Source organism: Strongylocentrotus purpuratus, unplaced genomic scaffold (genome assembly GCF_000002235.5).
Source record: "Strongylocentrotus purpuratus isolate Spur 01 unplaced genomic scaffold, Spur_5.0 spur5_contig_845, whole genome shotgun sequence".
In the NCBI taxonomy this organism is placed as follows: Eukaryota; Metazoa; Echinodermata; class Echinoidea; order Camarodonta; family Strongylocentrotidae; genus Strongylocentrotus; species Strongylocentrotus purpuratus.
Genome location: NW_022145552.1, coordinates 505,166 through 577,254, shown reverse-complemented (window position 1 = coordinate 577,254; position 72,089 = coordinate 505,166). Strand labels below are relative to the sequence as shown.

Here is a 72,089-nt window from a genome sequence, read left to right as displayed (position 1 = left end):
ATTTTTATCTGTTGATCTCTTGAGGAGAAATAAATGAAACTGAACCAAATAAACAAATCTAACACAAAATCTACACATCGACAGGATTGCAACTATAATAGTGATGTACATGTATATGGAAATAAATTAACATCAACTCAAATCAGTCGAATAAAATGAATTTAACATTTAAAAGTATCCGGAAGGAGTTACCTTTGCCAAAAATTGCTACTCCTTACCCAGTATTATATAGCGACCCACATTTCGCATTATGAATAGCGATTCTCTTCTCTTTTTATGAATAGCGACCTTCATTTTTGGGTGGAATGTATATTATGAATAGCAACCCTCTATTCCTATTATGAATAGCGACCTTCATTTCGCATTATGAATAGCGACCCTCATTTCGTATCATGAATTGCAACCCTTAACTCTCTATTATGAATAGCGACCCTCATTTCTTATTATGAATAGTGATTCTCTTCTCGTTTTATGAATAGCGACCCTCATTTCGTATTATGAATAGCGACCCTCATTTCGTGTTATGAATAGCGACCCTTTTATCCTATTATGAATAGTGACCCTCATGTCGTATTATAAATAGCGATCCTCTGCTCTTATTATGAATAGCGACCCTTATGAATAACGACCCAGATTTTGTAGTATGAATAGCGACCCTCTTCTCATATTATGAATACCGACCCTCTCCTTTAATTATGAATAGCGGTCCTTATGAATAATGAACCTCATGAATAATGACCCTTTTCTCAAATTATGAAAAGCCGTCCTTATGAATAGCGGTCCTTATAAATAACGGACCTTATGAATAGCGGACCTTATGGATAGCTGTCCTTATGACTAGCGACATTGACCCATTAAAGGTAGAGACCAGTATTGGAAACGCCCCAATTTCAAAAAATGAAATCGAAGCTCTCATTACCAATTACGTGAAAGAATATGTTTTGACTAATACATGATAAAAAATTTGCCGCAAACCGCCCACTTATTCATATATTTGGTAAATTTGTTTCTCTCATGGTCTGTGAGAGATATAGGGTAGTCCCATATACATCTTTCTGTGTATAGTGCTTGTAACTTGTACGAAGAATGGGCCGAATTTCTTATCATTTTGATGATTCCAGAACCTTGCAGATGCTAGATGCTAGATGATCAACCTTTTTTGATCGATTCCACAACTTTTCTTTCACAATGCAATCGCATGACCATAACTGGTCTTTACCTTTAAAAGACATGCACATGCTCACACGTATAGTAGGTTGTACCTTTAACTGAAATCTCGTTATCGTTATCGTTATCGGACAAAATAATGTGACCGCCTTAAAAGCTCGATGTGGTCGTGACACCATCCCTACTCAATATCTTTGTTGGAAAAAATTGTACATTTCGGAATTTACCCTTTGCATGCAGTGGGAGAACGGGGGAGGGGGGGGGGGCACGTGGAGCACGGCACGTCTATTTGAATGAAAGAAAAAGAGAAAAAGGAAAAAAGGAAGATAAAACACAATTGGACTCGTTTTCGCATGACCCCCCCCCCCCTCCTAACAAGTGGCCTTGTAAATTCGCATTTAATTTTCCGAGTAAAACCGGTGCCCCCCCCCCCCCCGCATGATGCCAGTGCCCCCTCGATTTCCTGATTTTAGCTACGCCACTGTGTGTATGTGAGGAGCTCCTTCTCTTTCTGTTTATTGTTGTTAACAAATTCTAATCTCTCTCTATGAAAGGGCCTCCCCCTGTTGTTGTTTTTGTCGAGTTTATCGGCGCTATCCATCGATTCTGATGATTCCCGCCAATTCTTCTTCGTTTTTCCCTTCCCTTTAGCTCCTCATTCCCTTTTTCTTTCCCTTTCCTGCCTTCTCTTTTTTTTTTGCTGGGGTGGGTGTGGTGTTGGGGTGGGGGTGGGGGGCAACAGCCTTGTATGCAAAGCCCTCCCCCGATCTCCGTGTTCCCACTTTTCTTTTCTTCTTCGTCTTCTTTCTTTCCCTGCTTTTCCTTCCTTCTCTCTCTCTCTCGCTCCCTCTCTCTCTCTCTCTCGGTGTCGATATCAAGATGGATGACGTCGAACGTAGTCATCGACTTGGGCAGCAGAAACCCCAAAGCGACGGATCGACGAAACCGCGCATCGGGACGACCAACTATAGCCACACACCCAGGAATATCATCGTTAAATTCAATAGCTATCGCACCCGAGAGCAAGTCTACAGTGCACGATTCAAGCTAAAGAATCTTAGCGATGAGAATAATCACCATGTCTACATCAATGAAAGCCTCACTAAGAAGCGGAAAGAACTACTCTGGAAGGTTAGAAACAAATTCAAGAAAATCATTGATAAGACATGGACACAAGATGGACGTATCTGCATTAAACTGAAAGAAGGAAAAGGAAGAGTGAATGTCACAAGAGAGAGAGACTTAGACAAACTGAGCGTATATATGAGAAATTCTGCTATATAATTTGAACTGAGTGTTTGAGCCTCCACCCACAGATGGTGGTGCTGGAGAAATTATTCATGAACTTGTATGTACCTGTTTGCCATTTCGAAACAATTTACTCTTTGTAACAAAATGGAGGTATTATTAGAGATCAAAATTATCCCAAATTAATGCCAGCTTGGCTCATGTTGAGAATTTCAAGCGTTATATTCAATTTAATTGAGAAGGAGACGAACGTTATTTCAAATTTCAAATTAATTGTATTTATATTTCAAGTTTTTTTTTTTTGGTCCTATTTCATCATTTTAACCATGGTCAATGTCTTTCCTTGTAATATATGTGAGAAACCCGTAAAGTGTAATCAAAAAGCGCTACTTTGTACTAAATGTAACCAATGGATACATATTTCATGTGGAGATGTATCTTCCAAACAATATGATGATAAAACTGAACAGTTTCACAATTGGCAATGTACCAAATGTATTTTCCTAGAAATGCCGCTTTGGAATGTTGAGGATATAGTAAAAGATAGAAATGTGAGCTTGAACCATACAAATTCTGTTGATATAGACATTGACTTAAGTACGAATACCTGTACCTCTATAAATGACTTTCCAAAGGGTAAAGGATTGAAAATTGCACATTTAAATATTCGTAGTCTTAGAAATAAGGTGGATGATCTGCAATTATATTTGAAAGAAAATCCGTACGAAATTCTGACCTTGTCAGAAACATGGCTAAGTGAAAACATTTGTAATTCATTGTTACAAATTGATGGGTATCATTTTGAAAGACTAGATAGAGACGAAAAGGGAGGAGGAGTTGGATGTTTTATACAAAAAAATATATCATAATATATTAGACGACCTGATCTTGAAGACCGTGAGTTAGAAATTATGTGGCTAGAGATAAGACTACACAATCACAAACCAAAGTATCTTGGAGTTGTATATCGTCCACCTAACAGTAGAAGTGCTTTTTTCAATAACCTAGAAATTAATTTAGAAAATATATGTATGTTATCAAATGATATTGTAATATTAGGTGATTTAAATTGTAATATGGTAACTCAGAATAATCTTTCAAAGCAGATACATGATCTGAGTGACAATATGCATTTGTCTCAGCTGATAAGGACCCCGACACGTATAACCGTTAATAGTACAACCCTTATTGATCTAATTCTTGTGTCAAATAATTTGAAATCACTGGAGAGTGGCACACGGTCTATCGGTCTAAGTGATCATTTATTGATATACCTTGTATTGAAAGAAAAACCACCGCCCTCTATATGTTCTGTGAGTACCTACCGTTCATTTAGAAACTTTAATGAAAATTCTTTCAAAAATGATGTTAAAGATATAAACTGGGATAGTTTGTACTTAAACAATCACAATGTTGAGAATATGTGGAATATTTTCAAATGTAAATTCAAAGACATTTGTGATCTTCATGCACCGTATGTCACAGTAAGAAAACGTTCTAGGGGGTCACCTTGGATTACCAACGAATATTTATGTATCGCAAGAGATAGGAATTATTTTAAATGCAAATTTGATAAACACAGAACTACAGACTACTGGGAAAAGTTTAAAGAATTCAGAAATAGGGCAAATGTACTGAACAAGAAGTTAAAGAAACAATATTATAAGAATCTTTGCATTGAAAATGGTAATGATATGAAAAAATCCTGGAAAGTACTCAAAGACTTACTCCCAAAGAAAGATGCCAATTCTGATCATAAAATTCTTGTAAATGACCAAATTGTAGTAGACAAAGAAAAAGTAGCAGAATTGTTTAATGAAAGTTTCAACAATATTCAAAGCCAACTAACAGGAGCGAATGATTCTCATCTCAATATAAATGCAATGCAAACATTACCGCAAACAGCACATGAATTCAAATTTACAGAGATCGAGGAATGTTTTGTATTAAAAGAACTACTCAAGCTTGATGTTTCAAAAGCAGTTGGTATTGATGATCTTCCTCCAAAGCTACTTAAAATAGCTGCCCCACATATTGTTAGAGTCTTAACAGTATTGTTCAATTGTTCATTGTCAAAAGGGTACGTTCCTCATGACTTTAAACTTGCTAAAATAACCCCTATTCATAAAGGTGGAAACAAAATGGAATTAACTAACTACCGACCTATTTCCATTCTCCCCACAATGTCAAAGATATTTGAAAAAGCAGTGCACAATCAGATATACTCTTACTTAAACAAACATTCTTTGTTAAGTGAACGGCAATCAGGTTTTAGACCAGGGCATTCAACTCTAACATGCTTGACTGAAATAGTCGAAGGTATACTTGACAATATGGACAAAGGTCTGGTCACTGGAGCCATTTTCTTGACCTGAAAAAGGCGTTCGACGTTATACCACATCCATTGATTATTAAGAAAATGTTATTGTATGGTATTGGGGGAGTTGAACTTGAGTGGTTCGAATCCTATCTATCTAATAGGCAACAATGTGTATTCTTGCAAGGGACTAAGAGTAATTTTCTAACTGTGAAATCAGGAATTCCACAAGGATCAATACTGGGGCCATTAATTTTCTGCCTCTATGTGAATGATATTTGTAACCTGCAACTCCATTCTAAGACAAAGATTTCCTTATATGCAGATGACACGGCAGTATTTCATCATGGAAAGGATTATAAAGTTTGTGAATACAATCTCCAAAAAGATTTTACCCGTATCTTGAAATGGCTAAAATACAATGGACTGTTTTTAAATGCAAATAAAACCAAAACAATACTATTTGGTTCCAAAAGAAAAATTCAAAATAATCGAAAGTATGAAATATCTAGGTGTAACACTAGACAAAAGCTTAACATGGTCGTTACATGTAAAAGAAGTTGTTAAGAAAGTATCGGGTACAGGCGCGTACGCAGGATTTTTTCAAGGGGGGGGGGGGGGTTTAACATTTATATATCGGGCCGAAAATTTCGCAACGACTCAGCCAGCCGCTGAATAAGCGGGGGGGGGGGGGGGTAAGAGGTCACTTTTTTTTTTTTTTTTTGGTGCCAAAAAAATCGCAACGACTCAGCCGACCGCTGGGGGGGGGGGGGGGGGGGGGGGGGGGGGGGGGGGGGGGGGGGGGGGGGGGGGGTAAGAGGACACATTTTTTTTTTTTGTGGTCTCGATATTTGAAAATTTGACATTTTGCTCCGTTGGGGGGGGGGGGGTAAGGTCAGCTTTTTAGGTCAACCATGGGAATTTTTTTTTTTTTTTTAAATAAAAAAAAAAAAAAAAAAAAAAAAAAAAATCCAAAAGGGGGGGGGGGGGTTTAGAGAAATTTAGGGGGGGGGGGGTTTACACACAAAAAATTACCAAAGGGGGGGGTTTAACCCCCCCAAACACCCCCCCTGTGTACGCGCCTGATCGGGTACGATTGCCTGCATTAGACGTATACGCAATTATATTTCCCGTAAGAATCTTATTACATTATACTATTCTCTTATCCTACCGCATTTAAACTACTGTAATTCAGTATGGGGAAATACTTCGAAACAAAATCTAACAAAGTTGCAAAAATTACAAAATAGATATGCACGATTAGTTCTTCGTGCCGAATATTTTACACCCCAAAATGTTTTAATGAGTAAATTGAAATGGCGGTCATTAGAGGAAAGAATTAAATATCAGAAATGCATCTTGATTTTTAAAATCATAAACGACCTATCACCACCATATCTTAATCCATGTATAAGTAAAAGACCGATATTATATTCTACTCGTTATGCTTTAAACAGTCCATTATTCATTCCAAAGTGTAAAACAAATTTTAAAACGAAAACCTTAGCGGTTTCAGGAGCTAAAATATACAATAAATTACCCTATCATATTAAAAATTGTAAGTCGCTGCAAAGTTTTAAAAAGAATGTCAAAACCTTTCAGTTTCCCTTGTAAACATATTTTCACGTTAATTTGACCTTTATTTATTACATTTCATTCATCTAGTTTTTTCAATTTGATAGTTGTAATTTTTTTCCTTATAATTTATTGTTAATGCGTGTTTTTCGTTACCCATGTTTAATTATTGTACACACCATGTATATTTTACCTTTGTATGTATGTTTTGAATTCATGTTATTATTGTACATGTTTTTTTTATGTGAATACAGGGCTCTCTGGGAGAGCAGGCTCAGAAATGAACTTGAATGAGACCACCCTGTTAAAATAAAACTATAATAAAAAAATAAAAAAATAAATAAATCTCTCTCTCATTTGTTGGCGGGGGTGGTTGGGGGGGGGGGGGGGCAATGCACGCTCGGCCCCCTGGACCCGCGCCTGTATTTCAGGCATTTCTTGAGCGTTTTAAAATAAACCACGTCCGCCTTTTAATGTCAGCTAGTGCTTTGAATCATACCTCAGCCTGTTTTAAAATATTACAAGAACTTTAATGGTGAAAATGAATATTTGTTTATATTTTCTCTTCATGTGTAGCCTGATTTCCCAGGCAATACCTACTTTGCATTCATGCATTATAAAGATAAGACGATAGAAGTAAAGCAACATAGCATATGGAAGACAGAATTATCTGGAGGCCGCCAAATGATATAGCTACCTTTCCTTATGTAATGCTGTAGATAGAAAGAGGAAACGATAGAAATATAAAAACAAAGAATAACATAATGAGAGATAGGAAAATAAGATAGAAGGATAAAAACATAAAACAATAAAAGGAAAGATAGAAAGAACAGAAGATAGAAGGGAAGACAAAGAATTAAAAAAATGAAGATAGAAAGAGGAAATGATAGAAGGATACAAGCAAAGAGTAACATACGGAAAAGTAGAAAGAGAAAAAGAAGACGAAAGACACCATTATGATCTTTAACGAAACGGAGTTAACTTTTGTCAACTCTGTTCGTTGGTACGGCAGGCAGCCAGTGAAAACGAATTCGTTTAATCAAATTATGAAAATGCAATCATTACTTTAAACAAACAGAACTTTGTTATTCCTGGTTCATTTTTCCTAATTGAGGCGTCATATAAAAGGGCAGAAAATTAACTTTCTAGAAATATGATTTTCTTTTAACCCATCTTTATCACATATCAAAGCAAGCTCCTTTGGAGGGAGGTGGGGAGGGGGGGGGGGGGGGTTACGTCACCTTATAGCTACAGCACTGGTTATGAACGAGGCCTCAATGAGATATTTTCCCGCCATGTACTTTTTATTCCGCGCAAATCTGAAACCAGGTATATTTTAGGCCCCCAAAATACAGAGAAATGGCAAGGCTATTATAGTGCTGTATTGTTGCAATACATTATACAGTAACGTAGTCAGACTTGTGAAGCCGAATATGGATATGAATGCAAAGTCCAATTTATAGAATGCTTTCACATAATCACGCTTGATTGCTTCTTCAGAATAGACCAAATGTCATCGCTACTAAAGGGTACGGCCTTATATACACAGTAGTTCAGTGTCAACAAGCAACATTGTGTTTTGAGAGCACGGAAATATCATTATCAGAAAAACGTTGTGGGTGTGAATTGCGGTTAACATGGCGCTGTTTTCAGCAGCAGCAAAAGGAGACTTCCTGAAGATACAATCATTAATTGACTCGGAGGACAGATCAGAGGGTTCGGGAGGAGTTGATGTAAACTGCTCGGATGTATCTGGCAAGACGGCCCTCCACATTGCTTCGGAAAACGGACATTTGCAAACGGTTAAATGCCTTACCAATCATGGAGCAAAGGTGAATGCGGTCGATGCTAAACTACAGACATCGGTTCATTTATGCTCAAAAAAGGGCCATATTCGTGCGGTAGAGCTGTTGGTGAACGAAGGAGCAGATATTGATGTTGGTGACACAGATGGGTTTACAGCTCTTCACATAGCATCATTGGAGGGTCATCTTGATATTGTCAAATACCTTGTTAGTAAAGGGGCAGACCTGGAGAGACTTGCTATTGATTACTGGACACCTCTACTCATTGCTTTAGACGGTGGCCATCTTGACATTGCAGAGTACCTGTTGACAGAAGGAGCAAGCATTAACACATGTGTTAAAGGTGGATATACAGCTCTACATATTGCTTCAAAAACTGGTAATATTGATGGGGTGAAATATCTAACCAGTCAAGGAGCAGAGCTGGATAGGAGTACTGGCGATGGTTGGACCGCACTTAGTTTGGCTTCATTTGGGGGACGCCTTGACATTGTCAAAGTTCTCGTTAACGAAGGGGCACAGCTTGACAAATGTGACGGTACCGACAGGACACCCTTGTCTTGTGCTTCTCAAGAAGGTCATCTTGAAGTCGTCGAGTATATCGTGAACAAAGGAGCAGGCATTGAAATTGGTGATAAAGATGGGCTAACGGCTCTTCACATAGCATCATTAGCGGGTCATCTTGATATCGTCGAATATCTTGTTAGGAAAGGAGCACATCTTGACAAATGTGACAAACATGACAGGACACCCTTGTCTTATGCTTCTCAAGAAGGCCATCTTGAAGTCGTCGAGTATATCGTGAACAAAGGAGCAGACATTGAATTTGGTGATGAAGATGGGTTAACAACTCTCCATAGAGCATCAATGAAGGGTCATCTTGATATTGTCAAATACCTTACTAGTAAAGGGGCACAGCTTAACAAATGTGACAAAAATGACAGGACACCCTTGTCTTATGCTTCTCAAGAAGGCCATCTTGAAGTCGTCGAGTATGTCGTGAACAGTGGAGCATGCTTTGATATTGGTGATAAAGATGGGTTTACAAATCTTCACAGAGCATCATTCCAGGGTCATCTTGACATTGTCGAATACCTTGTAAGGAAAGGGGCGCAGCTTGACAAATGTAACAAAACCTACAGGACACCCTTGTGTTGTGCTTCTCAAGAAGGTCATCTTGAAGTCGTCAAGTATATCGTGAACAAAGGCGCAGGCATTGAAATTGGTGATGAAGATGGGTTAACGGCTCTTCACCTAGCATCATTAGCGGGTCATCTTGACATCGTCGAATATCTTGTTAGGAAAGGAGCACAGCTTGACAAATGTGACAAAAACGACAGGACACCCTTGTTTTGGGCTTCTCAAAAAGGCCATCTTGAAGTCGTCGAGTATATCATGAACAAAGGAGCAGGCATTGATATTGGTGGTGAAGATGGGTTTACAGCTCTTCACAGAGCATCATTGGAGGGTCATCTTGATATTGTCAAATCCCTTGTTAGGAAAGGGGCAGAGCTGGAGAGAATAGCTAATGATTACTGGACACCTCTACTCCTGGCTTTAGACGGTGGCCATCTTGACATTGCAGAGTACCTTTTGACGGAAGGAGCCAATATTAACACGTGTGGTAAAGCTGGATGTACAGCACTACACAATGCATCACAAACTGGTAATATTGATGGGGTGAAATTTCTAACCAGTCAAGGAGCAGAGCTGGATAGGAGCACTGACGATGGTTGGACCGCACTTAGTTTGGCTTCATTTGGGGGACACCTTGACATTGTCAAAGTTCTCGTTAACGAAGGGGTAGAGGTTGACAAAGCACTCAGGAGCGGGATGACACCCTTGTGTCTTGCAACAGGAGGAGGCCATCTGGGTATTGTCGAGGTCTTACTGAACGTAGGAGCAAAAATTGATAACTGTAATCAAGACGGGTTAACAGCACTCCACATTGCATCGTCCAATGGACACGTTGAAATAGTTCATCATCTTGTTAGGAGAGGGGCACAGCTTGACAAACGTGAGAAAACCGACAAGACACCCTTGTATTGTGCTTCTCAAAAAGGCCATCTTAAAGTGGTCGAGTATATTGTGGACAAAGGAGCATGCATTGATATTGGTGATAAAGATGGGTTAACAGCCCTTCACAGAGCATCATTGAAGGGTCATCTTGACATCGTCGAATATCTTGTTAGGAAAGGAGCACAGCTTGACAAATGTGACAAACACGACAGGACACGCTTGTTTTGGGCTTCTCAAGAAGGCCATCTTGAAGTCGTCGAGTATATCGTGAACAAAGGAGCAGGCATTGCATTTTGTGATAAAGATGGGTTGACAGCTCTGCACATTGCATCATTCAGGGGTCATCTTGATATTGTCAAATACCTCGTTAGTAAAGGGGCACAGCTTGACAGATGTGACAAAAACGACAAGACACCCTTGTCTTATGCTTCTCAAGAAGGCCATCTTGAAGTCGTCGAGTATATCGTGAACAAAGGAGCAGGCATTGATATTGGTGGTGAAGATGGGTTTACAGCTCTTCACAGAGCATCATTGAAGGGTCATCTTGATATTGTCAAATCCCTTGTTAGGAAAGGGGCAGCGCTGGAGAGAATAGCTAATGATTACTGGACACCTCTACTCCTGGCTTTAGACGGTGGTCATCTTGACATTGTAGAGTACCTTTTGACGGAAGGAGCCAATATTAACACGTGTGGTAAAGTTGGATGTACAGCACTACATAATGCATCACAAACTGGTAATATTGATGGGCTGAAATTTCTAACTAGTCAAGGAGCAGAGCTGGATAGGAGCACTGACGATGGTTGGACCGCACTTAGTTTGGCTTCACTTGGGGGACACCTTGACATTGTCAAAGTTCTCGTTAACGAAGGGGTAGAGGTTGAAAAAGCACTCAGGAGCGGGATGACACCCTTGTGTATTGCAACAAAAAGCGGCCATCTGGGTATTGTCGAGGTCTTACTGAACGTAGGAGCAAAAATTGATAACTGTAATCAAGACGGGTTAACAGCACTCCACATCGCCTCGTCCAATGGACACGTTGAAATAGTTCATCATCTTGTTAGGAAAGGGGCACAGCTTGACAAACGTGACAAAACCGATAAGACACCCTTGTATTGTGCTTCTCGAAAAGGCCATCTTAAAGTGGTCGAGTATATTGTGGACAAAGGAGCATGCATTGATATTGGTGATAAAGATGGGTTAACAGCTCTTCACAGAGCATCATTGGAGGGTCATCTTGACATCGTCGAATATCTTGTTAGGAAAGGAGCACAGCTTGACAAATGTGACAAACACGACAGGACACGCTTGTTTTGGGCTTCTCAAGAAGGCCATCTTGAAGTCGTCGAGTATATCGTGAACAAAGGAGCAGGCATTGATATTGGTGGTGAAGATGGGTTTACAGCTCTTCACAGAGCATCATTGAAGGGTCATCTTGATATTGTCAAATCCCTTGTTAGGAAAGGGGCAGCGCTGGAGAGAATAGCTAATGATTACTGGACACCTCTACTCCTGGCTTTAGACGGTGGTCATCTTGACATTGCAGAGTACCTTTTGACGGAAGGAGCCAATATTAACACGTGTGGTAAAGCTGGATGTACAGCACTACATAATGCATCACAAACTGGTAGTATTGATGGGCTGAAATTTCTAACCAGTCAAGGAGCAGAGCTGGATAGGAGCACTGACGATGGTTGGACCGCACTTAGTTTGGCTTCATTTGGGGGACACCTTGACATTGTCAAAGTTCTCGTTAACGAAGGGGTAGAGGTTGACAAAGCACTCAGGAGCGGGATGACACCCTTGTGTATTGCAACAAAAAGAGGCCATCTGGGTATTGTCGAGGTCTTACTAAACGTAGGAGCAAGTGTTGATAACTGTAATCGAGACGGGTTAACAGCACTCCACCTTGCATCGTCCAATGGACACGTTGAAATAGTTCATCATCTTGTTAGGAGAGGGGCACAGCTTGACAAACGTGACAAAACCGACAAGACACCCTTGTATTGTGCTTCTCAAAAAGGCCATCTTGAAGTCGTCGAGTATATTGTGGACAAAGGAGCATGCATTGATATTGGTGATAAAGATGGGTTAACGGCTCTTCACATAGCATCATTGAAGGGTCATCTTGATATTGTCAAATACCTTACTAGTAAAGGGGCACAGCTTGATAGATGTGACAAAAACGACAGGACACCCTTGTCTTGTGCCTCTCAAGAAGGCCATCTTGAAGTCGTCGAGTATATCGTGGACAAAGGAGCGGGCATTGAAAAGGGTGATAAAGATGGGTTTACAGCTCTTCACATTGCATCATTCAGGGGTCATCTTGATATTGTCAAATACCTTACTAGTAAAGGGGCACAGCTTGATAAATGTGACAAAGACGTCGGGACACTGTCACACCTTGCTCTTAACCATCTAGGTATACATGACTATCTTTTGAATAAAGAAGCAACAAAGATCGTTGAGCCATTCATTGGGTTTGAAGAGGACCACTATGACTACCTTCGCAGTACTTTTGGTGGTGCTGCTTTCCCTAGCTATATGCCCCAATCCTCGCGACCATACGATCCATATCTTACCCGTCCACGAGACAGCTCTATCTCCTCGAGAAAGAGCATCAAAGAAAAGACAATGATTATAAGTCTCGACGAGTATGGCATCAAGGTTCTACTTTCACCCGAAGATCTGGACAAAGCCACATATATCACAGCAGAAGCATTGCCAAGTATTCCACCTGACTTAAACCTGGAAAAAGACGAAGTTGTCATCTCAGTTGGGCTTAAGCTTTCCCCTCCTGGTCTTCAGTTTAAAACCCGGTGGAAGTTACGGTCTCACATAGTGCTATTTTCAGCAAGCCAGACAAGGCGGAAATTGTGCTGTACACCCGAAGGACTGGTAAGATCTCCCTTTTACCATAGATCCCGTATTTTCATATAAATTCCTTTCCCTTCCGTTCATTTTATTTCCCTCTCTTCGTCGAATCTTCTTTAATTCGCTTTTAGATTTATATTGAATTGAAGACGTACCGATAAACCGAAGAAAAGCTTATCCTATATTAAAGTTGCCTTCTTCTTTGTGCACAAACTGTTGAGATGTGGTGGTCTCGTGGATACGTCACCGGACTGTGGATCGCAGAATTCACGTTTTGCGGCACCGATATATCTCTGGCAAGACATAAATCTTAATTTGCATTCTCCACCAAGGTGTTATATGGGTACCCGGCAAAGGTATGTACCACATGGTACGTTGCAACCATCACGTCACTTACGTGCATTACATCGCGTCTGAACTTTGAACAAAACGAGATATGCGTAGATCAAGACTACTCCACAGAGCTTGCATAGCTTCCGCACAAGAATAGCACAGCCGGGCGTGATGGAAAAAATTAAATCATAAACACGTGACTTGAATAAAGGTTTGCCATAGGCTACATTCTTGAACCCGTCTTAGTATATTATAGATTTTGCCCTTGGATTTCTCGAAGGACTTTGTGATCTTGTTTGATAAAAAAAAAAAATTTGACAGTAACAGTTTCAAATCTGATCTCCGTTATGAATAACGGACAAACATCACAAAGTTTAACACCGATTTCTCAATTCTGCATAAGAATTCATCATCACTTTAGAACCGGCAGTCATACAGTTTTGACTTTACAGGTCACAAAATTTTGTTCTTACATCATCACCGACCATTTCAGGATCATCATCATATTATAACCATCATCCCCTTAACATTTCATCCACAAAATGAAAGAAGAAAAAAAAAAACATTGCCAGGATCAACCTTTTTTTATTAAACTTTAGTAAACTTCATTATCAACATGATTTGATAATCATCTTTTCAAATGGAACATAAAATTATGATGAAATCAACAAATGGGGCTGGCTAGGATTAGGAAGCTAAGGAGAAACTATGTTGAATATGGACCTGGATCACTGTGACTCAACGCTCAGTCAGAGTCCTCATGCCACTACTGCAATAGTGGATTAAAACCAAGTATAGACATTTTCCATGCTATCCAATGAGCATGGCATAATTCATAATTGCCCATTAGGTTAGAGGCCTATAACATAAACAGTTGGGGTATTGTGTGATCCGGGGATAAAAGTGAGCAGAAGGGTTCTGCCCCCTTAAAATCAGTTGGTCAACTTTCTCAGTGTTAATCCACGATGATCTTGTTTAAACCAATTATTTGCGGGGTAGCTGCTGTTTAGTGTTAGATCTAGATCTATACTAGCTAGGCTCACGAAATACAGTCACTTCTTCGAAGTTGTCCAGTCCGCTAGTATCTGCGAAATAAACGTTATAATCCGCTTGGCAAGATGCAATCCGCTTTAAGTATCAATGACAACTTTGCGCACAGCGCAGTCTCTGTAACAGGTCCATATCTTCCACTGATTATTTGCGGCAATAAAGCTATGAACTTACCTTCAAAAGTGCGAGAGGTATCGCAATGAAATGATCTCTGGTAAACTTCTTATTGTTTTTAGTAATATTACCGTCGACTAATTATATTAGAGTGTATTCAATCGGTTAATATTCTTTGGTTAAACAAAAGAAATGAGGATGGGATAGGGGAAAATTTGATGTGAGAGTGCAGATAGCCCCTGACTGCCACGACGAACCCATCACAATTATGACAGAGATCTTCACACAAAATACATCTTTTCTTATTATTCTTGGTATCATATTATGGCCTCACTTCGATATTAATGTTCATCTGAGAATTTTCTACCTCACTGAGTTTTACTTGATAAACTTATATTAGAATGAAAATTCAAAGAAAATGTTTCGTCTTTGTGTTTGAATAACGTATAAGTCGCATAGTTCATAGAGCCGCCATTTTCCAGATTCTTGTGGAAAGATCGTGGGGAATTGTGGGAATGAAAAAAGTGTTATGCATGATGTAATACTTTAAACAATTTGTTAATAGACAATCACAAAACAGCAATTGACATTTTTTGTGTACGAAATTGCTCACGAATAAACAATGACCCCTTATAAAATCTACCTTACAAAAAAAAAAAAAAAAAAAAAAAAAATTAAAGTAAATCCCAGAGCGTTGACAGCTTACTGCGTTACAAAATAACACGATCCCCTTTGTTTTGTGTGTCTTGTCGAAAGGGTCTGATGAATTTTCAAGGATAGTTCCTGCTTCTGACAAAGCTGCTCGGTGTGTAGTCGCAAAGAATCACCTCACTTTGTACTTAGACCATTTCTCAGAATGGTGGATTATTTCCTTAATCAGGAGATACTTCATCGGTTAACGGCTCATCTGTACGCCATACGCTCCCCTGTCAACATCCAGAGACATCATGAACAGCATCTTGCTCATCATTAAAGACGACTTCTGCGGAGTGAAAGAGGTAGCTTTATTATAAATTATTGGTTGGTTAAAATAATGGCGCCTGTTATGGGTAATCTTCTTTTTTTTTTTTTTCATTTCTCTAAAGTCAGATCGCGTTCGTCATCCTTTGCTGCAAACGTACAATTGCATGAATCGATTTTGTCAGTTTGCAACCGATTTTGTCAATGCATCATTTAAATACATACCTCGTCTGTTATAAGGTCTTGTCTATGCAACACATTTGAAAGAAATAATTTTGGAATTGATTTATATACAAAGACGAATTTAGACCGTACTGTGAGACGAGTTCGAATGAAGTCTGACAATAATAAATGGACAAGCGTTGATATTGATTGAATTTGGAGTAAATAATCAGTTCGAGACTCACAACATATTCATCACCCGTTTTCATGGAGGTGACGTGGATTTAGACCGTACTTTGAGACGAATTCTAATGAAATCTGACGAGAAGGAATGGACAAGCGTTGATATCGATTGACTTTTGGCTAACTTGGATGACATAATGACTAAATCAAATTTGACATTTGCACGATCACGGACTCCTAGGGTAAACTTAAAGTGTACGAAGATGAATTTGAATTAAATAATATCAAAATGGACAGGAATCCTAAATAAGAGTAAGTCCATACAACTTACACTGTATTTCTGTTTGTTTAACAAACACTGGAATCCGGACAAAAGTGTTATACCATCATGGTTATTGAGATAACTTGTGTATGTCCCCGGTCTTCCATTCGTTACGATGTCAATAATTGATTGTGTAACGTTTTCTAAGTAGAGGGGTCCGTGCACGGGGGGGGGGGGGGGGGTGGGGGGGGGGAGGGTCATAACCAATTCAAAGAAATCACATCTGTAATAATTCTAACCTGATAATCGTTTCGCATCTTGAAGTAATAATCAGTTCGAGACTCACAAAATATTCATCACCCGTTTTTCTGGAGGTGTCGTTGTAGCAGGCGCGGATCCACGGGCCGATTCTACGGCCCGCCCCCCCCCCCTTGCCCCCGTAAACCGGTTTAAAAAATGGGATAGTAACGAAAATGTTACCTTTTTTAAAACAAAAGCGGCCCCACTGACACCCCCCCCCCCCCAAAAAAAAAAAAAAAAAAAAAAAAAAAAAAATCCCCCCGCTCATTCGCCGTTCGCCGGCTGGCTGATTCGCCGCTAAACATTTCTCAAGATTTGGCCCTCCCCCCCCCCCCCTTGCCGCCGACTGGATCCGCCCCTGTGTGGTATAGTCGTTCATTCACTTGACTCTGAATCCAAGGGTTGAGGGTTCGAATGTTAGCCCAGTGCTAACGTTCTTTGGCAAGATATTAATCCGCATTTGCCACCCATGTGTATCTGAGTACCCTGTAATTACTGGAGTATATTGCAGTGCCATCACAAAGGACAGCCTTAGTGCAATTATTGAAATTATTATTATCATTGTCATTATCATTCTGTAAATATTGTTCATATATGTTCAACATTGTTCATATTATGTTCAACCTTTTGCAGGATACCATACCAAACTTCGAGGTAGCATTTCCAAATGGGCAGTACTGCGTATACTGGGGACACGGACCCCTACTTGTCAGACATCTGGAAAACAACGACGAAGTTTCGACAAAGGTAAGAATCTTAGCATAAATAATATGCGGTGTTCCACAGGGAACAAAACTAGGCCCGTTGATGTTCCTAGCTCTGGTGAATGATGCCGTACATGATATCGAGCATCATTGGAAATATGTTTACGACCTAAGCCTTATCGAGATTCGCACGACATCGGCATCTCCGAAACTACAGGACAATCTTTACGAATTAGAAAATTGGTGTAAAGACAATGACATGAAATTCAATACCACCAAGAGCAATGCCATGTCGGTCAACTTCATGAAACGTACCATCAAAACTCCTTGTTTGCGTCTCAATGATGAGCCTCTGAAAATAACGGAATACTGGCCGTGCACTTACAATCCGATCTCAAGTGGGACAAACAAGTTGGTGATATGGTGTCAAAAGCGGGTAAGAGCAAATTTGCCCGATCGATATTTCATTCCGTTAGGGGAGGGGGGGGGGGGGGGGGGGTGGGTAAGGTCACTTTTTTTTGGTGACCCGTTAGCACAATTATTTTTTTTATTATTAAATGAGGGGGAGGGGTTCTCCAAAACACACCAAAAAAAAAATTGAGGGGGGTTCGACCCCCCCCCCCACAAAAAACACCCCCTGCGTACGCACCTGCATGGGCCATAATTCATGGTGTCCGTTTTAGATTAGAATGAACCATGGAGTTGTTCCTATACCTTCATAGGGTGTTAATCGATGGTTATCTCTGATTTTTCTAGGAAATTGAAGAATGTGCTTTCTTTGACATGAACACCCACACAATGCCGTTCATTCTTCAGCTACGTGAAAAAGGAGTTCGTGGGGTTCTCGTCACTCTCATCTTGAAGCAAAAAATCACGAAGTATATCAACTTCCAAGTATTGTACAACGGTAAGTTCAAGGGCATGATTTCTTTTGGGAGGGGTGGAAGTGGCTTAAAGACTTCGATTTTTTGCAGTTTTAGGATTGGTTATTTGCCTGAGCTTCAGACAATCTGTGACACATCAGATTTAACAATTACTTTCCGCTAACATGTTTTTTCTCTTTTCAGGTTTATTTAATGACTTGTGTGATAAAGACAAAACGCATTTTTATTGATACTGGACATAGTGCTCCCGAAAACAACATTAAACTTTTTACTAGTTTTGACGATCTTGGTTTCTTTTTTTTATGTAAAAAGATTATACTACTGCTGGTACCAGTGAATTTGACCTAACATCATTGGGCCACCCTGTTTATGTTTATACATATAAATAATAATTAAGACAATTGAAATAAAAATGAAACCGGTCATAGTGAAGGAGAGAACTTTAAGGACTTTTATTTCTATCGTTTTAATTATTGCTACTATATCGCCGTGACGGCTCAACAAGGGACCCCTCTGTAAACCAGCATTGTTATGCTAACAACGCTGAGTAGGGCCATCCCTCCGTCTTCCTTTTTTTTTTTTTTTTTTATATTTTGTTATAAGTGTGTCTTTATAATTGTAAATATATATATATATGATTGATTTTTTGATGACGGAAAATAAATACAAATAAATACAATACAACACGAATTAGTTGTTCTATATATACATATATTATATTATATACACATTATTTCTACGTGCAATCATTTAGTGTAGCAAAAACACCATGGCAAGTGACTCGAATATGGAAAGGTTATTATTTTAGGCTTATCACTTCTCATCACGTTGATATCATATATTCACAATTTAGATGTGCCCCATGGGAATCCAATTGCCCAATCAAAGCCGATGGGATCTGCATCGTCCAAAGGCCGCAGCTGAACCAACTGATGTGAGACTGGGAACATCCAAATGTAAGATTTAAAAATATATATATATTAATACTATATTTCCTTTTGATATGCAGGGCATCGTATCACGAAACCGTCATGGTTACAAGTGAAAGACGTGTGTAAAACTAAAAACTAACACGCATTCAATTGAATGTCGACAAGCTTGATATATGAAACGATTTCCTTATTGTAAAGAGACAATTTGAACAAAGTCGAAAAAATAACGTTATATTTGTGCTATTCTGATTTGATTCTGATCTGATTTTCATTGATTATTGCATTATCAGCATCTCAGCTCCACGAAGAGCTGACGGGAAGCGATCATCATCTTGAAACGATAGGTTCAACATCACCAGAGCCTTCAGACACAAAGGGTAAGACTATGGCCCATCAGGAGCGGTTCTGGAGAAATCATTTATAAATATTATGTTATATTTTGTAAGGCGCGGGGCGATGCAGGGATGAGGTCTTCTATAGCAATGGGGGGGGGGGGGGGACCTAGAACTGCTACTGCGGCCTATGTTCTTGTAATTGGCCTTTGTTCTAAACATCCTGTAATGTATTATCAATATATTTTTATACCGTATAATGTTTAACAATTTTATCTCTTCGCTACATGTTCCATGAGTTTATCTCAAACATGTCAATAAACCAAAGTAATACAATATAATTCGACGGTCGACATGCAATAGATATCGGATCAGTCAGAACAGGTCGGAGTTTGGTTTAATCATTTTCTAAAAGCTTTTTTTTTTACGTTGCTTTATTTCAGACGGAAGTCATACTGATGTCCTTACAATACCTAGGCCATTGACTCCACCATCTAACGAGTCACCGTCATGTGAACATGCCTACCAAGTCACAGATGATTTGGAAACTGAGACAGTAGCAATTGGTAAGGAGCTGATAGATAAAGTCGTGTTCTGGGCTCTGTAACATTAAAACAAAACAAAAAATCAATTTGATCTCCCCCCAAAATGATCTTATCTCCTCGATCAATCGTTATTTTAAGGTGAGTAGTTACTGACATTTAATTTTATGTTACAGATAGTAATTACGAACGAAATACTTTGGCAAAACATTAATCTATATATACCCATAGGAAAGAAATGAGCCTGCCGCATACTCCTGCGGCGGACTTGCCGCAGATCTGCAGCAGACCTGCCGCAGACAGTCATCTTTTTCACATGCAAATTAGTCTTGCTGCAGACTTGCCGCAGACTTGCCGCAGACTTGCCGCATACTCTTTCAGTATGATGAAGAGTCTGCGGCAGGTCTGCTGCAGACTTGCTGCAGACCTGCCGCAGACTCCTCGTCATGATTATTCATATCTCATATAGACCTGCTGCAGACCTGCCGCATACTCTTTCATATCCAGTACGTGGCAATAAAGTATGCATGTAGAAGAACCACTGATAAACTGATTGATACTTCACAATCAATTTTGGCAATATCGATATTACCAATTAGGTAATACCAATATATATCGATATTACCAATTAGGTATATTCTATTCTCAATTGTATTAACTTCATCACATTGATCATTTGAAGTGTATTCAAGAGTAACATTTAAAGTGACACAGGCTCGTACACATATATATACTAAATATGTATATTGTTTCTTGGTTAGTAATCAACTATGATAGTTTCTTGGTTAGTAATCAATATATCTATTGCTTAAACGTGAATGTAATTGTAACATGATCAGACAAAATATTCTATTGGTTAATAATGGCAAAAGGAAAATAGAAATCACAAAAATGATGTGCATTGTCTTAATTTGATAAATGTATTTTCTGTCACACGTGTAAAGTAATAATGAATATGCATGAGATGATTGGTTTCAATTGGCCCTATTAGACTTTAATGGGATTTCCTGTGGCAGACCTGCCGCAGACTGTTCCTGTGGCGTACTGGTATGCGGCAAGTCTGGAGCAAAGTTTCGCCCTGCCGCAGATCTGCCGCAGACTGCTTCTGTGGCGTACTAGTATGCGGCAAGTCTGGAGCAAAGTTTCATCCTGCCGCAGATCTGCTGCAGACTGTTCCTGTGGCATACTAGTATGCGGCAAGTCTGCAGCAAAATTTCATCCTGCCGCAGATCTGCCGCAGACTGTTCCTGTGGCATACTAGTATGCGGCAAGTCTGGAGCAAAGTTTCATCCTGCCGCAGATCTGCCGCAGACTGTTCCTGTGGCATACTAGTATGCGGCAAGTCTGGAGCAAAATTTCATCCTGCCGCAGATCTGCCGCAGACTGTTCCTGTGGCATACTGGTATGCGGCAAGTCTGCAGCAAAATTTCTTTCGGCCGCATACTTCGGCATACTCTTTGCCGCAGACTAAAAGTATGCGGCAGGTCTGCGGCAAATCTGCGGTAGGTCTGCGGCAGATCTGCGGCATACTTTTCAATTTCCTATGGGTATATATATATATATATTATGCTACACTAAATGCCTGTGTAATACGTGGGCAGGCTACCTTAAACGGTTGCTGGAACTTAACCGGTGTAATAATATCTGAAGTCCTGTGGAAGCACATATTATGTATTGTGATATACGCTTATTTCCTTTACATGCTCTTTGTAAATATGAACGATGAAATATTTTTGTTCATTTTTTTTTAAAGCTCCATCGACATCATCGACTATGCCCGTCCGTTCATTAGAGTCGGCAGCAGAGGGGACAATGGGAGACTTAGCCCCATCACCAATTGTGACAAACATTGTCCAAGAATTCATTCCAGGCCTTTCAGGAGACCGAACTATGAACCAGCGCCCTGGGAACGTCTATATCAACGTCCATAAGATGGTCATCCACAATCCGCAAGGGAATAATCCTCAAGGAAATACTGTTGCCCCTACCCCTGTTGCTATTGCTTCCATAGTACCTCCTAGGCTACAGCATGAGCTGCGTTGTCTGTTGAACAGAGAAAGCCCAGTTTTTGATGACTGGAGGGGTCTTGCCGTTGAACTTGGACTTGAAGAATTCATAAAATCACTCGAGCAGTGCAAGAATCCGACTGAGGAACTACTCGTACTTGCTGAGAGTCAAAAGAAGATTCAGCACCTTGGGGACTTGGCCAAGGCGTTCGAACGCATGAATCGTGGAGATTGCCAAGAGCTCTGCGAGAACTATGCGTTTGAGAGAACAAAGTCAGCTGATCCTCGGAAGGATCAAATGGAAGATGATGACACAGACAGTAGTGATTAGGGAACAGGCTCAATCTGTTCCATATCAATGATGAGCCTCTGAAAAATAACGGAATCCAAGAAAATACTGGGCGTGCACTTAAAATCTGATCTCAAGTGGGACATTAATTATAATTGTGGTCAAGTTATGATAAAACATCGATAATTCTCTGTTTCGTTTTTTATGGGACGCACTATATATTCGCTCCTTTATGATTATTACATTGGTTGCTTTTACAAGAACGAAGTGAGATTCTCTCTTGGCATATTCATCGATTTTAAGAAAGCAATTTTGACATCATTAATCTTAATATAGTACTAGCTCTAATCTCTCTTATCATGGCATTCGAGTTCAACCTTTTGCATGGTTTAAGGACTATCTTAGTAACAGATCCAGATTGTTCATTGTGGTCTAACGTTATCTATAAGGAATAATATAAGATGTGGTGTTCAACAAGGATTAGTACTAGGGCCAACTCTGTTTTCATCTAAATAAATGATCTACCATCAGTAACTGATTATTTCGATTTGCGGCTATTTGCCGATGATTCTAACATAGTTCATGCTTTTCCAGCTGACCAGGGTAAAATTAATATGGATGAAGTTTTTTTACAACACACAGAAAATTTGGTGCATTGCAGGTAATTATCAGTATGTTATATGTCATGTATTTCAGCAATATATATATATATATATATATATGTGCAATATTAACTGCCATGATGATTGGCACAGAAGGTTCTTTCATTCATTCATATTTTGATATTGCATGTACTGTTATCCTTCCTCTCACTCTCTCATCCCCTTTCTCTATTTGAACTTGCTACTTTTCAAATTTACTTTTCTCTTCTTCAGTTTTAGTCTTTCCTCTCTATTTCTATTTCATTCTCATTCCCTCTCTCTCAGCTCTCTGTCTGTTTGTCTCTCTGCTCTCTCTCTCTCTCTGCCTCTTCCTCTTTCTCCCTTCGTCTCTCCTTCTTCCTCTCTGTCTCTCTGTCTCTCTCTCTCTCTCACTCACTTTCTGTCTCTCCCTCCTCCTCTCCACCTCTTTCTCTTCTGAAGATGTTTTACAGTGCAGCATTCTTTAATTATCTGCTATTCTTACTGTGATCAATAACACCTAAGGACTTCCATTTTTTCATGTGCAATATGTTTATACATCATGTCACACTTGTGAGTAGCACAATGCCAAAACTTCAATCTTAATACTTGTTTATACTTTTTGATACTCATTATACCTTTTGAATGGAATTTGCATTGCATTTTATGGCAGTTTGTCCTATGTTACAGTTAATTGAATTCACGTATCTGGATACATTGTATTTGTTTTGATGTAAACATTTATTCATTTTTATATATTTGTTCTCATTTGTTATGTTTTCTTTATATAATATATATATATGTTTTTTAATGCAATGCAATGTTTTTTTTAATATGATTGTATGTTTGATGTAAACTTGCATTTTTAGTCTTTGGACTTTTTGACAAGTCTTGAATAAAACCTCATTCGAATTGAATTGAATTGAATATTGCTAACAACTAATTCAATGAAAACCTTTTTCATGTTGATAAGTAGGAGTAAACAAAAAAAGGTATTAAATGGTAAACTGGAAACAGCTGGAGAGGAAATCAAAGAGATTGATGTTGCCACTTATGATAGACATCTGTCATGTAATAGTCATATTCGTTATGTAAATCAGTGTTTTAGGAAGGAAGATAGAGTGTTTTTTGTTTAGATTGCGACATTTTGTTCCTAGGCATACTCGACATTATCATATAAAACGTGGATAAAACCACACATAACCTGCGGAATATAGGTGTGGGGACGCAATAATAAGGAAGCATATTGTATTCACAGAAAATTGCAGTTCGTGTTTTTTATTTTGCATTTAGAGATGGGAAAACTCCTACAGCTCCAATACTTAAAAGATTGCGAATCCTAACTTTGTATAATTAGGATGATATATCAATCTCTACCTTCATGTCTGATCTGTTTAATAAACATTTGCCTCATTGCCTTGATAGATTATTGTGCCATTCTAGAGTATAGCTACTCCACAAGGCAAACTGAAGGTGGACAATTACGTCTCCCAAAATGTAGAACGACACGAGGTCGATTTTAATTGTCTTTTGAATTTTGTAATAGATTACCTATTCATGTCAGAGTATGTAACCACATATTTTTTGAACAAATCATAAATTAAAAATCCATGCAAATAGTCTGTATATGTACAACAATTCTATTTCAGATTATAAGTTTGTAACTTGTAAGACATTGTTAAACTGTAGTCTATTTTATAATATCGATTGAATTGGTAAATTCCCTTTTTTGCTCCTGAAGGTTACTTGTACAAGATCCATTTTTAGCTGTAAGGCGCTAGGATCGACGAGCACATATGCTATTATCTGGCCCCTTTTACCAACCAATATTTTGTCTTCTTGTATATGTAGGTATGGTTGTATGAAATGCATGGTTATTATAAATAAATAAAGTTGGTAAATAAAGTTGATGTGTTTTCATGTTACATATTGTATATCTTGTTTTCTTAAAGGGTTGGCCTCTAATACGAGGTTTGTTTCCTTTTTGGCCACTGCCTTCCTCACTTTTTATAATTCATCTCATGTATTGTCTTCCATTTGTCTGTTTATATATGTATTTTTATCTGTTGATCTCTTGAGGAGAAATAAATGAAAGTGAACTAAATAAACAAATCTAATAAAAAATTCATACATCGACAGGATTGTAGCTATAAAAGTGATGTACATGTATATGGAAATAAATTAACATCAACACAAATCAGTCAAATGAAATGAATTCAACTTTGAAAGTATCCAGAAGGAATTACCTTTGAAAAAATTGCTGCTCCTTACCCAGAAAAGAATAGGGAGCTGGTACGATGATGAAAGCCTTTATGATAGCAACCTGCCATTAAGCGCGCAGGGTGACCATATGATAGAATACGTCTCAGGGAGTGGAGATGGTGCACATTGTGTGCGTGAACGGATTCGATGACTGGAGTAATAATTCTATAACAGTGCTTAGAGAAGTTATTCCGTATCAGGTACTAAATACACTCAAATTATTCTTAATAAATTAATGTTTTATAATGCTGGAATAATAAACATGCACACCAAATAGTACTAGGGTCTAACGAACCGTTGCCTCTCAGAATTGGTATCATTTTCAGTAGGTTCGTTTAATTTTCCAAGCTTTCCTTGGTGAAACAACAAACTACTGTTACAAATTACACAAAAATGACACAGAGTATATGCATTTCACTTTGCTTAATAAAACAATTATGCTTACATTACCGTAAAACAATGTAAATGAAAGGAAAATGTGCGATCCCCTGCCTTTGAACCATTTACAAAATATTCCACAAAAATAGTATCAAAATAATTAGTAAGAGTTACTCTACCTAACCATGTCACATACAGTCTAGTTTTGAACAATTTAAAAGTGTTGCATTTTGATTGACTCCATGGTAGGCAATATCTTGCTATGAGATGTGTTCCCCTTAAAGGTCCGAAGTTTTGGTGGAAAAATTGGGTGGATAGTGATTCTTTACAATTTTGAAACATTTGGATGCCCCTATGGATTTATTATGAGCACTAGAAAATTTAGCCCCTAAAACACTTCGAGAAAAATTGAATATAAAAATTGTCCGGTGCTCCCGGTAAATTTTTGATAAATTTCAAATAGCGCCTACGGCCGTCACAATGGTAGCTGGCTAGCTGCGACCATGAAAATCTCAGAGTATAGTAGTGATATAATATAATTTCGAAACCAGAATAGCTAATCGGCTGATTTTAGTAAAGAAACATTGTTTTATAGCTTAATTAATATCTTGACCTTGAGAGGGAGCTATACAACATAAAGAGTTTATTATTTACAATTTCATAACTTTAAACTCGTTTTCAACCGCGACAACGATCACTGAATATCGGATCGCATATGCTTCCAATATGTTCATTTGAACCAAATTCATGACCCCATACCAAAACTTTGTATTACTTAACCCTCGGCGCGGCATGCTAGTCTAATACAGGTGTCGTGCTATAGTGGTTCATTCACTTGACTCTCAACCAGAAGGTTGAGGGTTCGAATTCCAGCATGGCATTAACGTCCTTTTTGAAAGACATTAATCCAATTTTACCACTCTCCACCCTGGTGGGCCGGTACCCCGGTAGATGCGAAAGTACAGAGCTAGTCAGTTAATTGTTCAATCAAGAAACGAAGATCAATCAAGAAACCCAGAACAGATTAAGAGTCCAACTCCTCCAATATACCACCACCTCACCCTAATTAGTGACACCCCCCCCCCTCCCCCCCCCCCCCCCACGCCCATCATTATCATCACACATCACTGTAGAGGTCAGTGCAATGACCCCGTTATTCTAGTATTCAATATGGCGCAGACTGGTGTACTTCCGTTTGTGAGGGGTGTGGATCTCAGCCGCAATGATTTTCGGGTTTGTTAATGTTACATGTTCATTTATGTATTGTGAAATGTTTGAAATTGGTTGTTGATGTAGTATTCCGCCAGAGTGAAAAGGTTTTAGTTGTTTGTTGGGTGCAGTAAAGGAAAACATACCGGTAGCCGTATGCCAAATTGTGTGTGTGGTCCCATATGTTTAAATCTTCGTTTGTAAAAACGCTGCGCATAAAATAAAAGGCAGCGGCAGCCACACAATGCATAGCTGCATTACTACCCTGGCCTGGCTGTGTATTAAAAGCTGTGCTATTGATTCTCAACATTTTAAACACTACTGTACAAAACTCAACTGATTTCACTAAAAATCGGTACTCTAGTAACAATTGATGACACCTAAAGAGACTCTAGAGTAAAACTAGGGTGTCTGATCGCGCACCCAATGTTGTGTGCTAAAACCCTTCCCATAGAGATTGTACGCTTCCCTATGTGGTCTACGTGCATTGCGCGACCATCCAAAATTGGTCAATGATTTTATGAAAAAATTTGAAATTCAAACCTTTATAACAAATGATCCTGAAGGTGAAACTCAATAAATGAGGTGTCATATGAAAGAGCAGGTTTTTCTCCATATTCCCCATAGGGGGCCACCCCCAGAATTCTAAAAATATCTTGGTCAAAACAGCGATTGAAATGTTGTTTGCATCCTAGCTCCAAAATTTGCCACTTTCCTGAGCTGCGCCCCCGCGGCTTAAGCAGGGCTAGACGTAAGGATAATATCCAGATGCTTTTTTTTTCGCTAGCCCCAAGGGATCATTTGTTATAACAGTTTGAAAATACCCTTCCCACATTTTTGGAATCAGCTAATTAGGGAGGCGTGAGCTCCGCTCAGTCCAAACCATGGTTACATCGTAACATGTGCGCTTATAGTGAATGAAAGTATGGGCGGCCGATTCTCGCCATAGAACCCGGAAGTGAATACACGTTGTAGTCAATGGCAATATCGCGGAGATTGTCTCCGCGATATTGCCATTGACTACAACGTGTATTCACTTCCGGGTTCTATAGCGGGAACGGCCACCCATACTAGTCAATGGCACATATCGCGGAGACAGCGTGGCTCAAGCTTGCAAGTCGCGCATTGGCTGAGCAACTTGCGTACGATATGCATACGCTTGCATATCGCGCGATACAGCTGTTTGGCTAAATTTAGCAAAACAACATAACTCTGCGTGTACGTCTTTTTCGTCGATTCTGAGCAAAATGCTATGAATATTTCAGCATTTTGAAGGGGCTGTATCTTTTGATAGAAACATCGGCGAGACTTGAAATTTGAAATGTATTATTCTGATTACATTTTTAATTCAAATATCAAACAAAAATGGTGAAAAACGATCCCAAATTGAAAATTGAAAAATCGTTCAGACACCCTAGTAAAACCACCAAACTTCGGACACCGCCAAACTTCGGACAAAAATTACTTCAACGGCTCGAACGCAAAATATGAGCCTAGCTCAGGCGGGTAACTTGCATGCATTTGATACTATTACTAACCTACATCGTTAGTACAGAAAGTTAGGGCAGGTTGCCGTCTGCAAAACTAAAAAAAACATCGAATTCAGAGACAGATTTCAGGTTACCTGGATTTTTACAGTCCCTTAACAGGGGAGTTAAGGTATAGAGCCTTCAATATATCGATTACAAACAAATCCTTGGCATATTTCACGTGGTTTCTGCCAAAATTATGGGAGCTTATGAGATACTTTTTCACTCTATCGCGAAAATTTTCTAATGGCGGCCATTACCACGGACCTAGGGGTACTATACAGGTACCCCTACCAGAAGGTGGCGCTCTTCCAAACTTCGGACAGGCAACATTGAGTGTCATTTTGACTACGAAAAAATAGCGCTTTCGTAAGATTTTAGCACCAAAATATTGTGTGAGTGTTGTGAAAAACACCTTTCTGATAGTTCTACCTAAAATAAATCTACCCAAAACGAGAAAATAATACTTTTTTCATGAAATCAACGCAGTCAAACTTACCCCCGTCGTACCATTTTTGATCCGGTTTCCAAACCTCCGATGAATGCGCACTTTAGCGCGCGCGCTATACGTGCGCTGTACGTGCGCTATGCGCTATACGTGCGTTATACGTGCGCTACTCATGAACGTCCGAAGCTTGGCAAGTGCGTCCGAAGCTTGGCATGAAAAAAGGTTCGGCGGGTAAGTAAATAATTCTAGTTTTCCATTTCCTTTACTAATTTTCTTTTCATGATATACATAAACAGTATTTGCACAATAATAGTATATTTTGATCTTTCAATAATTAAAAAAAGAATTTAATGTTTTCCCCCGTTTTGTCTTAAGTGTCCGAAGTTTGGCGGTCTTACTCTAGTTGTAGTAAAATAGATCTAGGTCTAGTCTACCATTTATTTTAACTTACCGATGTTAGAAAGAATAATTCAAACTGTAAGTAGGTATGTTACAATGTGTGTGCTTTCGCCATGAAGGTTTCTGCCATGGGGCTGTTATGCACTATTGGAGACCAATTTGGATAGCCTAGGTAAATGTGATCTTTTGATGGGCTGATTAGATTTTTGTTTCATGATTTATATTGGATGAGAAGAATGACATTGTTATCTTTCATTTCATACTAAATTTGTTATGATTTATGTTTTCGGCAGTTTGTTTTGCTGCACTGTTTCACAAGAGCCGTGTTTAGTGCCATTCTGTACCCTGATCCCACCTACAGGATTTGAAAAAAAGTATCTAGGATGATTGGTTAACATGTGAATTTGCTTTTGGTGAAATTTCAGCAAAATCTATCGATTAGAAATATGTTTTTTGGGATGAGGAATGTGAAAATGTCATGCAAAAATGATGGCCCGATTAGCGGTTTTTGTGTATTTACATACATTTTGGGGCGATTTTATGTAATGAAATGGAATCTTTCGGTCACATTTGAGATCACAACTTTTGGTTTAAAAACAAAGGAAAACAAAGCAATTAAATACATGATTTCCGGGCGTTTAAAATTGGCATAACTTTCTTATTACTGGGGCTATTACGATAAATGAGGCATCAAATAAAAGGTCTTATCAAGCTCTGTCTAATGGCATAAAGCAAGAGCTTGAATTCTGAGATTTAATTTTTTTGTAACATCCCTACTGTAAGTCTGTTGTCATACTTACCGATCTAGCCTTAAGGGCTCCCTTGAAATGTTTTTTATGATATTATTCAAGGGGGCCTTAATTTGCTCCCATAGGGTCCTGTGGAGAGGTAGGTAAACAACATCGCAAATGGGTCCAAAATCACACTTTCCCGCACCCGACCAATATTGGACAGTGCTCCGTGAGGTCACCTTTTTAGGTCAGCCATTGGCATGTTTTATTTTTTATTTTTATTTTTTTAAAATAAAATAACAAAATAATTATAATTTTTTGGGGGGGCTGGGGGGGGGGGGGGGGCACGTCCCTGTTTTTCAATACATTTTGGGCGAATTTAGGGCTGATTTTAACATATTTTTTTGGAGCACTGGATCCGCCACTGAATATTGTGTGGTGTGTATATTTGTGTATGGGTCTAATAATACCTTCCTCACAGCAAGCATGCAGTGCTAGAGGTCAATACGCATTAGCATTGACTATGCTTTGCTGAAGCTTTCGGTCTAATATCATCTACTGTACGCTATGGTCACTCCAGCAAAGCATAGAGAGTCAATGCTATTGTGTATTGATCTCTAGCACTGCATGTATGTGCAGAGACGCCAAGTTCAAAGATCAAGTTCAAGCGCGCGTGCGAGGGTATAACACACGTGTAAGGTATAGCCTTTTTTCTAAATCTAGCGCGCGCCGTGCGTGAGAGCATTTCCAGACCCTCCAAATGCGTGATGTCACGCTTAATGCGTGACACTTGGTAGCTCTGTATGTGTGAGGCAAGGAGTGGACTTTTTGAACTTTTTTGCCTGTAAAATACTCAACAAATACAACATAACATAGGTTGTTGTGTTATATTTGTCTTACATTTTGTGGTATTAAACTACATTATTTTAATGTTAGAATAGAAAAAAAATTGTGTAAACTTACTTTTAAGGCACCTTTTCTCTCCCTGGTCCAGAGTCTTTGCACATTCGTTACCTCAGCCATAACGTAGCGGTCGCAATGTGCTATTTTTCTATGGCGCGTCATGTTCCCAATAATTCAGATACCGGTAAAAACTATTTATCACTGATAAACATTGTTTATCGCCGATTAAACACCATTTATCGCCGAGCGATAAAATATTTTTATCGACAGATAAACATTGTTTATTGGGGAAAACTTTTCATCACTCAATAAACACAGTTCATTTTGATAAACACTATTTATCCCCGATAAACAGTTAATCCAGATAAACACTGTTTATCGAGTGATAAACATTTTTCAATCAAAAATGGTGTTTAAAAAAAAAAAAAAAAACGAACAAAACAAAATAATAGTAATTTTCTCGTAAAACACTATCTGGTGACGGCCGCGTCAACATCAAAAACTTAACCAAGGGTTAAGTTTTTGAATTTTTGATATAATTTTAAAAGTATAAGTTCTTAGTCAATGAAACTTGGACTATTGGGTAATCAAGTCTCCCCAATCATGTGAGTAGTATTTCAGGTCGCTAAGTTAAGGTCAAAGGTCATTTTAGGTCAACAAACTTAGACTTTGTTGTGGCATCAACATCCAGATTTTGTTTTTTTAGCATATTTTCAAAATTGATTGTTCAAATTCTATGAAACTTGTACCCAAGGGTTATCAAGTATCACAAATCACATGACACAAATTCCATGTCATAAGGTCAAAGATCATTTTAGGTCAGTAGTAGTACTCAGTAGACTTGAATTATGTTTTCACAACTTAATATGAGAATTAATAAATCAATTTTTTCGTATTAATTTGTTCATATTTTATTCAAGTTATCAATCGTGGTACAATTAATAGTAAATAATTCTTCTGATGATTCTTAGTCAACATTCTCTTCAAAATATGTCCTGTACCATAGTGGTATAGTTATTGTACCATCACCATCGTAGTCCGTAGTTCATAGTCCCATATGTGCAAATTCGTGCTGGTTTTGACTTGAGTTTTTTTTTTTTTTTACTCTTTCGCCTTAAAGGCCGCACCCCGACTTTTTTATATTTTCTCTTTCAAAAATACTGCGGCCTTTTAGCCGGCAAATACGGTTGTTGATAAACATAGTTATCGGCGATATACACCAGTTTACGGGCGATATTATTGTTCATGTGAATTATTGGGCAAATGGGGCGCCATAGAGCGTGCGTATAATTAATGTATGAGAGTGCTGCCGGGCCACTTATTATAAGACGTACGTAACATTAGAAAATGGAGGTACCAGTACAGAGTTGAGAACGATAGACCAAATCGGCAGAAGTCTTGCTAGAACTACTGGAAACTCAAGTAAAATTCATAAACGAAACTGGTAAATTTGATTTGTTTGTTATTTGTTATCAATATTGAGTGGTTAATATGTATGATAACAGTTTAGAAGGGTAGCTGCAGCAGGTTTTATGTACTGTACTGCAGTACAGTGTTGCCTCTTTTACTACACAGCCAGGATAATGATGCAGCTATGTGTGCCTATGGTATACTATATTTACCAATGTTATGTTTGCAGGGAGATGTCTTTCCGAGTGCTGTGGCTGACATGTCTGGCCTTCGCTGGCTACGACTCAACCAGACCAACCTGGAGATGCTACCAGATGAACTTTCACAACTCAATAAACTGGTATGTATAGCCTGGTTTTCCCACTAAAGGAAGCATTAGTTTGTTTTAGTTTGTGTAAAAGAAACCTGTTCAGATGACCTTTATCAATTGATTTTCAAATACCACTGTACAATACTCACCAAAATTCACTCAAAATAGACTCTTTAGTGACAGCTGATGACACCTAAACAGCAATAAAATACAATCAATTCAACTCACCAATGTTGGAAAAAATACTTTTAAGAAAAAAATACTTCATGCAAGTGGACTTCCCATATATATTTATATATTTATGTGTTAGAGATCAAGACGAGGGTTCAGCAGAGATGCCAACCCTCCCGATTTCATCGGGAGGCTCCCGATTTTTCACCCCAACTCCCGACCTTACGATCTCCATCCTTATCCTCCCGATATTATGATATTTTTGCACTGATCAGTATATTTATCTTCGAATTGAATGAGAAATATCGTCTGCTAACTTTAGCATGTAGTAATTCAACTATGTTCGCTGCTACCGAATTCTACGTAAAAGCAAAAAAAATAAGGAGCAGCGAAAGATTGGCTCAGTAGCTCGCATGCTTTGCAGCTGCATGCGATGCGCCGAACGGGATTTCACTGCGGACCAGCCCGGCGGTCCCGGCCGACCGCTGTGTGAGTGGCCGCTGGAGTTGAAGATAGTGGAGTCGCGCAGTGGAACATTGAAGGGCGATTTTGGCGTAACCAATTTTTTGAAATTGACACGGAATGGCGGAAAAACAGCAAAAGAAGACCAAAAAATGGTCTCAAAAGTATAAGGCCGAATACAGTCTTCAGTTCCCGTGTATTCGGAAGTCTGATAGAGGAATTCATCATGCATTTTGTACGATATGCAGCGTTGACATTTCAGTTGAGCACGGCGGTCGTGATGATATTCGGAAGCACGTTGGGATCAAACGGCACACAGACATTGCGAAGGCGAGATCTTCGGGCAAGAGTACCCTTATGACTTATTTCACCAAGCAAGGGACGAGCGAGGAAGAGGATGTTACCAGAGCCGAGCTTTTCTTTACTGGATTTATAGTGGAACATAACTTGCCAATAGCTGTCGCAGACCACGCTGGCCCTCTATTTCGAAAGATGTTTCCAGACTCGAAAGTGGCTTCTAAGTATGGTTGTGCAAGAACAAAAACTTCAGCAATAATTGGTGAGTTATCGAATGTGACTGCTTCAGCTATTGCCGATATTGCTAGATCATTTCCATTCAGCTTAGCTACAGATGGTAGTAATGATGGTGGTGATTCTCAGCTTTATCCTGTCTTGATTATGTACTATGATGACAGCGCTGGGGTTGTGAAGCAAGGTTTGCTAAGTTTGCCCGCATGCAAACAAGATTCCACAGGAGTAAACATCTACAAACTGCTTCATAGTGAGCTTAATGACAGGAAAATTCCATGGGGAAATTGTGTGTCCTTTTGTGCGGATAATGCTTCTGTCATGTTGGGCAAGCACAAAGGTGTTGCTGCTTATATCCACAAAGAAAATCCAGAGTGCTACATCATGGGATGTCCATGCCATATGATCCATAATACAGCCAAGAAGGCAGCTCAGGCCTTGCCAGTTGCATTGGATGACTTTCTCGTTGATATCTATTACTACTTAGACAAAAGTAGTAAACGTATCAAAGGAGTTAAAGCACTGCAAGAACTCTGTGATGCCCCTACACATAAGATACTGAAGCATGGCGCAACAAGATGGTTGTCACTTGGCCAGTGCCTAGACAGGCTGATAGAACAGTGGGAGCCTCTTCGCCTCTTCTTCAAAGAAGAAGTGCAAAGAAAAATGAAACCAGTGAAAGCCATAACATTGAGGAAGAAGAACGCTGTTGTTGTATCTCCTGGAACTGCAGGATCTAAAGCTACAATTAGCTCTCGTGGGGCAGGAGTTCCCGCTACCCTTAAGTTAGCCTCTGCCTCAAAACAGACAACAGGGACAGCATCAAAATCAATGGTGAGAGCAGGTAGCAGCACCTGCCCTTCAAGTTCTTCTACAGGCAAAGGAGGACCCAAGTTAAGTTCTGCTTTTGCCAAGTCTGTTGATAAAAGCTCAGCAAAACCCTCAAGTCAGAAGCCTACGCCTTCCTTGGCTGCACCTACTAGCTCTCACCTCAAGCGTAAAGGTGCTCCGACCTCTTCTGCTGCCAGCAAACACAAGTGCAATCAGCCTGCAGCTAGCAGTGCATCTTCCTCCCACACCTTGCAGGAATCCAGAGAAAAACGTGCCAACAGGATGTTCTTGTCACCCCAAACCAAACTCTATTGCTTCTTCCTTCGATATGCAAACAGGCTTTTTGAGAAGGGGAATCTTCTGCTCCAAAGGGAAGAACCTTGTATCCATCTCCTCCACAGAGAACTCAATGGACTACTGAAGGATATCTTCATCCGGTTTTTGAAACCATCATCAGTGTCATCAGTTGCTCTGTTAGAAGTACCTTACTCTGACAGAAATCATCAGAAGAATGATGAGGAACTCATGATTGGGAAGGATGCCAAACTATACATAAGAGAACAGAGAAGCCTAGAGAAGTCAACCTTCACTCTGAGTGAGTCAGACATCCAAGGTTTCTTCAGTGCTGTTCGCTCGTACTATGTGAAAGCCTGTGCTTACATCTTCAAAACCTGGCCTCTAGATGATGAATTAGCAAAGCATGCTCAGGTGCTGGATCTCAAGCAACACCAAGAAGTGGGGTTTGACTCTGTGGAGTTTTTCGTCAAGAAATTCCCCTGTCTGTTGGGTGACGGTGATGTTGACAGTCTGGAGAGTGAATTTGCCCACTACCAGGCAGACACCTCCATAGCTTCAATTGCTACTGAGACAGTAAGAGTGGATGAGCAGTGGCATCGGATTTCTCAGCTCCCAGATCCCTGTACTGGTGCCAAGATGTACCCTACTTTGACCAAAGTGATGAAGGGAATCTTGGTCATTCCGCATTCCAATGCATCATGTGAGAGGGCATTCAGTATCGTGAGAAAAAACCACACCGAATTTCGGCCAAACTTAAGTGTTAAAACCTTGGAAGCGCTACTGATTGAGAAGCTCGCCCACAATACCCCTTGCTTCAACAGAGAATACAGCAAAGAAATCATCAACAGGGCTAAGATAGCCACAAAACTGTCACTTAAAGCTGCCAGCACTAGTGCCAGCAAGTAAGGTAAGAAGAATATTGATTATCTACGTCAAAATTCATCTTCTACTGTCCCCTCAATTTTTAAAAATGTATATTCCAAAAAAGTGCCTATTTAATATTTTTTTGTAATTTGTACAATGTATGTTATTTTTAAAAAAAAGTGGGAATTATTTAACTAAATACACATGTAAAATGCTCCAAAATAAGGCTCAGATCGCACCAGAGAGCATCTAGAAACCCCAGAGCTTCCAGGGCCCTAAGGCGGGCCCTGGACCCCGCCGCATGGATCGAGCGCTACGCGCTCGAGATGTGCGCTATGCGCACATTATTTGGTGTCCTAGCAAATCCTCCCTATTTCTGATTTTCAAAAGTTGGCATCTCTGGTTCAGTAACACAAAGACGTAACTCCATATTTTGCCAAAATGAGCATGTGATATCAAAATGTTCAGAAAAATGTGGACTTTCCAGGAAACGTAAAGACTTAACTCCACCCAACACCCAATGGAAGTCAATGGCTAGTGAAACATAGACTTAACTCCTTAAGGCCCAAGTGCTCAGTGACAAAATAACCACTTTTTCTCAAAATGGAGTTACGTCTCTGTGCCACTGACCCCTCAAAGTGTTGTCCATCGATCAATGTATATTTATTTGTGAAGTCATAAATTGTGTTCTTGTGTTATTTATACCTTGCATCCCATTTCCTCACCCACACTCTATTAAAACAGGAGCACCTCCACATGTCGAGGAATAACCTGATCCAGATCCACGGCGACCTTCCCACAATGCAGTGCCTGCGCACCTTGAACCTGCGGCACAACAAGATCCGTAACTCCGGGATTCCCAACGATATCTTCATCCTGGAAGACATGACCGTTGTCGTAAGAGTTTCATCTTCATCTACATTTTATTATTCAAGAGATACATGTACTGTTACAGTAGATGTATATCATTCATGACGTGAAGTGAGAATCAAATATGCTTACAAAATTATGAAATTCCTTTAATTTGAAGAAAAAAATGGGGGGGGGGGGGGATGGAATTTCATGAGAACAGTCATCACGAAGAAACTTGTTTTTGTCCATGGTAATGCTGAAATACTGAGAGAGAAGGGAGCTGTTGCTTTTGTAGTAATGGTTGGATTTAAAAAGCACTTGAGGACCTAAAGTGCTGAATCCTATTAATGTCAGTTTTAGCTAAGCTTCTATAATTAGACTTAAAGATATTACCACAAGTACCCATACTGTACTTCATGCAGGTTAAGCGTGCCAAATGTATATGTACAGCTATATAAAAATTAAATATTATTACTATTATTTACCATCATCATCTTAAGTTTGTAAGAAATGTATGTCAGCCTTCAGAAGCTGCTCTGCTGGTAATCTAGATAATCATTCCTTCTTTGCAGGATTTTAGCCACAATCAGTTATCGGCTATACCAGAGGACATGGAGAAAGCCAAGTCTCTTCTCGTCCTCAACCTCAGCTTCAACAAGTAAGTATTAAAGCCCCACTGTACTATATGTACTTATAACTAATTGCGCCCTCTATATAGCAAACAATACCTAATCGGTGCCTGTTGGTCCCCCATGATCCTCTTTTTCTTTTGTTAATTGAGAGCTGATTTGATGAGATAACCACCTGTCAGTGACCTTGCAGGGAGGTCTAATCCCCCTGGCCAAACTAGTACAGGCTGGCTTTAAATGGTTAGATGCCATGGGTGGTAGTTGTGTAAGTAATGATTTCAATTGCATACCATGTTGCTACATTGTAAATATTGTTACTTTTCCCTGAAACCTGGACAAAAAAACAAAAATATGTCCATATATTCATGAAGTGAAATTTAAAACCAAAAAAATGTTAGTAAACTTTATGGTACAGTAGGTGGTTAAACATAGAGTTTGTTGTTTACTCTTAGGTATTTTTTCTTTCTGTCAAAGGAAGAGAGAGGAGAGAGAGAAGAAGAGAGAAAGACAGACAGAAGAAGAACGGGAGATGTGTAGAAAGAGAGATTAGATAGAGAAAACATAAGAAGAGATGAAAGAGGAGTGAGAAAAGAAAAGGAGATGCAAAGAAAGAGAGATAAGAGAGAGAAAAACTGAGAAGAGAAGAGAGAAAGACAAATAGAAGAAGATGAGATGTGAAGAAAGAGAAATATGAGAGAGAGAGTAAAGAGGAGAGAGAGAAGAAGAGAGAAAGGCAGATAGAAGAAGAGGAGATATGAAGAAAGAGATTAGAGAGAAAAAATAAGAAAAGATTAAAGAAGAGAGAGAGAGAAAAGAATAAAGACAGTTAAGAAGAGATGAAAAATGTAGAAGTTGAATAGAAGAAAAGAAAAGAGAGATGAGGAAGAGAGACAGAGAAAGAGAGAGAGAGATGAAAGATAAAGAGAGAATGAGAGGGCAAGGTTCAGATGTGGGCATTTTAATACACTCTTACGAAATACATATGTGAAAAAGGGGACTTTCCCCATCAATCCTATGTAGGTGAAAGTACCCTGACTGATCTCTGTACCACTCATTCTTACTTTCACTCTGCAGCATCAAGGAAATCCCATCGCAGTTGTTTATGAACCTCACTGACCTCATCTACATCAACTTCAGTGACAACAAACTAGGTGAGTTAAAGAGCAGGTTCACTTCTTGGAAAGGTGAAAAATAAGTTGTGATTTTAAAAGTTTTTTATGTTAGTGTGAAAAATATCCTTGCAAAAATGTCTCTTGAAAGTTGAAAATGATAGCTCTTTGGATGACAAGAAGAAGCTGCAGGTTGTGGACAAAACTTATCTTTGAACAGCACATGTGACTCCCAGCTAGACTGAGGGACTGTAAGGCAAAATCAGTTAAAAAAGACAAGTTATGAACATCAAGATGAATGAACAAATTCTGCTTGAAGCATCTGCCTACAGAAAACCCCAGAATGTTTTGTATGTGATGTGATGTGATGTATTATATATAGGAATAAAATAAATACAAAGTAAACTAACTTTCTCTTTCATTTTTAAGGCTGATAATTCTTTTGCCTGCAACTTTTGATTTGTTGAAGTAGATGTATAATGTACAAACATTTTAGATTACCTTTTAACACTATTCAGCTAAGCCAAGAACACATAATTCTGAATGATGTTACGCACAGATAAGGCTCTTCTTAAAGCTCTGGGTACAAACTAGTCAGGCTTTTGAGTCATGCTATGTCATTTTTTCCTTCATTTTTAATATACTTATTCCAGTATCTGTTTGATTCAATGACAATACCTTTAATTCTAGCAGTATAGAATTCCCTTTCACCAGGAACAATTGAAATTTTGGGGAAGTTGCTGGGCGTGGAGCAAAGTGTCAGTTGCCAAACCTCAGATCTAGAACAGGAAATAGAAAGTTATGTTGAAAACTATCCAAAAGGAAGTCCTTGTCGTGATACATGGTTTCCTTCCTTATACGTTTTGTAGTGAAACATATTGTTAGCTGGTTAAAAAAAAACGAAAATCATATCATTATCTGATGGGCGCCTGCCTTGTTTGGGTTATGTTAGGTTCTATTGCAGGGATTAACGAGCGTGATTTCTGTGACGTTTATTCTCATGTTCATTGTATAGCCGTCTTATTGGATATGAGATCACTTTCAAAGGTCATCATCAAATTGTCTGATTTTTTCACATACTCTTTGCAATCTTGTCTATTTTTTCAGATATTTTAGATTCTCTTGCAGGAATTAACGAGGGTGACTTCTGTGATGTTAATTCTTATGTTCATTGTATGGCCGTCTTATTGGATATGAGATCACTTTCAAAGGTCATCATCAAATTGTCTGATTTTCTCACATACGCTTTGCAATCTTGTCTATTTTTTCAGAAATCTTTGGTTCTCTTGCTGGGATTAACTTCAGTGATTCATCAAACGTTAATTCCCATGTTTATTGTATGGCCATCTTATTGGATATGAGATCACTTTCAGAGGTCACCATCAATGTTTCTGTATTTTTCACAAATTATTTGCAATCTTCTCTTTATTTTCAGAAATTCTTCCACCTCAGATGCGAAGGCTGACCAATATACAGACGCTGATCTTCAACAACAATCCACTACTCCATTCACAACTCAGGTAAGAAATGTTCATTGTGTTTGATTGAACTGTACCGTGGTCAAGTGGTTACGTCACTGGACCTTGGATCACAAGTACTGGGTTCACATTCCCGTCACAGTACTCTTTTCCGTTGGCAAGAGACTTGTCTACATTCGCCACACCCGACCAATGTGAGATAATTGGGTACTTACAAAAAAATTACCTCAAATGCTACAGCGCCTTATATCAGTATAGCTGGGATATAGATGGGTAATAATTTCTTAGGAAGCTCAGAGAGATGTATAATCTGGGGCCCGTCTTACAAAGAGTTGATATTGATTGCAATGTACATGTATGTGCGATTGATATCAACTGCAACTATGTACATAAGGCCATGTAAAATTGATTACATGTTGATCGTCCGGATTTTTTGAAAAAGAGGAGGAGGGTGTACCATGTTATTTGATATTTGATATTTCAAAATGGCCGCTCAAAATGGCCGCTCGGTACATTTTCCCCGACAGTCGAGGCTATTTTTTTTTCAAGATGGCCGCCGACAATTTTTTTTTTTTAAATCAGAAATAGAGCCATTTTAGCAGTGTTTTTCATGTTTTTTTTCTTTCAAAAAAAAAAAAATCAAAAAAAAAATCAAAAAAATAGGAGGCGGCCCCCAAAAAGGAAGCGGGCGGGGACGATCAACATGAAATCAATTTTACATGGCCTAAGAGATAGGAGACTGCACACTTGCGATTGATTTGGATCAATCGCAACTCTTTTATAAGACGGGGCCCTCATATGCGCTATACAAGAATTAGATATAGGGTACATTAAAATTTGCTTTAGTGACCACCTGCATAGAAAGACCACATTTCTGTAAAGACCATATTTTCTGTATCACTTCAATACTCTTTCTCATTTATAGGAACATGTACATAAATACCACCTGCCTATAATGACCACTTGTCTTGTCTCCTTTGAGCAGTCTTCATATACAGATTTCATGGTACTGCTTTAGTGACCACCTGTATAGAAAGACCACATTTGTTTGTTTCCCTTGAAAATGGTGTCTAATTGAAACATATACTTAAGAAACATGTCTACAAATATTACTTTTTGTCTTTCCCTTAAGCAGTCTTTATATACAGGTTTCATGTTAATATTACTACTCATTTTACCTTCTGTCAGGCAATTGACGTCTATGACCCAGCTCCAGACCCTTCATCTGCGCAACACCCAGCGGAACCTGACCAACATCCCGCCCCAGCTGGATGCCCTGGTTAACCTGGCTGATGTTGACCTCTCATACAATGATCTAGAGAGCGTGCCTGATGCCTTCTATTCCCTATCATCTCTCAAGAGACTCAACCTGAGCAATAACTGCATCACACAGCTGTCTGCGATTGGTAAGGGATCATGCCTTTGCCAGACTTTTCTTTCATTTTCAATTGTCTCATCTTTCTAAGCTGGGACCCGTTTCACAAAGCCTTTTTTCAATGACAAATGACAAAAATCAGTGACAAATCTGTTGACAACCAATCAGAAGCAAGGATTTCAGTAGCTTATAACAAAAACTTTCATTTGTCACTGCCGACAAGTTTTGTGAAACGCCTCCTCAGGATGACATTGAATGTACGTCAATTTTCACATACGGTGGTTATTGTTTTGACATGGTGAATGATGTGACATTCTCTTCACCAAATTAGCAACCCCACCATTGTTCACTTCAAACAGTTCTCTCTTCAGTTTGCTCCCCAATGGCATAAGCCCAATCAAAAAGCATTTTCAGCCATCTCATGATGTGTCTGACTCCTTCTTTTATCCCACTTCTCACTCTTGAATAAGACAGAACACTTTCATATTTCTGATCAGTCTCGCATGATACAGAGATGCCAACCATTACGGTTTCGCCGTATTTGTTACGGTTTTAATGCTCTTGTTACGGCGTTACGGTAAACAATCAAAAGGTTACGGGGAAACGATAAACAAAAGTACATTATAGCGAATGCTGCCTTATCACATAGCCTCCGTACACAGCGCTGCATGTCGCACGCATTTACAAACTCATAAGTTCACTGAATTTGACTACACTGGATAGGCACTTTCGTGCACATGGTCCGTCCACCGCCATCTTGTTTAATTCAGAAACAACACGGCGGCTACGTATGCTACGTGCGGTCGTGCCTTTTGGGGGGAGCATGGGGGTAGATGATCGTGTGCGCGGCGCCCGCAATACCCATTCATAGTATAGTAGCGAAGACTTCGGTGATTCAGCGGGCGCATTGCAAATGCGGTATACGGTATATTGTTGTTCATGAACGCCGGGCCTAGCGGCCTGGGCTGGTGTGTCTGTGGTACTGGTGAGTTTACGTGTGCGTGTGTAGGATACGAGCTCTGCCATTTGACTGTGGATTCGAATTTGCCATTCGACGCTTGAACGAGGTGTTTTCTTCCTGAATATTATCATGGATTCACTCAAAAGAGCGAGTACCCGAGGAGGAGATCCTTTGACTGGAAATAGATTTTAAAAAACGTTTTTATGCACATCTTTATTTTTGACTTAAAAATGGTAGGTTCGAAATGCAGTAAGAGTGATTGGGTGTTTGTGTACATTTTGCGCGAAAATTATGCTGCGGTGTCTTGCGTTACGGAAAGACCCCCAATTGTTACTGACAAAAATGGTAAATGTTACTGACAGCCATCCTATAGGGTTGGCATCTCTGATGATATCATGTTTACCCGCAGCAAGTGCTTTTATTGTAATCTCTGTTTATCTCTTTCTCTCTCTCTTTCTCCACGTCTCCCGGATGTTACAGACTCCTGGACGAGACTGGAAACCCTCAACGTTGCTCGCAACAAGCTGACCTCCCTCCCTCCAACCCTGTGCAAGCTCATCTCCCTGAAGCGCCTCATCATCAGCGGCAACCAGATAGACTTTGACGGCCTCCCCACAGGCATCAGCAAGCTGGTCGCCCTGGAGCAATTCATCGCTGCCGACAATCGCCTGGAGTCGGTCCCTGAGGGCATCTGTCGTTGCCCCAAGATTAAGAAGCTGATTCTGACCAAGAATCGTCTCTACACTCTCCCTGAGGCAATACACTTCATCACAGATCTTGAGGTGAGTGTCTTTTGAAGAACGTAGCATGGTTTCCATTAGAGAGAAAGCTTTCAGATGTATGATTTGTATGTTTGGGGTTTCATTTTGCCTTACAGAAGGGTCTGAAAGAAAACTTAACATTTCATAGTCGTTTTCCTCCTTGATATGCCAGGAACAAGGATGTAGAGGAAGCTGAACTTACCAAGCAGATTGAGGAATTACAATACATTATGCTTGCATTTTTTACCAAACCTGCCATGATGATTAGCTTTTGATTTAGGAAAGAACTTTAGGCTATTGCATATGAAAAGCCATTTAGTCATTTTGTGATGTTTCTGAATATTTTTTTATATCTTTATACTGCATGATGTACATTCACTCTGACTGAAGAGAGGTCATTTAGATAAATATGTTTCTTAATGAAAATTTTTTTGTTAAAGGTACTATGTACAATTTGCAGGCCCCAAAAATGAAAAGGTTGAATTCCAACGGCATTTGAAAGACAATACTAATTTACAACATCCCTCAAAAATGAAAGGGCTTAAAAATGGCTCTTAGTGGGGAAAAAACGACCCTTATTGGTCGAAACGACTTAAGTGATTGCAATCACCTAATTAATTGTCTGATTTTCAGACCCTTTTACCGAATGGTCTTATGTTTTTATTTTGATGACAGACACTGGATGTCAGGGACAACCCTGACCTGGTGATGCCCCCGAAGCCCATCCCACAGCAGATAGGAAGCGGAGCAGAGTACTACAACATCGACTTCTCCTTGAGCCATCAGCTCAGACTTGTAGGCGTAGTGCCTCCTTCACAGGCAAGCTCACCGAGTAAGCAACGCTTTGTTTCTGTAGTTGATTATAGCCAAATGTAAACACATTTTTTTTATAAGATGGGTAGGTGTGGTGCCTGCTTTATAGACAGGAAGCTCACTGGGTAAGCAACGTTTTGTTTCTGTAGTTAACACGTTATAATAGCCAAATGTAAAACTCTTTTTCTTATGAGACAGGTACATGTATGTGTAGTGTCTCTTTCATAGACACAAAGCTCACCAGGTAAACAACGCTTTCATATGTAGTTGGAACATGATTTTAACCAAGTGTACACTCACTTTCTTATGAGATTTATAGTATTCAGCAGGTATAAGTAGCATTAAATGTCTGTAGTTAAAACATTATTGAGTTAAGTGTAAACTCACTTTCATGTGAGATGTGTAATAGGGCCTCCATTGCAGGCAGGATGCTTGCCAGGTAGGCAACGTTTTGTTTCTGTAGTTTGAACGTTATAGCCAAGTGCAAACTCATTTTGTAGATTTTAGATTTGTAGTAGTGCCTCCATCACACACAGGAAGTTCACCAGGCCAGCAATGTTTTGTTTTTATGTAAATTTGTTGTCAACTAATTCAGAAGTAATGCCTCTTTTCAATTCTGAAAGTCACCAAGTATGCGGCATCTCATGTTATTTAGTTTATATAATTCATTAAATGATTCTACCTACAAAATTAATCTTTTGGGTTAGGGTTAGGGTTAAGGATATTTTAACCCATCACGTACATGTAGATTACTGTGATACTAAGTCGCTCTGAGATGGCCTCCATGACTTCTCAGAGTTTCAAACACAGAGGACCTTGTTCACAGAGGGTTTTTGTGGTGTTGCAAAAAACTGATTCATAATCCTAATCGATGTGAGATTATACCGGTACATGTAATTTTGTCCCTGGATTATGATGGGAATAAGAAAAGACACCCCAAATCAAAAGACTTTGCTTTGAGAAGCAAAATGGTGTCAAAATGCTGCTCAGGAAGTAGAGGAATATGATTGGGGGAAATAAAAGTATTTCATGTTGCATATCAATCTTACATGTTCATGATCTGTACTTTGTTATGTTAGATAAAACCTAAACAGGAAATGTAATGTCTTGGTTTTAAAAGCATGTTTGCAGACTTTCATAAAGATTCTGCAGTGGATCTGTGGTCAATTCAGCTACAGAACAAGACTTTCAAACAAATTGAAGGGTGTCTTTTAGACATCCATCACAGACACATTAACCATTCCACATCAAGACTAGTATTAAAGCCCCACTGCACTACTTATAGCTACTTGCGCCCTCTATATAGCAAACAATGCCTAATCAGTGCCTGTTGGTCCCTCGTGATCCCCTTTTTCTTAATATGTTTAATTGAGAGCTGAGTTGATGAGATAACCACCTGTTACTGACCTTGCAGGGAGGTCTAGTCCAGGGGGGGACCAAACTAGTGCAGACGGGCTTTAAAGCTGTAGTTATCTTTTGTCAATGTTCTGGTACTATGTTGCAGGTGCTAAGGACGCCCTTGCACGCAAGCGTAGACTGAGGGAAAAGAGGATGCAGATGCAGACTGCCAAGGCACAAGCAGCAAAGGCTGGACAGGACAAACAGGATCAGGTGCTCAAGGTAAGTAATGGTTGGATGATGAAGGAGGTAGGAGTGGTGGGGTGGTAGTGAAGGTGGTGGTGGTGGTGGGCGGTGGTGGTGGGCGGTGGTGGTGGGCGGTGGTGATTGTGGTGGTGGTGGTGGTGGTGGTAGTGTAGGTGATGGTGGTGGTGGTGGTGATGATGATTGTGGTGATGAGGATGATGATGATGGAGTGATGATAGTGTCCCATGATGCAGTGGTGATGGTGATGGTGATGATGATGGTTATTTGCTGTATGCAATGGTGGTGATGGTGCTTTTACTGCTAATGATTGTGATTCTGTTGCTGGTGATTGTAATATGAGGGTTATGAGTAAATCCTGTTCAATTATTATTATTTATTACCGGTATTATTTTTCATGTTCCATAATTGAACATGAAAAAATCTACTTGTAATCTTCCTGAATAAAATGTCAGGGAATTTTGTTTAAAGATACACGTTAGATACAACTGTTTTTGTTTACGATGTAGCAATATAAATAATGATTCAAATGTCAGAAATTTGAATCTCAGAAGTTCATTTTGAACAGTAATGCAGTGAACACAAGTGGGCTTGGAGGGGTTGGCATTGTAATCATCATTGGCATAACCTTTGACCTTTGACCTTTGTATGTTGTACTTGTAGGGTATGAGTGACCTTGCCAAGGAGAAGAATGAAGGGCCAGCGGCAGACGAAGATGAATCAGAAGTCAAGTGAGTTCAATCCGTCTTTCCATTTCTTTACATTTTGAAGAATCATATGAACTTACGTATACCCAGATCAAAGTTTTCTAGGTAGTTTACTTGCGACTTATTTTGATAATCATCCAGATTTTAATCGATTGCTTGGCAGGAGAAATTCTGGGACTGAAATTACCATAAGAGATGAATTTAACATGGAACTTAAATGGAATTTAGTGGGTTACAGAGTGCTTGAATCTGTAAAACAAAGTTCCATGTATGTGGTTTACACTCGTTTCCCCTTTTTTCCCCTTTATGTATTTTAAATTAGCAGACATTTTTTTACCAATAAACAAACATTAATTTGTTCCTTTATTTTTGCTGTTAATTCAATTTGATTATTGAAATGTCGACAGCTCTACTACTTAAAAAAAAAATTGTCAGCTTTGCATAATTGTGGAAATGTAAGGGCATTCAAACTTTTTTTCAAAGGTTATGGGTGTGTGTGATACTTTCTGTAACTCTTTAATTTGAGTTATAATTTTTTAGACATTGTTTTGTGATGAATTTACTGCTGTAATTCTGTCAATTTTTGAAATAATCTACCGACTCTTCATAAGGATGAGAAGAAGACGCTCAGAGCAGATTGTAGTGTTCAGAAGGTAACTAACATGCATGAAACGTGTTTAGATGGATCCAAAATACATATTCTGCATAGCTGCACAACTATATTGCATATGATTTTATGTATCGTATGTAATAATGAGGAAAAAATATATGTAAGACCTACTTGTAAATTTATTTGTGCTTTGTTCTGTTTGTATATTGTGTCTTGTACATGTCATTTTCGTTTGATTATTACGTAAGAACTTTAAAAAAAAATTATTTAATGTATTTTTATATCTTAATGTTGTTCCTTCAGATGAGTCAGTAGTACTGTACTTTATTATTTTTGTACATGTACATGTCCTGACAGTACTGTAAATTACAATACTGCGTATACAGTTACATATCTGTGCCACTATATTTTGTAAATATCTAATCTTTACATGTATTTTGCCTTGGTAAAGTGTTTTTGTGTACTTGCACGATAGTAGTGTTTCATGTACCAACTGCATGCCATATCTGTATTATGATTTAAGCATTCATGTCGTTATCTGAGGAACCTATTTTGCTTTGAAAGATGATTATGGCAAGCAACACATCTGTGATATTTCTCAGTATCTTGATATAAAAAAGATAATACAGTTGGTGAGTTCTTGTAAAGCGCTCATGTCTATGGACAGACTTGACTCTCATTGCGCTCTGCAATTCGTACCCTGGCTTTATCATGGCTGCCATTACGGCGCTCTTCCATTTCAAGGAAACCATTAACATCACCTGGGTCAGTTGTGGCACATGTAGATTAATATCTTGCCAAAGGACATTAGTGCCTCGGTGGGACTCGAACCGGGACCTTGTGATCCACAGCCTGGTGACGTATCCACTAAGGTTGATTCAGTGAATCAGTGTACTTTCCCAGTACCTCAGGGACATCATTGAGCATGTGCTGTATACAAATGATCTCTTTATAATCATATGTAATGATTATTCTTTGTAGTCTTTTTGTTTACATTCTTTAATCACAAAGTTTCAAGCTGATTTATTATTGGTAGTTTGTACAGGACAAATGTCCTCCCTCTTTTTTTTGTAATAAACTGATCGGCTGATCTTGCCCAGATTGTTGCTAGATTTAGATATAAATTCATGGGAAGGAGGGGGGGGGGAGGTATTGCATGTCTTGTTGCTTTTGTTAGGGTGTCTTTTCTTTCCATCTTTCTGACCATCACATTGTTGACACATTCAGCACTATTTCCATTTGAGTATCAAAAAACCCTTTAACTCCTAACTCTTTATGTTTCGCCTTGAACATCTTCTCATTCTCCTATAGACCCAAGAGCTGGATCGATGCACTTGAAAGGCCCCAACTAGACTACGCAGACTTTTTTGCAGCTAATTGCGGGACTGAACCAGGCCTTCATATCTGGCAGATAGAGAATTTTATCCCTATACAGGTGGAGGAGGGTACGTTCTACATGTATATCAAAAGAGTTATGATATCAGAATATACATATACCACAATTTATAGATAAAGCAGTGTTCTAATCGTAGCATTAGTAGTGATTATAATATTTACATGTCTTGTTTAATACCTAGTAATATTGTCTCGATGAGGACTTTCATAACTTTATTATTTTATGTCTGCTTCTCTGATTTTTCTGCTTTATTATTCTTGTATAGTTTTCTACAAGAATTTTACTTTCCTTTGGTATATTCACTAGACTTTAACATCATATCCATCCTTACAAAGGGAATAGTGTCCTGAAACCGACTCATAAGTTTGGCATGGATCTTTTGGTTCTTGAAAGTTTCATGGATGTTTCCTCTTACATTTCTGTACATGTACTTTTTCAAAATGTTAGATAGTATCTGTACCATACATTATAATCCCAAATCTTCCTTCTCTCTTCCTCTCCCTGCCATAGCCTTGTATGGCAAGTTTTACGAGGCTGACTGCTACATCATTCTCCAGACATTCTTGGACAGTTCCCAGAACCTGAACTGGCAGATCTTCTACTGGATTGGACAATCCTCATCGGTGAGTTGAAAATCATTTTCTTCCATTTGGTTTGATAGTTTGTTTTACCTGACTGCTAAGAAAGCATGTGTGTGCTTGTAAGTATTGCAACCAGGGGACCAACAGCTTTAAGTCCTTGCCGAGGGCCTAATGTCTAACAAAAAGGACACTAGTGCATCGACTTGGTTTCATACCTGGGACCTCGCAATTACAAGACCACTGCTTTTCACTATTCCATCGCGTCTCCTTAATTTTAATCTCAGTCACCCGAATATCTTCCTTGAAAAAAATTGAAACCATTCATGAAGTCAGACAACCACTGCAAAAAACAAAATGCAGATTCTTCATATTTGTATAGCCTGTAACAAAATTTTACAAAAATCTTAAAAGGCAACTTTGGTTCAATAAAACCTTTGTATACTACAAGTGTAATTCAAATAATTTACCAAAGTCAACAAGTCGCTCAAATTGTAACCTACATAGAGGTGGGAGAGATGCTGTAGCCTTCGATATTATGTAATTTTGTTCTTTAAAAAAAAAATGTTAAAGGTAAAGACCAGTTATGGTCATGCGATTGCATTGTGAAAGAAACGTGGAATCGATCAGAAAAGGTTGATCATCTAGCATATAAGTATTGGTGTGTACTGCAAGGTTCTGGAATCATCAAAATGATAAGAAATATGGCCCAGTCTTCGTAAAGTTACAAGAACTGTACACAGAAAGATGTATATGGGACTAAACGCACACTTGCGCGACACATGCGTTTATCTCTCACAGACCATTTAGATAAACTAATTTACCAAATATATCAATTAGTAGGCGGTTTCCCGGCAAATTTGTTATCATGTATTAGTCAAAACTTATTCTTTCACATGATTGGTAATAAGAGCTTTCATGTCATTTTTTGAAATTGGGGCGTTTCCAATACTGGTCTTTACCTTTAAGCAAAATGGTATTGTTGTCCATTAAAGCCTGTATGCACTAGTTTGGCCAGGGGGATTAGACGTTCCTGCAAGGTCACTGACAGGTGGTTATCTCATCAAATCAGCTCTCAATTAACATAAGAAAAAGGGGATCATGGGGGACGAACAGGCACCGATAAGGCATTGTCTGCCATATAGAGGGCGCAAGTAGCAATAAGTAGTGCAGTGGGGCTTTAATATTTTATCATAATTTAGCCGTTTCATTTTTATTCTCCCACATACAGCTGGACAAGAAGGCATGCTCGGCGATGCACGCTGTCAACCTCCGCAACATGCTGGCTACCAGGACGCGATCCATCCGAGAGGAGATGGGGGATGAGAGCGACGAGTTCATGGAGCTGTTCGATCACGGCATCGCCTACATAGAGGGTGGTACAGCTAGCGGCTTCTATTCGGTGGAAGAGAATACATACACTGCCAGGATGTACCGGGCATCGGGCACACAGAGTCTGCACCTTGAAGCTGTAAGAGAAACAATCATTGACAAATGTTTCCTTTTTTTGTTGGTAGTTTCCCCTTATTTCCCCTTGCTTAATTATCATACCACCCCTAACCCACGATGAGACAGTAATAGAGTACGAGGGCACCTAGCCGTCTGGAATAGAAAATGATCCCTTCAATGTGAATGATCATTCACTTCAGAAATATATTGTGAGAAGTCCCCCTTCTTTTTATATATTCTTAAAATACATCCTTATGTATATCCCTCTCAAAAATGGAAAATCTTCTACATGTTTAATATGTAGATACTCAACATACACATACCGGTACACTAATTACGCAGTCAACACCATAAATCTACTCCAGAAAAATATGACAATTTTAATGTGTTGTAGTTTGGGGGTTATCAATCAAAAGCATCATTTATTTAAAAACTTCTTGTAGTGTGTATATCATGTTATTGATAATGTTTGCCTTTGTCACTATGTACCCTAACAGGTTCCAATGGATCATGAATCGTTGGACCCTAAGTATGTGTTTGTGCTGGATAATGGGATGGACATCTTCATCTGGTATGGACAGAAGTCAAATCCCATCACAAGGTCGAAGGCCAGGTATGTCACGTCCGACGTAGATTACCTCCATTTTGCTGGTAACCAACGAAAATGCCTACATTTCACAAACATGTCTAGTACAATGCTCCATAGACTTTCTACAGGTGACGAAAGTCTACTTGTTCGTTCGTGTCTCCTTAGATCAAGATTAATGTAAAGTTCCTACATTAAATTTAATTAAATCAAGTTCTTCTATCCTGATGGCTGCGATGGCCATCTCATTTACAAGGGTCAGGTCTTCATCTAAAAGTCAACTGAAATGGTCTGTTGCCTGTTGTTATGCAGAGTAAGATTTGGACATGACACAGACGTTCTTAACATTACTAATACAAGAAAGATATGTCAGTCATCAAAGCATTGATGTTATACGAATAGGCCTGTAAATTATCATCTTGTATTGGAAATTTCCGTTATTTATATTATATCTTATATATTTTGGGGTCATTTGTAATTTAGATACAGATTAACTTAGATAGATTCACCTATTTCTTGGTTGCCGTGCAAAAAGATCAACGGGGTGAAGCATAAGGGACACTGCCTGAATTACAGTGGTTGTAAAATGATGGTGGAAAAGCTTTTTTCCATACAGGGATTGAATAGTAACATATTTGCAATACTTTTATTTAGGGTGCATGTATAATTGACTATTTTCTTGAGGAAAAAGAAAAATTTCTGATTTTTGTTAGTACATAGCAAATGAGAGGGGAGCTCACAGGATATGTCATAGAGTTGCCAATTTGTGTTAGATCGATCGCAAATCCAAAAATTCATAACTTTCTTATTGTTAATCAGAATTTGCTCAAACTTTCACTGACCTGTTCCTCTCATTTTTCTGCTTCTACCATTAAACACCAACCTAATATCAGGTTGGACTTCACCTTTAAATCTATCACAACTCTTCACGTCTTCAATCACAACATCTAAGGCCTTCTAATCCATCTCCACTCTGTATTTCTCTTTATCTAGGTTGATGTGTGAGAAGATCAACAAGATGGAGCGTAAGAACAATGCCAAGATCACCATGATGTACCAGGGTAGTGAGGTGGAGGAGTTCTGGGAGCCTATCGGAGGCTACCGAGAAGACTTTGTACCACAGGTAAGGACTAAGAATAAGTCTCCAAGTCATTGTCATGCCATTTGTGGGAAATCTTGCCTTGAGACAAATGCAGACAGATGCTTGTTTTTTCTGCTTTCTATAATTGAATTGATTACCAGGCAAAGATTGAAATGTATAAATGAACAGAGACAATAAGATATACCTCCGACTAGTATCTGAGGATACTAAATAAAATTATTCCTGTTATAAAGGTACTTGATGGCGTATAAATTATAGAAACTATGTTTGCTCTCTTCTTATCTGGCAGGAAATTGTACCATTCGGGAGATTACAAAAAGTGTATTTGTATAATATTGTATTTGTTTCTTGTGTTATTTTACGGTAGATCTACATGTGTATGTGACATTTCTGAATAGGGAATGAAAGCAATAATGAATTTGAGTTAATGAGATTTGATTTATTATTCCAAAAGCACTACATTTTCGTACAGTGGTTTTAAGTGAAGGATTGGGCATTTGACTTTTAACTTGTTTTTGTACATTGAATATTATTTTTACAGAGTAAGAGTATTGAGAGGAAGATATGGGTGGGGAGGGAGGGAGTGATGAAGGGGGAGGGGGAGGAGTGGAGAAAAGGAGAGAGGTACATTATTTCTTCTTTGAGACAGCACCAATGAGTTTATAGACATGACATACAGTTGTATGTTTCACTTTTTATTTAATTTGATTGCAGGACTGGCTGGAATCCTTCACCCCTGACAAACCAAGGCTCTACAAAGTTGGTCTAGGAACGGGATACCTAGAACTGCCACAAGGTTAGTCCTTAGTCAAATTCCTGTCAAAATTTAGGTTTGGGTTTAAAGGGTTTATACATGTACATCGTACGTGTTTGTAAAAGTATGTGCAATATGATATAATCGTCAATTTTAGTTATGGTCATCTTCATTTTTTACAGACAATTCTGCCTGCATTACCTGGGCAAAAAAAATGCTGCTGACCGGCAAGCAAATAAGAAGGGCTCATGCCCAATTGGACAATTAGAGATTTTGGTATCGATACTTGAAGATAATTCCATATATATGATGAAGAGGCTTGCCTGCAATAATGGAGTCCATTATTGGTTGTATATGGTACTAATTGTCCTATGTATGAATATACTGTACATGTTAGAGCCCCACTGCACTACTTGTAGCTACTTGCTCCCTCTATATAGAAAACAATGCATAAGCGGTGCCCGTTAGTCCCCCATGATCCTCTTTTTCTTATGTTAATTGAGAGCTGAGTTAGTGAGATAACCACCTGTCAGTGACCACGCTGGATGGTCTAATCCCTCCTGGCCAAATTAGTGCAGATGGGCTTTAATACCTGTGAATCTAAATCACATGCTCTGTTTGTTTCTCTTTAGTGGAACTACCCAAAGGGAAGCCTCACCAAACAGTACTAGAAACCAAGAATGTGTACATCTTGGATTGCAATGCTGATGTCTTTATATGGTAAGTAATGGGACTGATGCTTCAATGCAAGCACATGTAGATGTCATTTCATAAAAGAAAAGATAAGATAAGAAAACGTCAGAACTTTCTCTGTCCACGTACTCAGGAATATTTTAGGTTGATTTCTCTTTGCATTCAATTTTACCAGAACAAATAGGAAAGAGGCAAAAATATTTCTACTCTATTTTATGATATGTTGAAAAATTGGATTTGAACGAATTAAGATTCAACATTTTTAACAAAGCATTAAAACTCTTTATTACCATAGGTCCTGTGGTTGCCTTATGCCTCAGTTACACCTTTGCGTATTTGGCTTGCGTATTGCTGCGTATTTATGGCAAGCCGTTCAAACATTTATTCCTATTTCTTGATATCGAGAAATGATTTTCTGTTGTAAAGCAATGGTAATGCTTGACATCAAGAATTTGATTTCTTGATATCGAGAAATAGGAATAATTGTTAAAATGGCTTGCCATGAATATGCAGCAATACGTAAGCCAAATACGCAAAGGTGTGACTGAGGCATTACCTACTTGCCTTTGCCCTGTTTCGTGACCCATATTTAATAGTAACAATGTTGTGTAAATGACTGAATTCTGTCCCTTTGGAATGAGCAAAGTTGCCATATAATGAAGCAGTCATAATTATACAGAGCTATTTTGCTTCTTTCCCTTCGGCAGAGGAGTGATATTTGTAAACATTGCATGCCCTTTATTGCAGGATTGGAAGGAAGAGCAGTCGTCTGTGGCGTGCGGCCGCCCTGAAGCTGTCCCAGGAGCTGTGCTCTATGCTTAACAGACCTACCAATGCTACAGTCATCAGGATACTAGAAGGGTAGGTACAAACATAGCATATTGAGAGAGAGAGAGTTGTGACATGTGCATCTACTCGTACACGAGATGGGTCATAGGTCAAATCATGTTGCTCCAAATAGTCCCCTCCCACATATAATCTCTATGAGAGGGAACCATTTTGGAGCTTCATGAGATGCCTGACCAATCAGTAGCAACATCTGGTGACGTAACTATCCCTCTCAAGTAGCTCTGGTACAAACCTTGAACCCATTGACTCCTGGACCTGTGTGGCTCCTGTATAAAGCCTATGGGAATTAAACAATTCAGTATTCAACAGGTTAAATAGAACATGCCTCTCTTTTGTGTGAAGTGTGAGAGATCATTCATACCAGTTTCTTTTTTCATTGTAGTAGGATAGGATGTGTTAGGTGACCCTCGACCTTCTTATCTTTAAGATGCCGCCAGGAACATTCTGCAGTTAGAGACTCGGTTTTCCTTTATTCTTGTATCCTGCTGAAATTCATTTATCATTAATGTGTAAACATCTTGCTGTTGCCAAATGAGCATGGGAAATGATATTTTGTTTCATCTTCTCTAAGTCATGATATTTGTTAGGCTTTTCTATTGCAGTTATGGAATTTGATAGCTTTAAAATAGATATTGAGACTTTCCCTATGTGTAACTTCTGAATGAATGCCTTTAGGATAATGCCCTTGAAACCCACTGCATAAGACTTAAAATTCATGTAAGATATGTTTGTGCCCCATTGAACTCTCTTATGAACCAATATGTTGATATGCATGCATTTATTTGAGCTCAATTTTTACATAATGCTATTTTATTATAGTAACGAATGAGTTCAAGAGGTCCTTTAAAAAAAAGGTCACTCACTTAATAATGACCACTTTTATACACTGAAACCTGTGTATTAAGACCACTCAAGAGGGAAAAGATCATTAGTCTTTATAGGCAGGTGGTCTTTATGTACAGGGTCCTTCAATAACGTTTGAATGAAGTATAAACCTTTTTCACAGGAAACAGTTTTATAGAAATTGGATCCTTCTATGCAGGTTGCTAAAGCAGGTTTCCTAGTATTTCAGTTTCCTTCCAAAATTTCATACATCTTCATCAACGTTCCAATTTCATCTTTCTTTTTTTACTCTTAGTGTTTTTATTTGGATTATGCACTGTTTTGTTTCATTTGCACTGTCCCTGTGTGCATTCATTAGATATTTTATATAAAGATTCCATTTCAGTTTCAAATCACTTCAATAAAATTGCACAAATACAACATTGTATAACTAATTGATCCATGTGCATGAGGATTTGAAATTCAATTTTTGTGTACATTATGAACAGGAATATTTATGGACAATATTTGGTATTACCCTATATTTTTAGGATTAAATAAAAAATAAAAAAAATTGTTATATTTAAATTACAAAATGCAAAATTTGTTTAACTTGTTTGGAATAAAGATTTTAGAAGTCTAGACATTTCAATACTTCAGGAATGATTCAGAATGGGATTAATTTTCTTTCATTTTCATTGCTTTATTGTGTGCTGTCTGTGCATTTGCATACCTCAGTGATTTTTGTTTGATTTCTTTGAAGTGATGTTGGCAGGCAGCACCCAATCATTTCTTCTAAGGCAAATAAATAAACGTTCTTAAAATACAAAAGACTAAACCCTGTATTTCATAGTTTGTTGATTGCAATTATGCCAATGTCATCAATTTTGTATTTCGTGTTTCACTCATCTGCTGGAAGCCACCTATATTCAGCTCACTGACCCTACTCTGTGCTGACAGAAGTTTGTGAGGACTCTTGTGTAGTTCTAGCCAGCATTGCTACAGCCCATTGTCATTAAACGGCTGGCGTTACATCTAATATCAGGCAGCCAATCACAGCCCATTATGTTTTTCGCGCCTGCATTGTTCCTGTAGCTTACGTTTCTATGGGCTGATTTTCGACTTTCTGTTCATTCTTACGATTTTTACTCCGATGAGTGCAAGATGGAAAGCTTCCGTATAACTGTTTTTGTTGCTATTCATTTTTTTAAATTTTGGTTACATTTTGATAGTGATTATATAATTTTATGAAAGCACTGCACTTCATTGCTACCTTATTTCTTGTACTTTAAAAAAAATTTTTTTATAATAGAGTCATAGTGCATTATACATGTACATTTATTTCTTTTTATGCCTCCGTCACCGAAGGTGGTGCCGGAGGCATCATGTTTTCGGGTTGGCCGTCCGTACGTCCGTCCGTCCGTACGTCCGTCCCGTTTGATTGTTATCACAATATCTCAAGAACCACTTAAGATTTAAACTTAAGACTCGGGAATAGTATTTATCACCATAGGAAGACGATCTGATTAGATTTTGGAGTACGTAGGTCAAAGGTCACAGGTCACAGAGGTCAACTTATGAAATTCCTTGTATTGAGTTTGTTAGCGCGATATCTCAAGAACCATTTGAGATTTAAACTTCAAACTTAAGGATAGTATGTATCACCATAGGAAGACGATCTGATTAGATTTTGGAGCACGTATGTCAAAGGTCAAGGGTCATAGAGGTCAACTTATGAAATTCCATACATTGAGATTGTTATCATGATATCTCAAGAACCACTGAAGATTTAAACTTCAAACTTAGTGATAGTGTGTATCACTATAGGAAAACAATCTGATTACATTTTGGAGCACGTAGGTCAAAGGTCAAGGGTCATAGAGGTCAACTTATGAAATTCCATACATTGAGATTGTTATCATGATATCTCAAGAACCACTGGAGATGTAAAAACTTCAAACTTAAGGATAGTATGTATCACCATAGGAAGACGATCTGATTAGATTTTGGAGCACGTAGGTCAAAGGTCAAGGGTCACAGAGGTCAACTTATGAAATTCCATACATTGAGATTGTTATCATAATATCTCAAGAACCACTGGAGATTTAAACTTCAAACTTAATGATAGTGTGTATCACCATAGGAAGACAATCTGATTAGATTTTGGAGCACGTAGGTCAAAGGTCAAAGGTCACAGAGGTCAACTTATGAAATTCCATACATTGAGATCGTTATCGCGATATCTCAAGAACCACTGGAGAATTTTCACTTCAAACTTAATGATAGTATGTATCACCATATCATAATATCTCAAGAACCACTGGAGATTTAAACTTCAAACTTAATGATAGTGTGTATCACCATAGGAAGACAATCTGATTAGATTTTGGAGCACGTAGGTCAAAGGCCAAGGGTCACAGAGGTCAACTTATGAAATTCCATACATTGAGATTGTTATCATGATATCTCAAGAACCACTGGAGATTTAAACTCCAAACTTGTTTAAATTGCTCTGTGGCGGAGGCATCATTTTCGACTGCGCGCAGTCAAAATTCCATCTAGTTTAATCATACTTTGGATATACATGTTCAGTACATTTTGATATGTGAGGTACATGTATGGAGTTGAAAATCTTCTTTACTTTATCATATGCCAATTAGTTATATTGATTATCGTTTCTTTTCTTTAGCCTTTTTTTAATTGAAGGTTTTTCTCTTTTTTTTGCTTGACAAGTTTTTTTGATTGTACATGCAATGGTTTTGATGGTGTGCAGGTTTTAAAGTACCAGGCTGTACATTTCTTATGACTTGGCTTCAAGAAAACTTCAGACATCACCAAAATATTACATATTTGATTTTGTTGTGACATGTTAAATGTAGTAGATTTGTAGCAGAAATGTAAAGAGATTTTTTTCGGTCATGTTGTACATTTTTTGGCACAGGAGCCTTTTTGGTAAATCAATGTCAAACAACAATGACTGCAATGCATGCTCAGCTACATGTTAATGCACCTACAGTATGCTAATTAGGACATTTGTTGAAATTTGATGCAGTAACGGATATATGCAACTTCAATTTTAAGAATTCCTCCATGGACAAAACGCTGTGTGTATCAACCTATATGTACATGAAGGCCCCGTACTAAAAAAAAAGATTTTCTTCCCCTCCAAAGTTACGAGCCGCAGATGTTCAAACAGCACTTTGAGTCGTGGGACGAGATCCTGGCCGTGGATTACACTCGCACTGCCGAGGTGGTCATCAAGCGGATGATCACGCAGTATGGGCAGCACCACGGCCCGGGGTCGCCACGACGCGGGTCACGTACGGCGTCACCCTGTCGCTTGCCACCGGGAGGAGGTCAGGGGTAAGGCAGAGGTCACGAGGGGTCGTGACGAGACTAAAACATTTTACTATAAAGCATCCCGGTTGTGATATCTGTGTTATTGTTGAGGAAGAGAATGTCTGCTGCCTGCCAATGTTTGCTATTGTTGCATCGTCATCAGCATCGCCAGGGGTTTTGCATCTTTCATGCTCGTTTGTTTGTTTGTTTATAAAAAAATATATCTACCTGTTCATTATCTTGTGATGCATCCATTTTTTAAACGTCTACACATGTATCTATTACAGATTAAATAAAGTGACGGAATGACAGAGTATGCCTATTATCCTGCCAGTTTAATTGTCTGTATATTGTCAACATGTATTAAAAACAAATTTCTTTGTTAGTTTGTTGGTATCACTGGTGTATTCCAGTATGTCTTCCTCTTGTTCCTTCGTCTTGTGAATCTGTTTGCGTGTCTTTATAGGTGTACATGTATGTCTTCTAGTCAACTGTACATGTATTTCAGTCACCATGTACATTGTGGCCCGAATTCACAAAGGAGGTTTGTTGACAAACCGAGGTTTATGTACGTCATATGACACGTTTTTTACAAACCTGGTTTGTAAAAAACAAAAGGAGGTTTGTCGAAACAAAACGCGCTGTTATGTACATGTACATAGTTCATGGCACTCACATTCTTCTCATATCCATAGTGCAGTCTATTCAAGATCTATTTCATGTTGTCATTACCAGTCTATTACACATTAATCCTTTCTATTCCCTTTTCCAGTCATATACAGACTGATGTTTCATTATTTCTTGCACTAATCCATTCTGTTTCTGTTCCTGTTAACCCATATCCCTGCTGATATATCTTCATGTATATCCCTGTAATTCCAATTCTCATCAATCCTTTTTCATCTTATCCTTGTTCATTAATCCATTTCACATATCACCCTAAGCCCTTCATATCTATCTGGACTCAATCCATCCTTGTCCACATCACTCTAGTTTAATCTAGTTCTCCACATATCTGTCCATTCCGTTCCTGTACATATCGATGAGAGTTATATTCACATGACCAGGTTCCTGTATCTTAAAACTTTTGATGCAAAAATTTGCCCTCAGCTAGTGAAATTCAATTATTTCAGTAGCTTGAAACAGTAACTGTAACTTGTTATTGATAATAAGTTTTTTTTAAATGGGGCCCTGATCAATGAACTTATAGGAATTTCACCTACATGTACATGTATGTCAATTCATATCCATCCAGTCATTTAGTTTGTGCAACAAACTTGAGGTACTCTGGAGGTACCTGGTGTACTCTTGTTATACTGTGATCCGATTTAACTGCTTGAACACTCCTAGTGTGTGCCCTTACTTTGGGAATGATGAAAAAAAAAAAATATGTGCTGCTAAGTTGTTTTCTTTTTGTTCCCTCTGCACAAGGACCTGGTGCACAGGTTGAATTATTGTAGATCTTTAATGATTTGCCAGGATTTGGCAGCAGGAGGCATACAGAAGGTTTTCATCGTTGCTTTGCCCCGATCGCATTTAAGAGTCGATACCCGTACTTCTGTATTATGAACCTGATCACGTACCGGTACTCCATGGAATCATCCTTAGGGTTTTGGCTATGGCGGATTTCCCGTGTTCTATAAGCGAAACGGTCTGTACATCTATTTGTGTAGAGTGTTGTACACTGTATAATATACAATGTGCAGATGAGATTAAACAAATTATTTTTTTCTTCAAAATGGCCATGATGTAATTCATCTGCTGATTGCTGTCATATTTCTTTGCCCATTTTGCGTGGTTGGTTAGATCATTCCTTCTGATGCATTGCAGGATCGTGTGACATCTTTCTAGATTTCACTTGAAAAGGAATTCAATATTGTGCTTCTTGCTCCGGTTTAACATGTGTCAATCTTGTATACAGGGTGTCTATCTACATGAAAGAATATTTAAGGAATGTTAATTTATTTTCATGAATGTCATATAATATCTGTGGATATTATTAAGCAGATTGTTGTGATTTTAGTCAATTGTTTGTTGTGATTAATTCTGTGAAAGGAACGTGACATACAGAGAGTACAGAATTACACCTTAATCTTACTTTTGTGTGTGTTTGATCCAGTCTTCAATTAATACATTTGTTGTCCATTGAAGAAAAAAAATATTTTTGCATGGAACAAAAACATTGAATTCCTTTCTTTGAACAATGGTATTTGTTTAAAAGTTTGCTGTGTATTAACTGAATCGAATGGATAGAGTGCTTCCAACACATGAACATAATTTTGTATAAATATTCAAAAATGAAAACATCATCATGTACGGTACTTGGTTTTCCCTTTAAAAATATTGAGAACACCGACAAATATTTAAAATATTGTAAAAGCTTTTTACTTTGTATTACATATTTTTGCAAAATACATGTAGTGCAGTAGTTCATGTACACCTTTATTCCCATTTATTGTCTCCCTTTGATGAGTCCTTTTACCTTTATTCCCACATATTCACATTTAGTCCAATTAATGCCATGGGTCATAATCAGTTGGCAATACCTTGATCAGATTTGATATGACACAGTTTACAACTTACATTTAGTAACACATGATCAGTTATTGTACATGCCATGGCAAATTGTGATCTTTGTGATACATTAATGTTTTATTATCCCACTAAACTTTAACAGTTTTTACATTTTTATCCCACTAACCTTTAACAGTTTTACATTTTTATCCCACTAACCTTTAACAGTTTTTACATTTTTATCCACAGGAATCTTGTATTAATCTTGCTGTGCTCCTTCTAACATCTTTCGTCTTAGTTTGTAAAATTATGAAAAATTGTGTATTTATATTTAATCTTTTATTCACTTGTGGTTCATCACTCTTTGTATAGTGCTTTTTTTAAACAAATTGTTTTTGAAAGTGCACTACATGTAATATGAGTAGTAATACTTTATCAGCAATTTTGTGAGAGAGTTTATATGAAACAGGTTCTGGCAGTACTCACATTAGAAATAGCAATATTTTGACAATGTTTTTAAAGTGTAGTCTCTTACAGAAGACCAAATTTTGAGGAATATTTATTTTTCTTACCCTATGACTGTCTTTAAGACTGTCTTTGAAAATTATACACAATATTCAAAACGAATATAACGCAAGTAAAAGTGAATGATTTCCCTAACTTTTTTTTTTCTCCTTCATCTCTTTCTTCTCATCCTTTAAACACTTCTCTGCTTCTTATTTCTTTCCATCTGATTCTTCTCCTTTTTCTTCTTCTCTTCTCCTTTTTCTTCTTCATCCTCTCTTTATTTTATCTTCTTTTATCCTTCTTACTCTTCTCCCCCTCTTCTCCTTCCTTTTCTCCTTCCTTTTCTTTCCCTCCCTTTTCTTCTTCCTTTTCTTCCCCTCCCTTTTCTTCTTATTCTTTTGTTGTTTTCTTCCCCTCTCTTTTCTTTTCCTTATTCTCCATCCTCCTTGTCTCACCTCAGAAATGAGAGTCAAGTGTTCAAGTCTAAGTTCCCAGGTTGGGATGATGTATTAGCTGTGGATTACACAAAGAGAGCAGATCAAATATACAAGAAACCTGCAATTCAGAAGGTGAGTTTGATTAAAAGGTGCTTACTACCAAAACAGTAATTGGATGGGAGAAGGTTTCTTTTTTTTAAAGGCATTGCAAATTTGAATGTCATTGCTGTTAAAGTTTCTTTCAAAAGTTGAAAAGTGACCCTTTTGCCTCAATTTTCCTTGATGTTTAACTCTTTTTGGTGCAAAGTCAATTTAAAGTGCCCATTTTTTATTTGTTTAAATTACTATAATCTTTTTAATACGTGTATAGCATTTTCCATTATTTGACTGAGAAAGACAAGTCATTTAGAAATTCAAAATTGGTAAAAAGGTGTGAAGGCACATGTTCACGTATTTATACATATATGAATAAATAATCACATGAACACTGAAAGTAGCTGCTGCCCTTATTGTTAAGTACCTGTACATGTTTCATAACGGTTTCTCTATCATAAATTTGTGTAAATTGGGTAAATTTTCAGTGGATAAGAACAAGTTTTCATAGGCTCTGCCTTCAACAGCTTAAGTCTGTATTATCCTGAGGTACCTTTTCTAGTCACTGAAGACATTCCTATTAAGTTGTTTGGACAATCATTGAAAGTTAATTTACATGTGTGTATCATTAGCAAGCTTTCGTGTGCTGCTGTTCTTCAAGCCTCTTCAGAACGTTACTGTAATGTCAAGGACAGTCGTTTCCTACCAGATTGATCTACCAGTTTGATCTACGAGTATAAAATCATGCTTGTCAACTTCATGAGTATGATATTATCCTTGTTTTTGTGTTTGTTTTGATAGGATTTACAAGACAAGGAAGAGTTGAAGACTGATCTCTCTGCTCTCTTCATGCCCCGGCAGCCGTCCATGGCACTCACAGAAGCTGTAAGTCCATGATGGTTTTGTGTGCTGTCAAAGTGCTCTGCAAACCCTCTTTTATCTGTATTCCCTCCTTTGATACTGCATTAATGACTAAGGCGCCAATCATTTAGTTCAGTCTTTTATTTTACTTTAGAAATATGTATGATAAAGACTAAAATTCTGACCCCTCAGTTTTAATTTTGGGAAGTCTATTTTAAAAAGGTAAGATACATGTAGTTCAGAATTTGGCCAAAAGTGTCCTTTTAGACAGTAACATTGTCTATAAGAAGTGTTTTTAAGGTAGCACATAGACAATTTATCACCTGTTTAATATTATAATGCTATGTGATATATACATATATATATATATATATATATATATATATATATATTAATTTTTGAAGACTTAAAATATTGAGTATGTGATGAATTACCTCTTTCACTTCAAGTTGAGCAGAAATGTCTGATATGCTAACATAGATATACATGAATCTTGAGAAAATCATAGGCTTTTTTTTGATGAGTGTACAATAAAATTCATCATTCACATTTCTGTGGGCAGGATTGGTCACTCTTGCTATGTAGACCTAGGTTTGTACATACATGTATAATAAAAAAACATTTGTATAAAAAACAATTAAATAAATAAAAAGATAAATAAACAATAGTCACTCTCCTTCTATTTCTGTCATATAGGATCAGTTGATGGAGGAGTGGAATGATGATCTAGATGGTATGGAGGCATTTGTCTTGGAGGGACGCAAATTTGCTAGACTTCCTGAGCACGAGAAAGGTAAAGCATTCATTGCATCTTTAGTACACATTACAGTTAAGATGGTGGATGTACATGTACAGAATAAACCAGTTCCCAAATATTAAGTTGAGTTCTGGACCCCATCTTATAAAGAGTTGCGATTGATCCAAATCAATGGCAAGTCCTCTAATCAATCACAAGTTTGCAGACCTCTATCTCTCATGTACATAGTTTTGATTGATATTAAAGATAAACTTGAGTTCTGGTAAAAAAAAAAAATTAATTCCCACAGAATCTAACGAAACTTACACTGAATGTTCAAGATTACAAATAAATGTCATGTGCCAAACAATTTTGGAAGAAAATGTATACTGGCTGAGTAATGAGCATAGAAAGATAAGGAAATCAGAGTAGTACTAGCCCCAACACCATGTGTGTTGTCCCATATACATCTGTCTGTGTAAGTGATTGTTACTTTACCAAGACTCTGCCAAATTTATGATGATTTTGATGACTCCAGAACCTTGCATTACACACCATTACTTACATGCTATATGATCAACTTTTCTGATCCATTCCACACCTTTTTTTTCACAATGCAATCGCATTACCAGAACTCAAGTTTATCTTTAACTGCAAATAAGTTGCGATTGATCGTAACTATTTTTAAGATTGGGCCCTCGTCATGCACTTTCATTGTGAAGTAACCATGTAGAAGTTATCAAGTTAATTATGTAGTAATATGTATGTGAACATTGTTGTATATTGTGAGGTTTCTGTACCGTCAAACTCATAACAAATTGGGCAAATCTTGCTAGAAGTCACATGGGTACAAATTTGGTAGAATTGTTGAATACAGTGTATTTCTAGGGGTATTTAAAGAGGTGAGGGTAGTTCAAGATAGAGTTCTTTTAAATGTCTGTTCTGTAGCTTCGTAATATTCTTCCATACAAGGCTGAAAAGAATGTGAAAGGTTTCCCAAAAATATTCATCTTTACCTAAACTAAATGTAGATCTTCTCTTTAAATATGATATCTCAAATTCACCTGAACTACAGGCCACTTCTACAGTGGGGACTGCTACGTGTTCCTCTGCCGTTACTGGGTGCCCCGTGACCTCCCGGAGGGTGAGGAGGGGGAGAACGGAGAGGGGGAAGCCGAGGAGGAGGAGGAGAATGCAGAGGAGGACTTCCAATGCACTGTCTATTTCTGGCAGGGGCGTGATGCCAGTAACATGGGCTGGCTGACGTTCACCTTCAGTCTTCAGAAGAAGTTTGAATCGCTGTTTGGTGATAAGCTAGAGGTGGTTCGACTGTGTCAGGTATGATAATGATAGAGAGGGGGAGAGAGGGAGGGGGGGAGGGAAAGAAGGGAAAGAAGGAGGGGGAGGGTGGGGAGGGTGGGGATGGGAGGGACGGACAAGTGAAGGAGATTGAATTGCTGTTTGGAGATAAGCTGGAGGTATTTAAATTTTGTAGTGTCAGGTATGCAGAAATAGAAAGGGAGAGGGAGAGATAGGGAGGGACGAAAGGAAAGAGGGAGAGGGAAGGGAGGAGGTTGGTGATAGAGAGAGGGGGAGGGAGGAAGAGGGAGGAAATTTTATTCGCTGTTTGGACATAAGCTGGAGGTAGTTAAATTGTGCCATGTCAGGTATGCAATGATAGTAAGGGAGGGAGAGAGATAGTGGAGGAGGGAAGAGGGGTGGAAGGAGGGAGGGAGTTAGGGAAGAAATGTGAAGCTTGCTTCAGGTCAAGTCAGGTAGACATACATGTAAATAGCTAGTGTAGATATGAAGGGAAATGAGAGAGAGAGAGAAAGATTGAATCAGAAATAAAGTTCCATTTAAATTGCTATTTGAACGGGCCTGTTAATCTATCGCACACTTCACATCTCATTGTCCATCATCAGCAACAAGAGAATCTCAAGTTCCTTTCCCACTTCAAGAAGAAGTTCACCATCTACCGCGGGCGTCGCCCTCTCCCCAATGCTCCGCCAGAGTCACAGCAGCCCAAGGACTTGAACCCCAAACTCTACCACGTCCGAGCCAATGGAGGCCCTCTCTGCACCCGCTGCATACAGGTCCATCCCACCGCACAGTGGCTCAACCCAGAATTCTGGTAAATGCCTCCTTCAGTTTTGCTGGTATTTCATTACCAAACATTGCTTCATGATTGTGAACATTTCCAGAAAATCAACCAGGGGGTGTTTTCACAAAGATCCTAAGTTGAACTTATCCCTAAGTTTGATTTAACAATTATGGAAAGCAGTTAGCATCTTTGAAAGTATTTTGTAAAAGTTATTTTAAAAGGCATAGAATGTTGATTCAAGTCATTCATATTTTCTATTATCAAGGAAATTTCATGTTCTTGATTTGAATTTATGAAAAGTCTAAGATACCTTATTTTTTTGCTTTGAATATACTATATTTTAAGGTTACAAATGGATCTTCATAATGTTTAAGTCCAACTTAGAGTTAAGTTTGACTTAGGATCTTTGTTAAACACCCCCCAGTCGTGGTATACAGTATCCTTGAGCATTGCCTATTGAAATGGTGCCTAATGAGCTCAGCACCAATTCTGTAGAAAAATATGATTAGGTATTGAAATAGTCCAAGAGAAAATGTATTTAAATTTTTAACAGAAACCAGACAAGGATTCTGTGCTTTAGACATTCTAAATACTTCCATTTAAGATGATTTCTATTATTACTTTTGTTGAGTTGTTCATCCCCACTTCTCTCTTGCATGCTTCCTCTATATTTTTATGCCTCCGCCACTGAAGGTGGTGCCGGAGGCATCATGTTTTCGGGTTGTCCGTCCGTACGTCCGTACGTCCGTCCCGTTTGACCGTTATCACAATATCTCAAGAACCATTTAAGATTTAAACTTAAGACTCGGGAATAGTATTTATCACCATAGGAAGACGATCTGATTAGATTTTGGAGTACGTAGGTCAAAGGTCACAGGTCACAGAGGTCAACTTATGAAATTCCTTGTATTGAGTTTGTTAGCGCGATATCTCAAGAACCATTTGAGATTTAAACTTCAAACTTAAGGATAGTATGTATCACCATAGGAAGACGATCCGAATAGATTTTGGAGCACGTATGTCAAAGGTCAAGGGTCACAGAGGTCAACTTATGAAATTCCATACATTGAGATTGTTATCATGATATCGCAAGAACCACTGGAGATTTAAACTTCAAACTTAGTGATAGTGTGTATCACTATAGGAAAACAATCTGATTACATTTTGGAGCATGTAGGTCAAAGGTCACAGGTCACAGAGGTCAACTTATGAAATTCCATACATTGAGATTGTTATCATGATATCTCAAGCACCACTGGAGATGTAAAAACTTCAAACTTAAGGATAGTATGTATCACCATAGGAAGACGATCTGATTAGATTTTGGAGCACGTAGGTCAAAGGTCAAGGGTCACAGAGGTCAACTTATGAAATTCCATACATTGAGATTGTTATCATAATATCTCAAGAACCACTGGAGATTTAAACTTCAAACTTAATGATAGTGTGTATCACCATAGGAAGACAATCTGATTAGATTTTGGAGCACGTAGGTCAAAGGTCAAGGGTCACAGAGGTCAACTTATGAAATTCCATACATTGAGATCATTATCGCGATATCTCAAGAACCACTGGAGAATTTTCACTTCAAACTTAATGATAGTATGTATCACCATATCATAATATCTCAAGAACCACTGGAGATTTAAACTTCAAACTTAATGATAGTGTGTATCACCATAGGAAGACAATCTGATTAGATTTTGGAGCACGTAGGTCAAAGGTCAAGGGTCACAGAGGTCAACTTATGAAATTCCATACATTGAGATTGTTATCATGATATCTCAAGAACCACTGGAGATTTAAACTCCAAACTTGTTTAAATTGCTCTATAGCGGAGGCATCATTTTCGACTGCGCGCAGTCAAAATTCCATCTAGTTCTCACTAATTCTTGCTTTTCTCTCTTTATCATTCTCTCCCGTATTCCTTGTGTATGCAATTACGTCTTTCTCCTCTATCTTTTGCCTTACTCTCTTCTCATTCTTAAGATTCCCTTTAAATGTCTTGTCCTAGTAACATTTGGGAGATACCATTTCACAATTTTTAGCCTCCTTCAAACTAAAATCCATGAAGATTAATGTATTTATTTTATTTTGTCTTTGTTCCAGCTACTTATTGGAGGTACCGTTTGATAGTCAGGATAGTAAAGGTATCGTCTACACATGGATTGGATCAAGGAGCGATGCGGACATGGCCAGGGTAGCAGAGGAGCTCGCATATGAGATGTTTGATGTAAGACAAATGTTCACTATCAAGTTCGTCTTTCTGGAGGCATTTGTTTTCCTGCTTTTCTACCTTCTTATTTTCATGTATTAACTGCATCTGCATATTAGTCTTTCTATTCTTATTGTACTTAGCCTCTCCATCTATTTTCTGTTCTTTTTTTCTGTCTTTCCTGTCCGTCTGATAATTCTGCCCGCCTTCGCTCTCTCTCTCTCTTTCTCTTTCTCTCCCTCTCCCGCTCTTTCCCTCTCTCTCTTAATCTCCTCTCTCTCTTAATCTCCTCTCTCTCTCTTAATCTCCTCTCTCTCTCTCTTTCTTAATCTCTCTATCTCTATCTCTCTTTGCTATTTTTTGTCAGTCTACCTAAGAACGTTGCATCACTTATTTTTAGTTATTATTCTTTTGATTTTTAATAAGTTCATCATTAAGTACATGAATCCACTCAACCAAAAAGTTGTCATTTATAATACTTTATTAAAGATTGCTTGGTCAAGCAGAGAAATGTAGATATTGGTGATACTTGACACTATTCAATTTAATTCAAAAAAGGGTTTTTATTATAGCACAAACATGATTCATACAAATACACTATTGTTTTAATTAATAGCTAATTCATCACTTTTACTGTGTACCTCCTCTATATTGTTATTACCATCTCTCACATCATTTTATTCATGTTTCTGCCCACCAGGACATGTACAGCCATCAGCTGCTCTCAGAAGGGTCCGAACCAGAGAACTTCTGGTGGGTAGCTCTGGGCGGAAAGAGAACCTATGACCAAGAGGCTGACTTCATGAACAATGCTAGACTCTTCAGATGCTCCAATGAGAAGGGCTTCTTCACCGTATCTGAGAAGTGCTCCGACTTTTGCCAAGTAAGTTCAAGTTGTGCGCTGAAACATGGCTTTTGTGGATCAGTTTCTTTACATTTCCTCCTGTATTTTTTGTTGTTGTTTTGTTTAGGTTGCTTTGTTCCATTTGTTTTTGTTTTTGTTTTGTTTCGTTTTGATGGGGGAAGGGAAGGTGGTTGTATATTTTGTGCAATCGCCTGTTCACAGCCGGCCATGTTAGCAGTCCTTGATAAGTTGAAAGACTTGAAGTTAATAATTCTTTAGGTTGATGTGCTGGTGGTCAAATGATGTTCTGAACTGGTTAAAGTTATTCTAAATAATGACACGCTTTTCCCCCCAAGCATAGCATTCTCAGCCTGTGGCTGTATTAATACCTGTTATTACTATGTTATTTGGCAAAGACCCATCAAGAAAACAAAATACAAAATAACAGTAAGGTTTGAAGTGAGTCACTTGGATGAGGGAAAAGAAAAAAGATTACCTGACTTTCTATAACCCAAAGGCCTTCTTCTCCAACCCATTTGGCTTTACATAAACGAATATGGCAGAATAACAAAATACAACAAATAATTAATTGCATAAGAGAAAAAGAAAACGAAAGCAATGAATGTCATATTGCGTATATTCATATAACTGCATACATATTTATTTTTTAACATAAAATGCAACTGTGAGGGTGAATACTATGACCTATTTTATTTATTATTAATTGATTTCCCTTTCAACTTATTAGTTGGTTTTCAAAGGCGTCCACACACATCTAAAACAGTTACAATTTATTTCAACAAACAAGCAAAGAAATAAACAGTTAAATACATGAAATATACAAGAGTAAATTAAATACACAAGATATACAAGAAAGAGTCAGTATGAATACATTTGGGTAATAATATGTTTGTTCATTTAGGATGATCTTGCTGATGACGATGTGATGATTCTGGATACCGGACATGAAGTCTACCTATGGATAGGACCAAGCTGCAGTGATGTGGAGAAGAAGCTAGCCTACAAGAGCTCACAGGTCAGTTTAAATCTGGGTAGAAAGTTGTAAAGTTATTGATTGCAGTCTGATTTCTGTTGTCTTAATTTATTTCAAAGGCATTTACATTCCTGAAATTGGCAGGGAAGTATCTAGTAGTCCCTCTAATGATATACAGCGGGCAAACAACAACTATTGAAAGAATGCTTGTTAGAAAGTTCTTAAAAATGTCACATCTAAAAATAAATATTACCTGTAACAGTTTTGATGTCTAGCGTTCAGACATCTTCCTCAGGCGTGAATTGGCAGACTGAAGTAAGGTGCCAATTTTTTGATCGCCAGTAGTTGTAGTTTTTGCGATTACTGCGTCGTATCTAACAGACAGCTGATATGCGCCTCCGTCCCGGTTTATGTTGTCGGGCGAGCGCTTTGATCCAGATAGGTTCCCGGATCCTCCTACCCCAATTTTGGTTCTCTCTCACTAACCAGTTCTACAACCATCCTGATGAAACTCTTTAAAGTGCCTCGGTGACATTGCCTCAGATTCTGAAACAAAATCCTGGATTTAGCTCATGCTGCAATCATAATTATAAACCCTTTTGGTCAGTCAGGAATCCCATGACTTTTACAAGCCAATCACCTGTCTGATTATCAAGATATTTATGATTGGAAATCCAAATCAAATTTTTCATTTTCCTAAAGGTTTTTATAACACTACAGTCTATTGGGGAAGACGAGTATGGTAAAACCTGTCACTCAAAGATTTTTACTTTTTTGAGGCACTTCATGATCATTTTGAAGGGCACAAACACTGATAACACGTAGGGCCATGCATCTCAGATTTAACATTGTTAAACGATGAATTTAATATTGTATTTCATCCTTTATTTTGTTGACAGGTATACGTCCAGCATATGAAGAACAAGGAGCCAGACGCCCCTCGTAAGTTCTCTGCCGTCAAGAAGGGCAAAGAGCCCTGGAAGTTCATCCGATGCTTCCACGGATGGGGTCTCTTCAAGCCTGGTGCAAAGTACTAGAGAATGGCTTTAGAGTAATAGCAGCGAAAGAAGGACAACCAAAGATATAAGTGTGGTTTATCTCATAAACCATGGAATAACATGCCCTTTTTTCACTCAGTTCCGTCATCAGCTCCCCTTCTGTCTCTCGACAGTACTATCTGGAAGACCACCATCGACCATCTTCACAGATGAGCATAAATAAATCATTTTGTTCTTATCAGGGGAAAAATATCTGGGCCTCCTTTCTTCTTCTTGTAATGGTCAAAGGCCAATGCAGCCTTTTACTAAGCGGATGAAGAGCCTGATGCCCCTCGAAGATGATAATCCTGGATCTGCCTCTCCAGTGGATCTCAATCTGGCCATTCTCATGATTAGAATTTTGCCAGTTGATAAGAAGTGTGCAGGATAATCTCATTTGTGTAATTCTCAACATTGATTTTTCAGACACAGACATTATGTATTACACAGCATTGTGTGCTTTGCAGTTTGGACATCACAAGCTTTTTTAATATGCTATTTTCTAGGAACAGTACATATTTCCTGATCTAGCTTCTTTTAAAGTAATATTTATTTCTTCAATTGTCAAGGAAGGATGTGTGATTTACATTTTGAAAAACAAAAAAGATTCTGCGACTTTCTCGGTGCTTGACTTTTGTATAGTGAATTGAGAATTTGGAAGTCTGTAGGTGCAATAATATAGTGTAGTTTTCTTGCATGGCGAATTGATGATGTTGTAAAAATAGAAAATGTAGTATATTACGCGATTGTGACTATTCTTTGTGATTGCAGTGAGAAAACTTCACAAAATTGTTCAATATTTGTATAACAATATGGAAAGGGGAATAAGCAGTAATAGAAATTGAATAATTAAAGAGTAATTACAAAAAATTATAGAGTTGAATGTAAATACATGTAGCAATTATATAAGCTCTAGACAACCAAACTTGTCACCTTTTATTTTGAACTGTATTCCTATGTTTTCTTATAATTTTGTTAATGGCAAGAGGTAAAATATTATTTTAGACTCAAACAGTTTTTAAATTTTGTTTTAAAAAATGGTATTCATGCCTATCTTTGTACCTTTTCCCATTATTTAGGCCATTTTTGAAAGGGTGATAATGATGAAGCTAAAACTCTTCTTTTATTTGATATATAATTATTTATTGAGAGAGCAACTCGCATTTTGTACTATTAAAGGGCTTTGTGTATGTTATTGCATTTTCTTTTTTTATAACAGGCCTTGAGAAAAGTGCTGTGGAATTCAGATTGAGTCTGGATCAAGTTTAGTGCGCTTTCTTGCTCTGTAGTTGTATAAGGTGTACAAAAAGAATGTAGGTGTACAAAGAAGAATGTAGGTTCACCCACTTACAATTTGACGTTTAGAAAAATGTTCTTGTTATCTTATTTTTGTGTTTTATTCCTTTTTTTAAAATCTTGCTTCCTTATGTTATGACTTCAAAGTGGATGCTGAGCATTCTTGCATATAATTTATGTCTTTAAAAGCTTGATAATTATGATGCTAAATTATCCTTGGTCTTAACATCTTCCAGTACCTGTTAGCCTAATTATATTCTTATTTCTAAGGGTATAGATTTTTGTTGTTTGTTATTTATTGAAGATGTCAGATATAATGTACATAATCATTGGTTGTTTATTAGTGGATAATTATAATGAATGATGTTATTAAGATAAATGAACTATATTAAAATTCTAGTGGCATCGAAAATGCTTTCATTTTTGATTTCAATATTGAAAATTGTGGGAAGTCCAAGCTTTGGGAATTATATCGGGACAGTAATTAGTCCCTTTCCGAGACTTTTTTTTTTCAAAGTAGATGATGCAAGCAAGTGCCAAAGCTTGATATTCATGAACAAACAAGTCTTCTACACC

The 72,089-nt window shown here is 38.3% G+C and overlaps 3 protein-coding genes across 5 annotated transcripts; all 3 read left to right on the top strand.

The window, feature by feature from the left end:
* The first annotated feature begins 7,944 nt into the window (after positions 1–7,944).
* LOC105436486 (ankyrin repeat domain-containing protein 50-like) lies at positions 7,945–9,115 on the top strand. The gene is made up of 3 exons (XM_030991170.1): positions 7,945–8,842; positions 8,900–9,000; positions 9,086–9,115. Exons 1-3 carry the CDS (start codon positions 7,945–7,947, stop codon positions 9,113–9,115), a joined length of 1,029 nt encoding a protein of 342 aa, XP_030847030.1.
* A 392-nt stretch (positions 9,116–9,507) lies between these two features.
* On the top strand, positions 9,508–13,478 carry LOC115926444 (ankyrin repeat domain-containing protein 50-like). The gene is made up of 5 exons (XM_030991160.1): positions 9,508–10,391; positions 10,701–11,480; positions 12,285–12,690; positions 12,733–13,029; positions 13,338–13,478. The coding sequence occupies exons 1-5, from the start codon at positions 9,508–9,510 to the stop codon at positions 13,476–13,478; spliced, it is 2,508 nt and encodes an 835-aa protein (XP_030847020.1).
* Positions 13,479–26,481: 13,003 nt separating this feature from the next.
* LOC100894086 (protein flightless-1 homolog) lies at positions 26,482–71,746 on the top strand. Of its 3 annotated transcripts, XM_030991426.1 has the most exons (28): positions 26,482–26,551; positions 32,177–32,287; positions 36,155–36,307; positions 36,835–36,920; positions 37,966–38,042; positions 39,436–39,520; positions 40,667–40,884; positions 42,295–42,596; positions 43,251–43,407; positions 44,893–45,008; positions 45,654–45,721; positions 47,619–47,752; positions 48,214–48,326; positions 49,513–49,752; positions 50,228–50,343; positions 51,310–51,439; positions 52,133–52,214; positions 52,805–52,892; positions 53,613–53,726; positions 61,357–61,465; positions 62,228–62,311; positions 62,984–63,080; positions 64,099–64,361; positions 64,949–65,157; positions 67,237–67,360; positions 68,043–68,225; positions 69,109–69,222; positions 70,080–71,746. In XM_030991426.1, exons 1-28 carry the CDS (start codon positions 26,489–26,491, stop codon positions 70,215–70,217), a joined length of 3,774 nt encoding a protein of 1,257 aa, XP_030847286.1. In that variant the 5' UTR covers positions 26,482–26,488; the 3' UTR covers positions 70,218–71,746. The 3 variants fall into 3 exon arrangements, with proteins under 3 accessions (XP_030847286.1, XP_030847292.1, XP_030847296.1); XM_030991432.1 differs by lacking the exons at positions 26,482–26,551; positions 32,177–32,287; positions 36,155–36,307; positions 36,835–36,920; positions 37,966–38,042 and adding an exon at positions 38,935–39,047; XM_030991436.1 differs by lacking the exons at positions 26,482–26,551; positions 32,177–32,287; positions 36,155–36,307; positions 36,835–36,920; positions 37,966–38,042 and adding an exon at positions 39,171–39,211.
* The last annotated feature ends 343 nt before the right edge of the window (positions 71,747–72,089 follow it).

Coding starts and splice junctions, on each gene's coding strand:
- LOC105436486 (XM_030991170.1), top strand. CDS start 7,945: ATGGCGCTGTTTTCAGCAGCAGCAAAAGGAGACTTCCTGAAGATACAA. Junction 8,843..8,899: donor AGGAGCACATCTTGACAAAT/GTGACAAACATG, acceptor GCCATCTTGAAG/TCGTCGAGTATATCGTGAAC. Junction 9,001..9,085: donor TGAAGGGTCATCTTGATATT/GTCAAATACCTT, acceptor CTTCTCAAGAAG/GCCATCTTGAAGTCGTCGAG.
- LOC115926444 (XM_030991160.1), top strand. CDS start 9,508: ATGAACAAAGGAGCAGGCATTGATATTGGTGGTGAAGATGGGTTTACA. Junction 11,481..12,284: donor GGCCATCTTGAAGTCGTCGA/GTATATCGTGAA, acceptor ATACCTTACTAG/TAAAGGGGCACAGCTTGATA. Junction 13,030..13,337: donor GCTGTACACCCGAAGGACTG/GTAAGATCTCCC, acceptor TTCTCCACCAAG/GTGTTATATGGGTACCCGGC.
- LOC100894086 (XM_030991426.1), top strand. CDS start 26,489: ATGGCGCAGACTGGTGTACTTCCGTTTGTGAGGGGTGTGGATCTCAGC. Junction 64,362..64,948: donor AGGTGGTTCGACTGTGTCAG/GTATGATAATGA, acceptor GTCCATCATCAG/CAACAAGAGAATCTCAAGTT. Junction 69,223..70,079: donor TAGCCTACAAGAGCTCACAG/GTCAGTTTAAAT, acceptor TTTTGTTGACAG/GTATACGTCCAGCATATGAA.